The 72,089-nt window shown below is 34.9% G+C and overlaps 2 protein-coding genes across 4 annotated transcripts in view; both read right to left on the bottom strand.

Annotated features, from left to right (window-relative positions):
• Positions 1–14,268, bottom strand: part of LOC136024786 (uncharacterized) — a 49,883-nt gene extending 35,615 nt beyond the window's left edge. The window contains exons 1-3 of one of the 3 annotated variants that reach the window (XM_065700243.1): positions 14,143–14,268; positions 10,827–11,000; positions 4,500–4,610 (exon numbers count right to left, since the gene is read on the bottom strand). In XM_065700243.1, coding sequence (XP_065556315.1) covers positions 4,500–4,610; positions 10,827–10,966 — 251 coding nt within the window. In that variant the 5' untranslated portion in view covers positions 10,967–11,000; positions 14,143–14,268. Of the gene's footprint in view, positions 1–4,499; positions 4,611–10,826; positions 11,001–14,079 lie in introns of all 3 variants that reach the window. The other 2 variants (XM_065700244.1, XM_065700242.1) reach the window with 2 other exon arrangements.
• An 8,832-nt stretch (positions 14,269–23,100) lies between these two features.
• LOC136024785 (kelch domain-containing protein 4-like) lies at positions 23,101–71,889 on the bottom strand. Its single transcript, XM_065700241.1, has 10 exons — positions 71,640–71,889; positions 69,920–70,090; positions 56,257–56,492; positions 54,221–54,387; positions 43,421–43,570; positions 41,969–42,184; positions 39,037–39,126; positions 34,067–34,125; positions 26,889–27,114; positions 23,101–23,319 (listed from the first exon to the last, which is right to left on the bottom strand). Exons 1-10 carry the CDS (start codon positions 71,748–71,750, stop codon positions 23,177–23,179), a joined length of 1,569 nt encoding a protein of 522 aa, XP_065556313.1. The 5' UTR covers positions 71,751–71,889; the 3' UTR covers positions 23,101–23,176.
• Positions 71,890–72,089: the final 200 nt, after the last annotated feature.

The raw sequence follows: 72,089 nt of genomic DNA, 5'->3' as shown, positions 1-72,089 counted from the left end.
ATTTTTGGTTTGGTTTTTAATTTTAAATTTTGATTTTATCAAAATTTGATTTAATTTGATTAAAATTTCTAATTTGATTAAAAAATTTCTAATTTGATAAAAAAATTTCTAATTTGATTAAAAATTTTCTAATTTGATTAAAATTTCTATCTAAAACTTGATTTGATTTGATTTAAAATTTGATTTTAGGTTTTAGGTTTTTAGGTTTAAATTTGATTTTAGGTTTCAATTAAATATGCATAGAATAATTCCTGCTCGTTTGACACATGGTTTGACATAGTGGACTAAAATCTTATTCACCGGTTCTCATAGAAGTCAATTTCGGAGGTATATTTTCAACCAAATAAAACAATTTCGGGGGGGGATTTTCCCCTTCTTTTCCCAAAGCCTTTTTTTACGCTGATAACTTGGAATAGAAAGCTCTAAACTAAATCTATAAACTAAATAATTGTCAAACGATATGAACCAACATTAAACGAAGGTTCTTTTATGTAGCCTACATATTGCTTTCAAACTTCCATCGTTTATAGTTTTACTTATCTTAGTTTTCAGTTATTTTTTACTTGTCACTTTCTTCCTAATTACTTGCAATTACTTACTAATCTCCACTTACTATTGCTTATACTCAGATTTTTCATTAACATTAATAGTTTGAAATATAGACTAATACTTCAAAGTAAGAAGTTTGAATATAAAGTAGTCTTCTGTTTATATAGTTGTTCACTGAAACTTCGAAGAATTTTCAAAAATATTCTCATGCTTTTTTTGTGTTTCAACACAACCAGACCATTTTTCTTTAACGTTTATAGTTCTGCCTCGCCTGAACGAATTTCTTATATACTTCCCTAACCACGAGGGGGGGATTCAGGTCCAAGGCGCTTCCACAATATTGAATATTTTCATATTTTATTACTACTCTGATCGCAAAGAATTCAAGCCGCATAAGTGTGTCCAAATATATACAAATGTAATAGCTAAAACTAAAGTCTTCTATGAAAATAGCTATAAGATTGTCTAATTTTACACCAGGGGGGGGGGGGGCACTAAGGTCCAAGGTGCTTCTAAAATCTTGAAGACTTTCATAATTTATTACTACTCTGATCACAAAGAATTCAAGCAGCATAAGTTTGTCCAAATGTATACAAAGGCGAGGGCTAAACCTAAAGTCTTCTATGAAAATAGCTATAAGATTGTCTAGTTTTACACCAGGGGGGGGGGCTCAGGTCCAAGGCGCTTCTAAAATCTTGAAGATTTTCATAATTTATTACTACTCTGATCACAAAGAATTCAAGCCACATAAGTTTGTCCAAATGTATACAAAGGCAAGGGCTAAACCATGAAAGTAGCTACCAGATTCTCTAAATTCAACATTTTCCCCTACATCTTGAGCATACTTGGCTGGGTCTTCTAATAAAATTATTTTATTTAATTGTACATCAAAATAAATGTTTTTGTATTTTGTGACTTACTATATTTCAGTATTGGCCAAGTTTTTGTGTTGAGTGTTAGTCCTAGTACCGTTTTCATTTTTATTTGGTTTGTCCATATACTTTAGGAATAGTTAATGTACCAAGGACATTAAAATAAAAACACTTTTTCCCTCCGGGTTTCATCTTAAACCTGTTCATGCCTGAAAACTATAATTGTCTGAAGCGAAAACTATGTTGGGTGTTAGTCCTACTATCGTTTTCATGTTTATTTGGTTTATCCATATATTTTAGGAGTAGTTAATGTACCAAGGACATTAAAATAAAAACACTTTTTACTTCTGGGTTTCATCTTAAACCTGTTCATGCCTGAAAACTATAATTGTCTGAAGCGAAAACTATGTTGGGTGTTAGTCCTACTACCGTTTTCATGTTTATTTGGTTTATCCATATATTTTAGGAATAGTTAATGTACCAAGGACATAAAATTAAAAACATTTTTCCCCTCCGGGTCTCATCTTAAACCTGTTCCTGCCTGAAAACTATAATTGTCTAAGATGTTTCAGCTGGGTGTTTGAAAGCCTAAGATTTTTAGGGAGTGCTACAGTTTTGTCTGTGATGCCAAGTTAAAGCATGAAAACAAATAAGCAAAACTAATTATCTAGTACCTATATACTAATTATCTATTCTTTTTATTATACTATTCTATACTAATTACCTATACCTGTATTACTAATTAATATACAACGCTAAGTATCTAATACCTATATACTATATTACTAATTAATGTACTATTCTAAGCATCTAATACCTATATACTAATTACCTACTCTTATAATATCCTATACTAATTACCTATTACCTATACACTAATTACCAATTCTTATACTAGGTACCTATTCTCATTCTTATACTATTCTATACTAATTACCTATTACCCATATAATAACTACCTATTCTTATTCTATATGATACTAATTATCTATTACCTATATACTAATTACCTATCTTTATACTATTTTATACTAATTACTTATTCCTATATTACTAATTAATGCACCATACTAATTACCTATATACTAATTACCTGTTCTTATACTATTCTATACTAATTACCTACTACCTATTCTTATATTACTAATTAATATACTATACTAATTACCAATTACCTATATGCTAATTGCTTATTCTTATACTATTCTATACTAATTACTTATTACCTATTCCTAAATTACTTATTAATATACTATACTAATTATCTATTACCTATATACTAATTACCTATTCTTATTCTTATACTATTCGATACTAATTACCTATTACCTTTTCCTATATTACTAATTGATATACTTTACTAATTACCTATTCCCATATTACTAATTAATATACTATACTAATTACCTATTACCTACTAACTATTGGATTGATAATGTGATACTAACTTTTCTTATATCTAATCAATGATAGGTTTGAAAGTGGAGTGGTGTGTAGGGTGAGAGTTGGCAATAATTACCACCTTGAGAGACGATCACAGGATTTATCTCAGCACGTCTTAATATAAGTCTCTTATGTAGGAAAGTTTGAAAAAACATCCCCACACTAAACTCAATAAGGAGAAGAAGGATGCTAAGCACAAAAAATAAAACACACCTATTCATAGTACCAAGATCACTGAAAATGAGATTTGATTGTTTGAGCTGGGTAAATTTGAAGTTACACAATCTTATATATTTAATACATTTACTATTTAATATAAGAAAACTTAAGTATATTTTAATGCTATGGTCTAATGCATAGTTAATTCTCATTTAATACTATGTTCTCGACTGAAAGTAAGGAGCAACATCAAAATTGAAAACGAACAGAAATTATTATTATGTAAGAGGCGGTTCACCCCCTCGTCAATACCTCACTCTTTACGCTTAAGTTTGAATTTTCTTCCAATTCTTTAAGAATAACCCCTGAATCACAAAGGCCGTTTAATTAGAATAAATAGCTCTTTTGAAACTACTAAAAACTTTAGCGTATAGAGCGAAGTATTGAAGACGGGGCGAACCCACTCATATAAGTAACAATTCCTGTTCGTTTTAAGTTTTGATGTTGTTCTTTATTTTCAGTTGAAAAAACTAGTTTTTTTTAAATTTAATTTCTGATCGTTTTTTATATAATGCTGGGAACTCTGGTACTGCTTTCATGGAAACTTCTCTTCCCCTATGAAATAATTCCCCACATAACTCTCTCCCCGACCCACCCCCACCAGAAAAATCCCCGCTGAAAACGTCTGTATACTTCTCAATAACCAATAATATATAGAAACAATGGGCAAAAATCATAGCTTGCAGCCCTTCCCCTGAGGAAAGTGAGGATTAAGTCGTCCTTAAAGACATAATTATTGGATTTTTCGACTATGCTGAACGAAATGGCTATCTAAAATTTGATCCAGTGACTTTGAGAAACAAATCTGCATTGGAGAGGGCCAAGTTGCCCTCCAATTTTTGGTCACTTAAAAAGGGCACTAGAAATTTTCATTTTTGTTCTAATGAGCCCTCTCGCAACATTCTAGGACCACTGGGTCAAAACGCTTTCCCCCGGGAAAAAAACAAACAAATAAAAACGCATCCATGATCTTTAATCTAGCAAAAATCACAAAATTTCACGTTTTTGCAGATAGAATAATGAACCTTCTACAGTAGGATTCTGATATGTTGAATGGGATAGTATGATTTTCATTAAGATTCTATGAGTTTTAGGGGATGTTTCCCTCTTTTTCGACAATCAGGCAACTATTCACAGGCTCGTAACTTTTGGTGAGCAGGACTAAACTTGATGAAACTTATATATTTAAAATTAGCACAAAAATTCGATTCTTTTGGTGTATCTGTTGGTACCAAAATTCCGTTTTTACAGTTTCGGTTACTATTGAGCCGGGTTGCTCCTTACTTACAGTTCGTTACCACGAACTGCTTGATAAGAAGCTATGACACATAGCATACCAAGAAGTCCACTAATAACAATAATAATTTACAACTACCCAATATTTCTATTCACAATGAAGAGTTAAACCACACTTACATTAATTTATTCAGTTTTTCAAAATCTTCTTGAAGTGAGTAAGCAATCTTCTTTTCAAGTGCAAATTTTAAGAGGGGTTTACTATTCAAAAGTGGATTCGAAGCAGGAACCCTGAAATTTGATAAAATGGTAGAGATAAAAAAGAGAACAAATGAGCAACTAAACTTCAAATTGTTAAAGAGATTTTGTACATTCAACTTCAACCTAACTAAAACTTCACTAGAGTTCAACTTAACTAAATTTCAATCAGAAAATTAACGATTTACTTTACTGAAAGAGCTACAAAATAAAGTGGGAAACAAATTTCTGACACGGAAGCTTGTGACGTGTCAAAAGATAAAAAAAAAACTACATGCAGCCTTCTAATATGAAATAGAAAATAAGGAACAGATAGGTAGATCAAGGGAAAGATAGACATAAAAAGAAAGCAATGGAGACAGAACGAGAGAGAGAGAGAGAGAGCAAACAGGAAAAACACAATCTGAGTATAAATCTGAATGAAATTAAGCGAGGGTAAGGCAAAGAAACCACATAAAAAAAGAATAAAGATTCAAAGATTAAAAGAAAAAAATACACTAAGAAAGCTTATTTAAATTCTATTAAAGATTTACAGCCAAAGTCTTTCAAACTTCTGGCCGTTAATTTCCAGCTAGATTATTATTATTGTTACTTTAAATGTTTCAATGATTTTATACTGATTTAGACTAGACATATGCGTAAGGGGGGGGGGGGGGGCAACTTAATGCTTACTTGCTCTCCTTCCTCGATACTTTTTAATGAAGAACTTTTTCAGCAAAATCAACTCAATGCATGGTTTCCCATCAGCAATACTAGTTAGCTAAAATACCAAAGCTTATAAATACAGAATAACCACATTTCCTTGTTTCTAGTGCTTAGGTTTATGCTTTAGGTTATATTTTATCTATGTTGTTGTTTACTACCTACATGATTATATTCTAGAGTTTTGTTCAAACTAAAAGGTATTAAATTTTCACTGGGGTAAATATCTGTAGACGTCTCAGTTCTGGAGCAAGAGGAAGAGTTCAGAATTCTTTCAGAATAAAAATTCCGAATCCCTAATATTTTGGGGGCGATACCAAGCACGGGGATACCACAGGGAACATATGGTAGGCACGCAACTTGCCTGGGTAGGGAATTTAAAGTACCAACACCCTATAGGCAAGCGCGTATTCTCCTAATGAGCCCTTGCGTTGGGTGGTCGCCTTTGAACTATTTGTCTTATTTATTGTTTTGAATATTCGGTATATGACGACTTATATTTTCTTACGACACGACTGCTTGTCCATGGGTTATTCTTTGCGGTTGATTGTGCATGGCTATGCTGTTTCAACTATGTGAATGGATGGATGAGTAGGGTTAAGGCATCGTTCAAGTACTGATCTATTTTGATTACTAATGTAGGAGGACTGTCTTCCTTTCTCCGTCTTTCTTTTTGTTTTGTTTATATGTTAAATATTTTTTTTGTATATATTATCTATTATTTATTATATCTTATATATTATTTAACAGTTATTATTTTCTATAGTTTATATTTTTTATACTTGGTTTTATGGTGTGTTTTTTTCTGTGTTTGTGCTGTTGCACTTGTGATTTCTTTTTTCACTATATAACAACTCTTTATTCAACAAAGAAATTTTGGTGTGATTCAGAGCTTGGAGAAGGAATTTAGTAGCGAATAAATTTGATGCATAAAATACTACAGCCAATAGCAATCAAATCATCACCTTTGAATCAGACACCTTATCTCTCTTAGGCTAGATGGTATATCTAATGGCTTAGACATAAAAAAAATTATGTTGGTTTACTCACAAATTCCTCTCAATGTTTACCAATGTGCCGACTACGTGGGTATAGGCCTTCCTCTTTATGAACTATAACAGCAACAATTATAAGCGAACTTTGACTGAGAAATTCTTACCAGGATATTTGAGATTATAGAAGAAAAAGGGTTGAGAGCAAGTGTGTTTAGCAAAATCCACCTTATACTATTCTCTCATACTATATAGTATAAGAGCCAACTCCTCATGAGGAGTAGCCAACTCCTCATACATGAGACAGTTTCGGTCCATTTTAACTTTAAATATTACTCCTTACTTTTAGTTGAAATTTTTTTTTTATTAAATTGTTTTTCAAATAATGCTAAAAAATCCGCCTTTTCTATCCATAGAAAATCCCTCCCCCCAAGAAAATTCCTCCTTGGAAAGTTCTTCCCGAGTAAGATCCCCCTTCCTCCAGACAATTCCATCCTTGCTGAAAATGTTTCCTGGAAATTCTCCCCTCTCAATGGAAAGTTTCTCTCGCTTAAAATTCCCCCATAGAGAATCTCTCCCGTAAAAAATCCCCCCAGCGAGAAAATTCGCACAGACAATTTCAACTCTTTTGAAAATGTTGCCTAGGCATTTTTCCCGGTATATCGCCACATTTAAAATTAAATTGGCAAAGAGAAAATAAGTCAAATAAAAAGAATTTAGTATAAGAATTCCCCCGTGTATGGTTTCCCTTTGAAAGTTCATCCCAGAAATTTCTCCCTTCATGAAAACCCCCACAGCAGAAAATTCACCTCCCAAAAAACGTCTTTTCTTCCCAAAAACAGATACCAAATGAAGATACTAGACATATTTTATGACTTACAGCCTTTTCCCCAGGACTTGCAGGGCCACATCATCACCAAAGGCATGATTACTTGACTTTCCAACTATGCTGATCAATATGGCTGTCTTGGAGTTTTGATCAGATGACTTTGGGAAATAAGGGGCGTGGAAGGGGGATCTAGCTGCCCCCAAACGTTTTGGTCAAAAAACAGGGAACTAGAACTATCATTTTCGTTTGAGCAAGCTCTTTCCCGATCTTATATGACCATTGGTTCGATTCGATCACTATAACAAAAAAAAAATACCAAAAAATCTTTCTTCTGGCAAAAATTACAAAATTTCACATTTTTCCTGATGGAAGATAGAAACCGTTACAGTAAGGTTCTCTGATATGCCAAATCTGATGGTACGATTTTTATTGAGATTCTTTGACTTTTTAGGGGCGTTTTCGTCCTTTCTCAGAAGTTAAAAAATTTTCTCATACTTCAATGGCTTGTGATGGATGCATGAGACTTGAATGAATATTATATATCCGGTGTAGCCGTAAAAACCAATTCACTTGAGGTACCTATCTTTATCAAAATTCCGTGCTTTACAGCTTCGGTTGTTATTTGGCCGAGCTGCTCCTTACTTACAGTTTGTTGCCACAAGCTGTATGATTAACTGATCAGGCTTGGAATCCACTCTCAGAAAGGGCATTGGTGGCTGACATGGCCATTAATTTTATGACAAATTTATATAGGTATCTCTGAGACCATATTACAAGACTTCCATGCCTTGACTGGATCAGTTTTTCTTGGAGCTAAAGACTCCCTACTGAAAGTCTGGAAAGCTGTGACAGATGCAGCAGCTGACGAAGCTTGCCTTACGTTGATTACTGAAACTTAGTCATGTAATCTCCACGAACTGGCTTGATTCTGTAGTGGCCAAATTGCAGGGTCTGTCAGGGTACTTACACCTGTTGATACAGATTCCAGTAAGGCCAAATCCATGTCTCTTGCCAGTTTACTCTTAACTTTGAGAAGATCGTCAGGGGCAATATATAATCTCTTGAAACGCGAATTGAAGTATGGAAATAGAGACAAGTGTGATCTGAAAAAGGCCTATAAGCCTAGAAGGTGTTTTATCTAGCCAAGACTTCCAAAGGTTCTCAGCAACATTTGAGAGTCCTCACTAAATACAACAACTTTTGAATACAGCTGTGCATGCTGTGTATCAGCATAGATGAGTCAGTGGGTTGAATACATCATTCTTCTTCTCGACCATTTACGAAAAAATTCCTCTGTTTGATCTTTTAAGCTGGATGTTCACCAGTAAATTCCAAATAAAGCCCATATAAAATCGTTTTCGATATCGATATTTACGTCTCGATATTCGATATCTATGTTTGGTGCGATATATCGATATCAATATTCAATATCACCCACCACTAGTGCTTAGCCTTTTAGAATTTAAATTAAGAAGAATATTTATCACAGCCAATATTGGTAATAGAGAAAAAGACATAAATAGCCAATTTGGCTGTGCTTGAAGCACCTCACAAGCAACATCTCATAGAAAACCCTTGTAGAATTGCAATTAAGAAGAACATTTATTACAATAAATCCTGGTAATAGAGAATTAGACATAAATAGCATCTTTAGCCTACTTGGAACACCTTGCAAGCCACACCTCATAGAAAACACCTCAGAGAATTCAAATTAAGAAGAATATTTATTACACTCAATGCTAGTAATACAGAAATAGACCTAAATAGCCAGGATGGTTTGCATGAAACACCTCAAAATCCACATCTCAAAGAAAATGCCTCAGAGAAATTAAATTAAAAGAATATTTATTACAATCAATGCTAGTAATGGTATATCTGGTTTGGTACATCTGGCGGGACCCCTGGCGCTGGGCGATTTACCCTAGGCCTTGAAATATCTCGCCCACCTTTTCTTTTGCTCTTCCGGATCTGTCAGGGGCCTTCCATTTTCATCTTTCACCGGTCATTCTTGGATACTTGACTTGCCTACTATTTCTTTGGTAAGGCAATAACGGTTTGTGTGTCTCAACGCCTTGCTGCTTCTTTGGCTTGTCTGGCCTTTTCGCTCATGTATTGCCGTCTGTCGGAGCTAGCACTTTTCTTTACATTTCTATCAACCCCTTTATAGGCCAAGCACTTAGTCACCTCTGAGTGGCCATTTTCTCCAAGGGAGCTTGACTTCAGTTTCTTGCAATTTTCTATGAGATCCCAGGTCTCAATAAATATCCACTGTTGCTTAGCCTGCTTTCTAACTCCAAGGGTTTCTTTGGCCATATCTGTGTAGCTGATATCCTGATATCGGTGGCCATATCCTTGATGCCAAATGAATATGGGAAGCCCTTGTCACTTAGTTTGTCCATGTCAAAGCTTCTGAGTATGTCCGTCTTCAGCTTCCAATTATTAGACTTCAGCTTCAATTTCAATGTGGTGACTGAAATTGAATTCAGACTAGACGTTGGCTAGTCTGAACCCACGTCGGCGCTTCGGAAACTATGAACGTCTTTTAGGCATGTTCGCCATCTCTGGCAGATCAGGAAATGGTTGATTTGATTTTTGATGGTACCATCCGGGGATGTCCCGTTTGGCCTGCTTGAAACACCTAAATTAAACATTTAAATTAAGAAGAAAACTTATTGCAATCAATGTTAGTAATACAGAAGTAGACCTAAATAGCCAGTTTGTCCTGCTTGAAACACCTCACATGCCACAACTCCTAGAAAACACCTAAGAGAATTCGGATTAACAAGACTATTTATTACAATCAATGCTAGCAATAAAGAAGTAGACCTAAAAAGCCAGTTTGATCTGCCTGAAAAACCTCACAAGCCACACCTCATAGGAAACACCTAATAGAATTTAAATTAAGAAGAATATCTATTACAATCCATGCTGGCAATACAGAAGTAGACCTAAATAGCAATTTTGGTCTACTTGAAATACCTCACAAGCAACACCTCATAGAAAAACCTTACGGAATTTAAATTAAGAAGAATATTTATTACAGTTAATGCTAGTAATACAGAAGTAGACCTAAATAGCCAATTTGGCCTGCTTGGAAAACACCTCAAAAGCCAAACAATATAGAAAACACCTAAGAGAATTTAAATTGAGGAGATTATTTATTACAATCAATAATGGAGAAAGAGAAGTTAACCTAAATAGCCAGTTTGGCCTGCTTGAAACACCTCATAGAAAACATCTAAAGAATTTAAATTAAGAAGAATATTTATTACCATCAATGATGGTGATGGAGCAGTAAACAGCCAGTTTGTCCTGCTTAAAACACCTCACAGGCCATACCTCATAGAATTTATATTAAGAAGAATATTTATTACAATCAATGCTGATAACAGAGATGTAGGCCTAAATAGCCAGTTTGGCCTGCCTGAAACACCTCACAAGCCCCACCTCATAGAAAACACATTATAAAATTTAAATTAAGAAGAATATATATAATAATCAATGTTGGTAATAGAGAAGTAGAACTAAATAACCAGTCCAGTCTGTTTGGAACACCTAGAAAGTTTTACAAGAAGCATGCAAAAATATAGCCTGTCTGTAGTATATTTCAAGTTCCCCATTGCTTATACCATACCCATGCCCATAACCCAGCAAAGCTTGATCTTCTATATTTTCTTTATTTGATACAATATTATGGATTAAGAAAAGCAGTTTAAAACAACTTGCCTTCTCAGTGAACACAGTTGAGCATTTAAATCTTGAATATTTTGGACTTGTTTTTGAAGACTAGATTCCAGTTCATTGTATTGAAACAATGATGCTATTTCATGAAAGATCTTCAAATAATCTTGAATTAGAAGATCCATTGAATAGTTCAACTTATGACTTTTTCTTCTAAGTCTGCAAGAACAATAAATTGATAATTATAAGTAACATTGGGATAATCAATAATTAGCACTCAATTTTTTAATGATTACAAATTGGTAGTAACAAACAAAATAAACCTTACTTTATGTAAATTAGAACATTGGAGAAATTCAGCCTGCCAATAGCTAATCTGGAGACAATGATGTGATTCTATAGATGCTACCTTGAGAGCAGGTCAATCAGTTTGCTTTTAGATGGTCACAAGGGAGTAAAAGCTTTTTTCAAAAGACGAGTTACCATATCTTATTATTGTAGAAATTGAATGCAGTCAAGAGATTTCATTAAAAGGAGATAGTTTTTGTATACAGCTAAGTCAGTATACCCTGTTTTGTTTTATGGCCAGGAGATGAATAAAATGTAGAGTGAGAAGGGAAATGTATTTTTGAACTTCTAGGAAGAGGACAGGATCCCCCCCCCAAAAAAAAATACCAATTAGGGCACTTAAAAAAGAGTATTTTTTATCTATCTTAGCTAAAAACGGCACATTTTTGGATGCTCAGGGGACACATTCATTTAGCAAAAAGTTTGCAGCACTAGTACAAAGTCTTATTTGCATTATCTTGGTAGCTTAGCAATACCAAGTTCCTTAATAGAATCAACCAAACTTATCACTATATTACCAATGGAATACTAGGATGCTACTGCCTTCATCAGATAATTCACTACATAGCATTTTCCTGATTGATAAACCATGAATTTAAATTACACAAATTAACCAACACATTTAAATCTTCATTTAATGTAGAAGAGCCACACCATCTAGGGAATACATGTCCTTTTAAGGCTTTATAATGTCTGCAAACATTTTTGTTTTACTTTGTTGAATTACCTGAGGCAAACCATTTATCAACCTGCAAAACAAAACTGGTCCCAAGCAACTACCCTGAGGAGCCCCACTCAAAACATTAAACTGGTTAAATAAAGCCTTACCAATCCTAACATTGTGTGACCTATCTGTAATCCAAGCCACATTTCTCAATTTAATCTCCTAATTTTGGCATTTTTTCAGCAGTAGAAGCATTGAAACCTTGTCAAAAACATTAGGCCTATTGTGGGTTATCAACATAAACACAATCAAACTTTTAGCTGAGTCAGCCTTCATTACTCAATAAGCTGCATCTAAATAAATTTGGATTCAGGATAAAATTCTGATTCTGGAGGTGAGATTGTTTCTTAGCTATCTGAATACTCTGTTAATCTAAATATTTACTTAATTTCTTAAAAGTCATTCACAAAATTTCACAGGGTATCCCTCTGAGGAGAAGTGATTATAAACTAGTACTGGAAGGTAACTAATAGCACTAGTTTAATTTGTTTAGCAGCCTTCCTTCAAAACAATGACAATGCACCCCTTGATCTTGAGGGTCTAATAGTCTCCAGTTTCTCTGTTTGAATGGATTTTTGTAGTCTTGATTCTACAAAATTTAGTTTTTCCTGTGGTTAATTTCAAAATTGGAAGAAAATATATTATTTGTATAGTTTTATAAAGTGGATAATAATGGAAGGGAACATGATAGGAAAACAATTCTTACTTCATAATATGCATATAAACCATAGTTAACACATTTTGCATGCAATCTTGCAATCCTTTACCTCCCCCCCCCTATTGTGCAAGTATGTAGCCCAAGTTATATATTTTTCAATACATTCTGCCACCCATAACTTATTTTTCTAGTTTTTGTTTAAATGTAGTTGATTCAAAACACAGGTTGAAACAACTGATATACACTGGGAGAATAGATAGGAAATGTGTAATTTGGGCTATATATTTGCACATTAGGGGGGGGGGGTAAATTATAGCAAGGCTGTATACAAAATGTGTTAACTATGATTATTTTGCACATAAAAAGTAAGAATTGTTTTCTTATTACATTTCCAGGTACTTGCCTAGATAGCTACCTGGAGAGAAGGAAACATGTTAAGAAAAGAGTTTGTACTTTATAATATGTAGAATAACCATAGTTAACACATTTTGTATACAGCCTTGCTATAATTTACCCCCCCCCCCCCTAATGTGCAAATATATAGCCCAAATTACACATTTCCTATCTATTCTCCCAGTGTATATGCAGCTTTGTTATGATTTGCCCCTAGCCCCCCAAATGTGCAAATAAATAGCCAAAATTATATATTTCCTTTCTTAAGAAAACAATTCTTACTTCATGATATGCAAAAAAACCATAGCTAACACATTTTGTATGCAGCCCTGACATATAGTCCAAATTACATATTTTCAATCTATTCTCAGAATATATCACAATTGTTACAACATGTGTACCTGTAAATTGAGAAACAAACAACTTATTTTTATATATATAGACATAGATATATATATATATATTTATATATATATATATATATATATATATATATATATATATATATATATATATATACAAATCTTTAAATTAGCCAGCCAGTAGGTTATTATAAGCCTAGGAGTCCAGCTGGACATAAAGAAATATGCTTGAAAACAATTCTTACTCCATAATGTGCAGAATAATGATAATTAACACATCTTGCAGAGGAAAAATTTTTGTCTTTACTTTTTTCCTTGTTTTTGAAGTTTTTCTAAGAAATTTGTGAATTTCTGAAGAACCTATAGGCTATATTTACTGAGCATATACCCACAGCCCCTTATTGTGCAAATATATGCCCAGAATTGCATCCTGAATCTAAATATAATGTTCATTTTCATCACAAACAAACTTTTTCCTCATGCTAGTCATATCTAGGCAAATACATGTTTCTTTCTCTCCAGTTAGCCTGGTTCTCTAGCCAAATAGTCATATTAGGCTATAAAGTAAGAATTATCTTTAAGGTTTGTCTTCATTATGTTTAAGGTTTTACCATTATTATTTTAAGATTTTATATATTCCTAGGGCTAGCCTATATCTGGGACCATCAGAAGGGGAAAGAGGAAGTGCATTGTCAGAAAAATAACCATGATATTTGTAACTGTATGATAATTAGTCTAATATGACCAACCACCAAAAATTTACCGGATAATCGTAATTTATCAAGCTAATAAATTAATAAACCCAGAACCCACCCTCAAAGACAAATCTATTAGCCCCAGTTTTGGCTATAGCCCTGGAGTTTTGATTCACTTAGCTCTTTGAAGTCCTTGGATTAAGGGTAAGAGTTTCTGGTTACTCCTTTCAGAATTAAGCGATAGAACAGCCTTTTGTAGCTATGATGATGTTTTAATTATAGCTTAAGCATGTTCTTTACTTTCAAAATTTCACTTCTTACCCACCATCTATGAAATTATCAAAATTGCAAAAACAAAGCTAGCAGGAAAAAATGGAAAGCCGATAATGTGTCTTATTATGTGCTTTTTTCTAAAGGTTAGGAAATTTCAAAGCGATCATTTCGAACAATTTGTGTTTCCATTAAAGTTTGAAGCATTCACTCATATTAAAATGGTGGATAACTGTTGTGTATCATAAATTGTAAAGATTATGATGGGAAACCCGTCAAATTAGTTTACAGATTTATAGAAAAAAACAAATCTTTGAAGTGTTTAGCGCAAAACGTATGAAGTTGAACTCAATGTAATATTCCACTTCGCAAATCAACAATAATCATTTGACCTAACACGATACGCGTAAATACTCCTAAAAGACCTGATGCAACGGTGTCTTCTGTGCAAAGATTCTCAATGTTAAAAGAAGAGCTTTGGCTTTCTATCGCTACAAAGTAGCAAAGACGAGAAAAATAAACAAACTATCTTTAGAACTTAAGTTTTGAAATTACTTTCTTTGAATTTACAGTTTATTTTTTATATTTCGTTGCTCAATTTTGTATCTCTATTTTGTCTGGAAGAGTTTGTGCTTTGCGTATTTAAACATTTCCCAAATTTTATCTCTTTTTGACCTGTATTTATAAATCTTAAATCTTTGTGCTTAGGAAGTCCATAATTTCTTTATTTATTTATTTGTTAGAAGCATGCAAGATTCTGGCCTGTTTTTTAATTAACTAATATAAAATGAGTTTAATCTGTATTCTCCCTCGTCCGTATTTTTAATAATCCTGTAATTTACGACTATTATAATTTAAGCGTCCCTTGTTTTGATTAAAATAGTATAATCTAATCTATGTTCTCTTTTATCTCCTTACGCATAGCTTTTTTTCACTTCTATGATCGCTCTATAATTTGTTCCTTACATAGTAATTATTACGTAAGCAAATATTTTTGTTCGATTAGTACAGTATGATGTTAAAGACTGAACACATCTTTATCAATTGATGCCTCAAAAGGTCATTTAAGCTCTTATTTAAGTTTTTAGTATTTATTATTTAAATATTAAGTATTTAAAGTATTTAGGTTATTTAAGTCTTTTAAGCTCTGCTGTGCAAAGGTTTTCAATGTTATATTTATATGTCTATGAACATTGTAAAATGTCTACTTTTCTCATTTTGCTTGCTCAAATGCTATTATGTCACCCTACACAATTTTAAAATTTTAAGTATAGAATACAATAAAAAAAATATAGTATACATATTCACAGCGCCAGATTCTGTATCGTGCATCCACCCATACCGGAAGGTACAAAAATGCCGAGGACGGATCCTAGGGTAGACGACCATGCTGAAAACGAATATTGTAGGGCGCATGTTCGCCGTTGGGGCGTTTCTGAGATAAAGGCCAAAAACGCCACATTTAGCCTATAACTAAGTGTGACCATTCAGGATTTTTTTGCGACTTCTTGGGATGAGGAATCTGGCGCAATATTATATCATTCGAAAAAAGAGATCTAGATCTACAAGAATATGATTTTTAAATTGAAAAAAAAACACTATTTTTTCTCTATTTACTGCAGTTTCAAAATAAGTGCTGTAAAATTCAATAAATATCTCAAAGAAAAGCTAAAAGCTCTAACTTTCTTCAAGTTAACAAATTTTTTTCATATTCGAAAAGAAAGTGCATTCAATTCCGTACAATTCAAGCTAAAAAACATATAAACTATTTTAATTTTTTAAAGGTCTGCGATTTTTTTTTTGTAGTGTCACTGAAATGATCACTGGCCGTATTGTGAAAAGGGACAAAGGCTAATATTTTTTTTTTCTTCAAAGGGTAGGAATACTTCAAACTTCCTAACTGTTTAAAATTTTTAACTTTTAATTAAAAATAAAAATAGGTTTAAAAAAATGTTGACTAAAAAAAGTTTTTTTTTTTTTTTTTTTTTTGAATGGACGAATATGTTTTCTGGTGTACTAAGGCGTCTTCAATTACCTTTTTGAGACCTAATTTGCCAGTAATACGACTGAGCTATTTACTACATAAAAGAATTCTGCTTCACAGATGGATTCAGTCGGCACATTGGAGTTGTCTTACTCGGCCTGCCCGTAAAATTGGGTAATAGTAACTGATTAGGGACCTGTTGCAATTAAAAGTAAAAGGTATCAAATAAAATTTTCACAAATATTCCTCATTTTATTCTTCCGAGAATTCAGATGGGGCAAGGTTAGACTCCCTGCATGCCCTCCTCGTTCTGCAGCAGAAGCATAAGCTGCAGCATCCTTTCATTTTTGAGCAGCTACAGTCTTTCCTGCATCATCCACTTTTACATCTGCAGTAAGATTCCAGGCTTGATGCTTCTTTACAGTTTGAGGCAACCGCATCTACTCCCCCTTCAGCCATCTTCCATCCAAGGAGAAGTGGATCTGGAATGCTCGGCCGAGCCTGTACTGACGACAAGATTATCCATGTAGCGAATATGGCTCTTCGTATGCATGGCTCGAAGGTGTTGTCAGAAGGTGGAAGTCTTTTCACATCTTGTTTATGGCACCAGTGAATTGAATCCGGCCTGTTTACCGTATTGTTTACAATGACTAGGAATTTTGATAGGTCGTAAAATTCTCTAAACACGTCGACTGAAAGCTTCCCTTCTGCATCCTTGATCTGCTCCGTCACCGACACCATTTTGAGGCAAAAGTTGAAGACACCGCAGTGTTTAAGAAAGAAGCTTTCCCGACGCCGAAGAAGAAATTCGTTGTGTCACAGCCTGACAGACAGTGCACGAACGGTAACATAATCTGCTCCTCTTTGGACAAGTGGACTCCATCCGCCGGCTCGTGTACTGGGATAATGTAATTCGGGAACTTCAAGAAAAGTTCGTTCAGTCCTTCAGCTTGAAGCTCTTCAAAAAAATGAACAAAGGCTACTGCCACGTCTGTGTCGTTGGCATGCACAACGATGCTACGATGCTACAAGCGTAATGGCTAGCGTACTTGACATGTGTCATAGGCGTTGGTCAGCCTCTTCGTGGCTGGAGGTCAAGCATTCCTCGTATTAACAGTGTTCTTGTAAAGTTGGACAGCAGCCACGCTTGACCAGAGATACTTTGAATCCCTCCTTGAACCCACCTAAGAGAAAAATGTTGAGTGCGTTCGGAAGCTGATCACTCATCTGCTCCCAGGTTTCATACAAAATTTCGAGGAGCCAGCTTTTAGACGCTGAGCTTGCAAGTACGGCATCCCATTCTTCAATTGTGCTAAGAGCGGAAATCTGGAGGTTTTTCCCTTTCCCTCGTCGGAGTCAGCATGCTGATTTCAAGGAGATCAACTCTCCGGTGTCCGTGAGCTTCCCAAACAGCCCGTCGTACCGATGTGCGACAATGTGGACTTCAGGAATACCCACTGGAAGATAATTCAGCAATGATAGAAGCAATCTTTCCGCGAAGGATTTGACTTTTTCAAACCTGGCAGGCCGATATGACCTTATCTTGGACATTAGGTCAATGATGTGTACTGTAGCTGATGTTGTTTCTTTGGATTTCACAGTGGCCGGCCAAGATGAAAGTCCTCCTTTTTTCTTAGCCAGTTCAACAGCACAGCTTTGTTCTCCGCCCTCATTTTTCAGCCAGAGGATGTCTTGGTTGATTGTTGCGGAAGATGTTCAAAAATAGATGGAGGGAAAAGAAGAATCTCTTTTGTGAGGATCTTTGCAACGGCTTTCTCCTTTTCTTCGCCGTATCTCAACTGAGCAGTAATGATTTTCTTCAAGGCTGTTACTTCAGAGCTCAGGAGATCGGTTTTAGGGACACCATTCACTTTCTGAGTTTTTTTTCTCTGAAGGGAAGTTCGGAGTACAACCTTTTTCACATCGTCTTTCCTGTTGCACAAAAAGTCTTCCACCACCTCTTTTCCTTTTGTGGCTACGCAAGTAATATCAGAAACAATCTTCTCATCGTCCACGACTTCTGACGTCACAATATTCACCAGGTCGAAGTCCACTCTGCTGAACGGATTGCCACATGTAGTGAAAATGTCTCGAACTCTATCTCGTGAAGGTTGTAATCGCGTCGTCGTTGACTGATTGTCTTCGTGATATTTCAATAGTCTCTGTAGATACGTTGACTACTTGCAGGAAATCAATGCTGATGGCAGCGGAAATCGGTAAGGTAAAAATCCAAGCTTCAGTCTGTCTCTCATCCATTTGTTCTCCTATTATTCCAGCCGTCGTCTTTGCATCCTTGTTCACTGTACATTCCAGTATCTGATCGGAACAGGTGGCCGTAAGCCTGGTGTGCGTTCTCTTCACTGCGGAGTATCCTTTCATGAGCCTTCTGTGTACATCAGGAAAGGTTTGTGGTAAACTTCGCATGTCATATAGGTACTGTAGGAGACATCTTGTATACTGAGGATGGTCAGCCACCACCAAGTATGGCAACATCCGAGCAGTTGCTGTCAAATGAGACTCCCGGTCACAATCTCGTTCAGCATGATTGAATAGCATCGCTATTTCAAGCATTTCCAAGAACTATCACCAGAAAGCAAACGTGGGTGACGCATTTCGAAGAGTTTCGAAGGCATTCATTATGGGAGCCAAAGTGATTAAGGTATCATTTGCCTTCTGAAGTGCAATTCGCGCTTTAGCACCGTTTGCCAATGAAGTCCTGAGTAACTCAATTGCACTACCAAGATGGTCCAGAGGGGATAAGTCTTCTTATGCTTCGGAGTAATACTCTTCCAAGGACTCCCAGTAGAGGGCTAGAAAGACCTCGTACAGTATGCAGTAGGCATTGCTATCTTGATAGTAGCCTTTCCCTTGAAATACCTTTTCGCATGTACCAGGTAGCAGCGGCTTTGCCTGCACTATAATCTCTTTGAGTCCGGAGCTGTCCATTATCTTACCAACTACCTTGAGTTAGTTGAACAGGAGGTGGAACCCTCCCATCCGTAGGATTACGTTTTTGAAGTCATCCGGGTATTTACTTTTCACTCCCTGTGCTAGCTGACAAATGAAGAAATCTTGTGTGACCACCGTATCGTCACATCCGACAGCTTTACTTATCGCCGTGAACATTCGCAAAGATTTTTCGACTGTTGCATGGTTGTTTGGTGCTTCATGAAGGAAAAGCAAGATGTTAGATTAAATATTGACAAATCAATTTCAAATCACAGATGTTCCATTTGACAAGCATTTTCACTAGAACTGGAAGTTCCAATACTAAATCTGATTGATCAATGTAAAATGCCTTTTTATCAGTCCTTATAAATCTAAATTACTCAGTATCACCTAGTTTCTTGTGATATTTAATTTTGTAAATTACTTTCATTAAGTCTCTTACTTCTGCAAAAAAAAAAAAAAAAAAAAAAAAAAAAAAATACACTCATTTTCCAGCCAACTTTACAACACCAAAAGTGCTTTTAAAAATTCTATTTCTTTAAAAATTATTTTTTGATCTTCCAAATTTGTGTCATATTCTTCATTGTCATCCATCAGCAAATCAGTATTTGCGTCAGAATCACATGTTGAATCAGCCTGAAGTAACTGTTTTTTTTTTTTTTTATCTTGGCCTACCTGACTCACTTTTCTTTTTCATCTTCTGCTTATCAATTTGTTCTGCTTAGCTCATCAATCAACTCCCCGCTAGGTAGCAGGTTACTAAAAAAAATTCATATTGACGGGTACACTCGCTAAAAAAGTTGCAGACCCCCCAGATATAATAATTTAAACTTTTTTTATTAGCTCAATGTGTTCGGAATTAAACGGGCTTTCTTTTTTAATAAAAAAAAATACTTTATCTTGAAAAAAATTCGAGTTTTTGGCTTTTCTGTTAGAAATTTGTTGACAAAAATCAGACTTTTTTTAAAACTGCAGTAAAAAGTGTACTATTTTTTATTTATTTTTAAAAACAAAAATCGTATTCGTGTAGCCCCAAGTCTCTTCTTTCTATTGATGTAAGGGTACACTGGCTTCGACCAGTTTTATCTGTAAAAAAAAATAAGAATCATCGAACCTCATTATAGGCCAAATTTGGTGTTTTTGGCCTATATCTCAGAAACACCCGAACAGCGAACATGCGCCCTACGATATTCGTTTTCAGCATGGTCGACTACCATGGGATCCACCCTTAATATTTTTGTACCTTCCGGCATGGGTACTAATCGAAATAAGCGAGATACAGAATCTGGCGCTCTGACTAACACGTCAAATAAGTTAAAAAAGTTAAACAAGCAGGTAATATAGCTAAACAAGCAGCAGGACACAACTCCCTAGCTAAGTGCGAGCACAATCTGCCCCCCACGGAAAGCCTCAATGATCTTAGGTTTTTAAGCATTTCTAGAGGTTTCTTTACAGAAATTTGTTGTTTAGTAGACATAATGTCTTCTCTATTGACTCAAATAACTAAAAACTCTTTTTTTATTACTTTTGTGCGTCTTTATTCTAAACTTCAGTATTTCTAACAAAAAACAATCTGAAATTTGGCAACCACTGAATATTCAAATTTTCCCAAAGTTTTAAGTGTCTATTTACTGACCTATGAAGTCTAATAATAGTCTTTATGAAAATTAATCCCAATTGTGGCATACTGCCGTTCCGTTACAAAATAAGTCTACCACCAAAAATTAAGGCAAATGTAATTAATTAATTTTGTAATTAAGTTGAATGAAGTAAAATACTAATTGAGTTTGTGCGATCAAATTCACATAAAACATTAATGAGAGAATGTGAAGCTTTAATTTTAGTGCTTGGGGCTAAGAAAGATTCCAAAATTCTTTATTTAGAAGTAAACATGGCGGTTCCTATAACTTTTAATTCGGTCCATTTGCAGGCGATTGGAGAATGAGAAAATTTTAAACGGAAATAGTAAAGGTGTTTCTTTTAAAAACAATAAAACATAAATTGATAAATCGTGTAGTTTAAGAAAAGGAATATCTATGTCAAACACCAGAACAGGTCATATATGTTCCCTTATCTAAGCTTAAGCCTTTACTGCTAGTATTTTTATTCTTGGTATAACTTTTCCGTAAGTTAACCAAGTTTCATTCCATTGATTAGGTCTAGAGTCAAAGTTTGAGTGAATTTTTGTGCAATCAGATTTTGATTCACATCCAACTGTAGACAACCTTTAATTACAATCTCTTTTGAAACGGAATTTTTTTTAACAAGCTCCTTTTTATAAAACGTAAAAAACTTTGCTCCTCTTTATAAAACTAATAAAACTTTTCTCCTCTTTATAAAACTTATGAAAATTTGCTCCTCTTTATGAAAATTTTCTCCTCTTTATAAAACTTTGCTCCTCTTTATAAAACTTACAAAACTTTGCTTCTCTTTATAAAACTTTGTTCCTCTTTATAAAACTCATAGAACTTTTCTCCTCTTTATAAAACTACGCTCCTCTTTATAAAACTAATAAAACTTTGCTCCTCTTTATAAAACTTTGCTCCTTTTTGTAAAATTTATAAAATGAAAACTTATAAAACTTTGCTCCTCTTTATAAAACTTTGCTCTCTTTATAAAACTTATAAAACTTTGCTCTTCTTTATAAAACTTTGCTCCTCTTTATAAAACTTTGCTCCTCTTTATAAAACTTATAAAATGAAAACTTATAAACTTTGCTCCTCTTTATAAAACTTTGCTCCTTTTTATAAAACTTTGCTCTTCTTTATAAAACTTTGCTCCTCTTTATAAAACTTTGCTCCTCTTTATAAAACATTGCTCCTTTTTATAAAACTTTGCTCCTCTTTATAAAACTTACAAAACTTTGCTCCTCTTTATAAAACTTTGCTCTTCTTTCTAAAACTTATAAGACTTTGCTCCTCTTTATAAATCTTTGCTCTTCTTTATACAACTTATAAAACTTTGCTCCTCTTTATAAAACTTACAAAACTTCGCTCCTCTTTATAAAACTTAGGTCCCAGCAAGCACTAGCGTCACATTCACATCACCACAACGTCCCAGGTAAACACTTGAAATGGAAGCTCGAATTCTACTGAAAACTCACTCTAACATTAATTCCCTTAAGCCCTACAAAACTATTCACGTTCGTTTCTCCACCCAGCTCTATTCAAGCGTCACTACTCACTCTCTCCAAGCGTTAAGTATTACTATATCATTCCTAGTTCTTCTAATGCTTTCCTAGAGATCTCACCCCAGCCGGTTCAAGAATGTCCCGATTTTGTTTGGCTCTAGCTGGATTGTATAAAAGTAAATCATCTATTCACCATCACTTATTCCTAGTTTTAGCAACCCTGTTTTCTTTACAATAATTATCAAACCTATTGTTGCCACCTGAACTCGTAAAATCACTAATTTATTTTATTCATTTAGCTAACAATTTCATTTAGCCAGACATACTCCATGTCTGGGAGAATTCAACTTCCCCTGTTGATTTCATATTCTCCCATTACCTCTCTGTTCTCTTTAGGAGAAAGTCCACCAAAATGATCCATACAAAGAGGGATAGAACGCAGCGTTGCTTAGCTCCTGATTTAACACGAAAAAATCTAATGGATTTATCTTAATCCGTAATCAAAGCCTAAAATTAAGGCAAAGAATAGAAAATTTATTCTGAAAATCACCTAATTAATTTTTTATGCTAAAACCTATAGTCATGTTCAAGTTTAGTAATCTCTACAATCATGTTTATTGTTAATAATTTATTTAATAAGTATAATTTAGCTTAATTCTTAAATTGGCAACATTTTTTTCCAGTAAGTAGAGCTCCTCTTTGACTATAGGAGGGTTCCTCTTTGACTATAGGAGGGTTACAGTTATCAATACTGCCCAGGAATTATCTAGACTTTTTGTTACAGTTCTTAAAAAGCAGAAACACTATCTGGGAAACAATCAGTTTTATAAAAATGAGCTGGTGCCACATATTTCTTAGAACTTCTAGAGAAAAAAATTAAAGTCAATCTTCATCCATTTCACTGTCTTCCTCATCTTCACCTGACTCTTCATCATCTTCATCACTTTCATCGTCTGAGCCCAGGTATTCAGTCATAGCAGTTGGATCTTCTACAAGGTGAGCCCACTCATTGAATTTCGTTGTATCTAAAACATGGCTTGCAAATAAAACCGTTTAATCATAGAAATGTATAATGTTTAAAGGAATAAATACTATCTACGCATAGACAAGGATAAAGGCCTTCCCTTAAGAACACAGGCATAGTGGCGATTGTAGCGTCTCTTGCGTCTATGGCAGAACCTTGATTGGACCCCCCCTTGTCTCCCCAAAAAAAAACAGGGCAAATTGTAACAAAATTTTTAATTCTTAAGATAAAATTATTTTCAATTCATTAATTACTTAATAATCTATCTTTAAATGTGTTATATTGATTATATAATTATTACAATTTCTAATTCAATTATTTTAATTATTATTATTTAATTTTTTTAAATATTAAATAATTAATATTTCATGAACTTTTCCACTTACTAACAGCACCCCCTACTTTATTAATAAAATTTCGAAAATTGCAAAAAGATTCTAACCGTTAGATTATTTTTTTAAAATTCTGTTGTGTCACTAAATTTTCTGCACCCAGGACGATTGCCCCTTCGGTCACTCCCCGAAAACCACCTCTGCACAGGCCCATTAACTAAACTCTTGGTATGTGGAGTGGGGGGGGGAGGAATAAATTTTTATTGTTAGGTCTTTCATTTAATGGAAAATTACGATAGTGGCAAGAATTACAATAATGTATTCCTTTAGGGACATTCGTGCATATCCAGCTCTCACTTGAAGATTAACATTTTTTTTGTTTTGTTTTACTGTCTTACACCTTCGTTACTATAATAAGCACAAATAAGGAGCACTGACAAAAATACGAAGACAGTAAGAAGCAAAGAGGGAAGTAGTAACAAATAAGCACACATAAGGAAGTAGTGAAATAAATACAAAGATAGAAAGAAACAAATTAGGAAGTAGGGACAAAAATACGAAGACAGAAAGAAGCAAAGAGGAATGTAGTGACAAATGAGCACACATAAGGAAGTAGTGAAACAAATACGAAGACAGAAAGAAACAAATAAGAAAGTAGTGACAAATATGCACAGATTAGACAAACAAGCATAAATAAGGAAATAACACAATTTCTTGTTTCTGTTTTCTTTCTGAAAACAGAAAGAAGCAAATATGGAAGTAGGTCCATGAATGACTACTTTAAAAATATGAAAACAGAAAGAAGCAAATATGGAAGAAGGGACACAAATACGAAGACAGAAAGAATTTTTTTCCTGCTGAACTTTTTAACTCATAGTTCTCTTAAATGTAAGGGAGGCCTCCTTCAAGCCCCATTTTTTTTTAAATTGAAATTTAATTATCGAATGAAAATGCTTTGAGAATGAGAGCTATTCTCGAAAAGGTACACATCTTCGAAAATTTCACACTAGAAAATTTAGAAAATCAAGCAGTTCATGGTAATGAATGGAAATCGATTATATGCAAAGAACATTGAACCAATGTGGACAGAGAAAGACCATGGAAAAATATGATCCACTAGAAACGGGGAGAGCCCTGAAGTTGGACGGTCCCAGGCCAAAAAAAAAGAGAAAAAGGAACAATTTACATCAGTTTAATTTCTATTATTTCGAAACTGTAGTTTGTTGTCATTTTTATTTATTTAAGTTATATTTGAAACATGCTTACTTTCAACTTTAGATGAAATAATGTATCTGTTAATCATTAATACAACTAATTGAATTCTTAGAAGTAACCAGTAGAGTAATTTCAGCAAAATCCTAGAGAGGGGGAGGGCGAAAATGGAGCCAATTTTCAAAAAATCAAGCGAAATTGACAGTGAAAAATGAAGAACGAGCCATATCAAACAGTTTGTTGTAACGAACTGAAGTAAGAAGCGACCCGGCTCAATAGTAACCCAAACTCTAAAAAAGGAATTTTGATACCAATATATAGATCAAGAGAATCGGATTTTTATGCTGATTTAAAATATATAAGTTTCATCAAGTTTAGTCTTAACCATCAAAAGTTACGAGCCTGAGAATATTTACTTGATTTTCAAAAAATAGGAAACACCCCCCCAAAAGTCATAAAATCTTAATGAAAATCACACCATCCGATTCAGCGTATAAGAGAACCCAACTGCAAAGGTTTCAAGTCCCTATCAACAAAAAAGTGGAATTTTGTATCTTTTGCTAGAAGAAAGATCACGGATGCGTGTTTATTTGTTTTTTTTTCTTTTCCCCAGGGGTGATTGTATCGACCCAGTGGTCCTAGAATGTCGCAAGATGTCTCATTTTAACGGAAATTAAAAGTTCTAGCACCCTTTTTAAGTGACCAAAAATTGGAGGGCAACTAGGCCCCCTCCCACGCTCATTTCCCCCCAAAGCCACCGGATAAAAATTTTGAGATAGCCATTTTGTTCAGAATACTCGACAAATTTAACAACTATGTCTTTGAAGACGAATGAATTCCCCATAGTTCCCAGGGGAGGGCTGCAAGTTATGAACTTTGCCCATTGTTTACACATAATATTGATTATTGTTAAGTATAGAACGTTTTCAGGGGGGATTTTTTCTGGTGGGGGGGGGGGGGTCGGGTTAGTTTTAATTATTCATGTACGATGAGCCAAAATCAAAACTTGCATTAACTCAAAAGGTTCAGAAAATGATAAAACTTAAAACGAACGGAAAGTACTCTGTATACGAAAGAGGCTGTCCCCTCCCCAACACCCCGCTTTTTACGCTAAAATTTGACTCTTTCTCATAACTCTAATTTATAAAACAATAGAGAACAATACCGTAAAGAGCGGGGCGTTGAGGAGGGGACATCCTCTTACATATACGGAATAATTTCTGTACGTTTTAAGTTTTAATGTCGCTCCTTACTTTCATTTAAAAAAAAACTTGTTTTCCTTTTATTTAATCTAACATGGTATGGCAAGAAACAAAATGACACAAATCAAGACTTGGTAGTTATCTTTGAAATTATAAGATTGATATAACTTTGCAGTTCAGAAAATAATTTGAGTCAAGTTCTCACAGAGAAGACGGTGAATTTTGTCACCCGAAAATACAAAGCAATGTTGCAACGTAAATTTCGTTGGGTATGTCTGATTGACGATGACATTCTCTTACGTACTAGATGGTTTGTTTAAAACAATATTCCTTTGCATACCTGTATTCTCACTTAAAATGTCACTGGCAACACTATTCGGATTAACCAATCCTCTGTATCAGGTCGTGTTTTACTAGATTAGATGGGGGAGCCGGGGTAAATTTGCAGTTTGCGGTCAGAAGTCACACTTTATATTAGCTTTTGAGCATTGTTCTGGGAAGGGGGTATAAAGCTAATAGAGGGAAGTACTCGTTCATGTCCCTATGGATACACAAGAAAGGATATCATCTTCTTCAGCGTTACCATGAAAATATTACCCAAGATTCTTGGAAATAACTTCTGCACAATTGAAAAAGAATTTAGAAAAAAACATTAGATCACTTACCTATTGAATAAAAATATTGAACAAATATTAAATCACTTACCTACTGAATAAAAATATTGAAAAAATATTAAATCACTTACCTATTAAATAAAAATATTGAAAAAAATTAAATTACTTACCTATTGAATAGAAATATTGAAAAAATATTAAATCACTTACCTATTGAATAAAAATCACTAAAAGTAATCTGTTTGTCTTCGCCTTCTTCGTACAGACCGCCATACAAATAAAGTACGTTATGCTTCAACGCCATGGCTGAATTCATACGTGGTGAAGGCTGCAAAACGGTTTTTGTTTCGCCCTCCGATGTGACAATGCCATTATTTGACTTCGAAGGTCCATGAATGACTACTTTAAAAATTCCATCATCCTCCACAATTTCTTCCTTAAATAATAATAAAAAAAAATGAAAAAATAGGGGTTTGAGCAGTGAACAGAATCAAGATAAACTAATACTAAATATTTTTTAAAACTAAAAAAGCTAAAGAGCTTATCAAACTTGTTAAAACCTATTAGTTATTAACTGAGTCAAAAAGTGTCTTGTAAGGGTGGAAACTGGTGCCTCTGTTGAAAAGGAAAATCACAAACAATATCTGGCAATTTTGTTCCGTTTTTTTCTGCTTGCCCAAATTACTAAGTACTTTTTTTTCAGGTACTTTAAAATGTAGGGGAGAGTAAAGAAAAGCTGAATTTTCTTACCAGTTGTCCTACCAGCTCGAAGTCTAGTAACTGTCTGAACAGTTTTACCAGATATCTTGTTGAAAGTTGTGCCACCATAAAAGTGAAAATGAGCCAAAACCACCATTTTCTTGTCAAAATGCGTCAAATGAACAATTAAAAAAATAAATCAATAATAACAAAAAAAAAAAAAATAATAATCAGCGCAATGAACCAATTCGAAAAAATCAATGCAAAACTGCCGAAAAAGTGCCCAAATGGTGCAAATACGCCCCACCTGGTAAATCTGCTTCTGAACCTGTCAATATTTTTCCTAGTATTTTAGCTAAAAATAATTCAAAGAGAAAAAGGATTTATCATCACTTACAGAGAAATATCAGCTTTAATTCTATAAAATTTTAGATTAATCATGTCAATAATAAGATTATGATTCGAAATTGCATATATTACAATATAGTCACCAAGTGCTAAACTGTTTGTACATTTTAGTTCTTTAATTCCTATATTAGTTTTTAATACTAGTAGTTGTATTTAATTCCTATCTTCCCATGTTAAATCACCGCACTCTGATAAGTTTCCCATTCTCTTTGCCAGTAATTAACAGATAATTACTAAGAAACAAAAAAATAAAAAAGAGCAGTATAAAAACCTAAAACGAGCAAAAATAAAGTCATATAACAAGCTTAAAGCAAACAGAAATTACTATGAGAAAATAGCGAGATCTAAAACGAACAGAAATCAAATTGAATATTGACATCTTAGAAATAATATAAGAAATGAAGGAAAAAGAATCAAAACTTGAAAATAACAGTTACTATGGATGAGTAGGTAAAACGTAAAACAAACAGAAACTACCACAAATAAAAGTGGAGCTACCACCTCTTAAGCCCTCTAAAGGCCAGAACGTAATTTGCCATTTACTGAAAAACATTTATTTTTTATTAGTTTTTTTTATTTGTCAAGGCATCAACAACACACACACAAAACAAGCTTGTTCAAGGTTTAAAATAAGAGTGGTGCTATTCCTCACCCCTTCTTGAGTTTTTTAACCGGCTTGAGTGTCATTTTCGTTTCACTGAAAACTATATGTATTTGTCACAGCATCAACAACGCTTTCTAGCATTTTATTTGTCATAAGATCAAAACGACAACACAGTGAAATAGCCATGCTAATCAAGATTTGCAAATAAGAGCAATTACAAATATGATTGGGACTATTCTTCCCAGATACATTTTTAGGGAGACAGAGGGGGTACTCTTTATAATTTAAATAATAAATTAAAAATAAATAAAAAAGAAATTACTAATTAATTAATAGATTGGAAATAGTGATGTTAATAAATGAAAATTTTCTAAATATTTGACCTGAAGATTTTGTAGGAGAGAGGGGGTGGGGGCGCTAATCAAGATTTCGTCCCGCACAAAAGAGAGGCTAGAACTGTCACTGTTTCCTTCTCTAACCCATTACGAAACTTGAGTCTCACTACTGTAAAAAAAAGGCCAGAACCGTCACTGTTCCTTCTCTAACCCCTTACGAAACTCGAGTCTCCCTACTGTAAAAAAAACTACTGTAAAAAAGGCCAGAACTGAAATTGTTTCCTTCTCTAACCCCTTACGAAACTTGAGTCTCACTACTGTAAAAAAGAACTGCTGTAAAAAAGGCCAGAACTGAAATTGTTTCCTTCTCTAACCCCTTACGAAACTTGAGTCTCACTACTGTAAAAAAGAACTGCTGTAAAAAAACTACTGTAAAAAAAAGGCCAGAACCGTCACTGCTTCCTTCTCTAACCTTTACGAAACTTGAGTCCTACTACTGTAAAAAAAAAAAAACTGTAAAAAAAGACCAAACCGTCACTGTTTCCTTCTCTAACCCATTACGAAACTTGAGTCTCACTACTGTAAGAAAAACTACTGTAAAAAAAGGCCAGAACCGTAACTGTTTCCTTCTCTAACCCCTTACGAAACTTGAGTCTGCCTACTGTAAAAAAACTACGGTAAAAAAAGGCCAGAACTGTCACTGTTTCCTTCCCTAACCCCTTACGAAACTTGAGTTTCTCTACTGTAAATAAAAACTTCTGTAAAAAAAATGTAAAAAAAGGGCCAGAACTGTCACTGTTTTCTTCTCTAACCCCTTACGAAACTTGAGTCTCACTACTGTGAAAAAAATCACCCGTGGCAATTCAACATATATTATGCTACAAATAACACATAAACTTTAGCAGAAAAAAAAGGAAAACTAAACTGTTTTTTTGCTATTGCTAACAACCTGCTTCATATAAAAAGAAGGATTTTTTTAAGCATTAAGAAAACAGCAAAAACGATTTTGCCACCACGTGCTCGATTTTCTTATTATTTCTACAAGTGAAAGAGGGCGTACAAAGCAATTTGGAAAAAAAGAAGCCATTAATGTATCAAGGACATGAAAAGGGAAACATTTTTAGGTCTATCGTCTATCTTAGGTCTTAGGTCTATCTTAGGTCTTAGGTCCATCTTAGGTCTATCGATACCTGAAAACCAGGATTTTCTATGATTTTAATTTTGATTCTTACAGAATATCGAAGGTCAGTTTGCGCGCAAATAAGTTTCACCTGCGATTCCAAACCGAACCGTAAAAAACAATATACAGAAACTAACTTCGTAAATTTGATTTTGCTTTCGCACTTAAAAATTGCAAGACGTTGTAAAAACCTGCAAATAAACTATTTAAAGACACGTCTTGAACTTCTATTACGTAATATTTCATATTTATCCTCAATGGGGTAGTTTAATTGTTTATCTTGTATCTACCGCTACCCAAACTAGCAAGGGGTGACGTCAATATTTCTTCGTTACACTTGAATGTGTCATGTCTTTATTTATGTAATTTGTTTCTGAAGTGAAATATTAAATTTAATCTTTGTTCTTTATGTGACAGAAAATTAAGAAATAAAAAAAAATATTTTAGAATAATTATTTGGAAGGGATAAATATGGCAAAATAGGATAATTGGTCTTTCCAAAAAGATGCTCTTATAGGTAAGTCAACAACTAATAATTTGAAGCACTGAATAGTTTTAATAATATTTTATGATACTGGCACTTTTCCTCAATTCCTACTTGTTAACAAGATGTTAGTCAATTTTGAATTCTTGGTCAACCTGACTGAGATTCGAGGCGCGCTTGCCTTTATAAAAGCTAACAAACAAGTATCGGTCCAATAAGAGAGTCATACTTACTCTCGCCGTTTACCCCAGCCATTTAACCGAACACTTGTAACATAATAGGTTCGATAACTTGACCAAAAATGGAGATATTAGGATTAGTGTATATTGTACTTATCCAATCACAGTATTTTTACCAAGTTTACTGCCAATAAATGGCTCGCTGAGAGTTAAAAACTGAAGGTTAGAAAACTTGGCTAAGAAATGCGCAAGTAGGATATATGGTTCAAAGAAAGTTAGATTAGCGTGTATTGTACTCATCCAATCACAGAATATTTACCAAGTTTACTGTCCATAGATGGCTCACTGAGGGTTAGAAAACTTGCCAAGAATCGCGCAATTAGGATAAATGTCTCACTGAAAGTTAAAAAATTGACCAAAACGCCAATGTTATGATTCACGTACATTGTAATCATCCACTCATTTTTTTTTTACCAAGTTCACTGTTAATAAATGGCTAACTGAACAACATAATTAGGATAAATGGCTCACTGAAAGTTGGAAAACTTGACCAAAAACGGCATGTTAGGACTAAAGTATATTGTACTCACCCGTGAAGTTTACTGTCAATCAATGTATCACTGAGAGTTGGAAAACTTGGCCAAGAAAGGCACAATTAGATTAGGCTCACAGAAAGTTATAATACTTGACCAAAAATGGCGATGTTAGGATTAAGAAACCTTGTACTCATTCGATCACAGAATTTTTACCAAGTTTACTGTGAATCAATGGCTCAGTGAAAGTTGAAAACTTGACCAAAAACTGCGATGCTACAATTTCGTATAGTATACTCATCCAGTCCCAAGATGTTTACCAAGTTTAATGTCAATCAATGGCTCGCTGAGAGTCAGAAAAATTGGCCAAGAACGCCATAATTAGAATAAATGGCACTAAAAGCTGGAAAACGTGACCAAAAACGGGGATGTTAGGATTAACGAATATTATATTCATCCAATCACAGGATTTTTACCAGGTTTATTGTCAATCCATGGCTCACTGAGAGTTAGAAAACTAGGCAAGGAACGACGCAATTAGGATAAATGACTCACTCTAAGTTGGAAAACTTGACTAAATACGGATTAGCGCATATTGTACTCATCCAGTCACATGATTTTTACTAGGTTTACGGTCAATCAATGGCTCATTGAGAGTTAGAAAACTTGGCTAGGAATGACGCAATTAGGACAAATGAATCACTGAAAATTGGAAAACTTGACCAAAAACAGTGATGATGGTATTAACGTATATTGCACTCATCCAATCACAGGATTTTTACCAAGTTTAATGTCAATCAATGGCTCACTGCGATTAAAAAAAGTTGGGTAAGAACGGCGCAGTTAGGATAATATGGACGAAAAACGGCGGTATTAGGATTATCGTACATTGTACTCATGCAATCACAGGATGTTTACCAAGTTTACTGTGAATCAATGGCTCACCGAGAGTAAGAAAACTTGGACAAGAACGACACAATTAGAATACATGGCTTACTGAAAGTTGGAAAACTTGACCAAAAACGGCATTGTTAGGATTAATGTGTATTGTACTCATCCAATCATAGGATTTTTACCTAGTTTACTGCCAATCAATGGCTCAGTGAGAGTTAGAAAACTTGGCCAAGAACAACACAATTAGGATAAATCGATCATAGATAGTTAGAAAACTTATCCAAAAACGGCGATGTTAGGATTAGCGTATATTTTACTCATCCAATCACGGGAATTTTAACCAGTTTACTGCCTATTAATGGCTGTGTTTTCCTTCTTCAGCAGCAATCGGAAAAGTTACACTTTCTGGAGCTCTATGATAATACATTTTTTCGCTCATTTTCTGCTGATTTTCTACACAAGTTCCATTTTTAAAATTGACTGGAGCTTGAAAAAAATTGTTGAACTATCGATCTTTCCTAATTTTGTAAGACGGATGTGGTTGAGCAAGTTTCCACTTAACTAATTTAAAGAATTAGTTTTCATTTTTAGTGTCCTTGGTACTTGAAATATCATCAGAGCCTAATTATATGCTTTTTGGCTTTATACTTTTATTTTTTGGCTAATTTGATAATTTCCCTCTGCCCATCCCTCACAATAAGTTTTGGTATACTTACTGCATGTATTACACTAAGCACCTGCTTCATTACACTAAGCACCTGCTTCATGATCTCTTGCGTACAGAACACACTGGGTTGATTGCATTTCCCCCTTACACAAAGCTGAGCCGTAGTGCTCCTGAGCACTACGGCTAATTTGTTTACATCGCCTATATTGAGCTTCACTATGGTTCATATGTCCCAATTTTCCGTCTATTTATGAATGAAGTCAATTATTCATCACAGCAAGTCCTTATAAAACGACATTTCTGTCACTAGTGTCACCCTGAATGGGATAGGAGGATGTCATAAGGAAAAATTTAAGGCAAATGAAAACTTCCTGGGAGGGTGTAAAGAAGGGGGCTTTCAATAGACTGAGATGGCGGAGAAGCGTGTGTAGCAATGTTGGCCTCAGGCGGCTTGGTGCTGCAGTGGGTTGTTAGGACTAGTAATAGTCAGGAATAGAAGTTGTATCTGACATTTTCAGATGCCTAATTAAACGCTGGAAAACAATTAATTAATCTGTTTACTTTTTCGTTTTCGGCTAATTTAATAAATTCGTTTTTTAATTCTTGCGTAATTACCGTTTGCTATTGTCAAAGGAAAAATCAGCAGGGAATGCAAATCCTGAGGCTCAAAGTCGGATTGAAAATACATTGTAGTTGGATCTAAAATTTAAAGTAATTTAAAATTACTAATTTAAAATTTAAAAAGTAATTTAAAATAGAGACTAATTTAAAGTCTGAAACTAGCTAAGCTATGTGTGTCTTCTTTGATCGTTTTTTGTTCCCTGCTTTGTAATACATACCATTTGAGACAAATAAAATATCGAAAATATTTTACTTATAATAAGATATTTAAATCATAAAACATCTAAAACTCAATATTAATATTAATTATAATTCATTATTAATATTTAATTTAATGAAATATTTATGATGAAAATATTTCAGGGGAGGAATTAATAAAGTCTCGTAAAAGAGCTTGAGTCCAATGCTTGAACAATCGTGATGTCAAGCTCAATATCTACGCTTTATATCTTAAGGGGTTAGTCACCCCCTTGTTCTTCCCTGCCTGTTGGTGCTGTGATAGAGTAATTGTGTTAATGTTATCCTGACAATAATGTTCTTCCTTCAATTTCTATTTCATATATAAAGATTGTGACGCTGGGCCTAACAAAAATACCGTTTTCTTTAAACTAATTTATATTTTTGAATGAATTATTCTAGAGCTTTTGAGCAAATTAATATTAAATGAAGTAATTCAAAGGAATTAATAAATTAGTCGATTAATCGATAAAATTCTTGATATCTTTTATAAATTAACAAAATAAAATTTAATAATAAATAATAAGGTAAAAATAATTGAACTTACCTTATTTTGTTGTTCAACTACCATCTGCTCCAGCTTCTCAGAAGTTTCTTCTAATTCCTCTAAAAAAATTAAAAAAATAAATAAATAATCCTCTATAAAAAAAATTATAATAATCGACCCATACTGAAACAAGACTTGACAAAGACACTAATAATTTTACAATCCCTTCTCACTGCGGAATCGGAATCCTCAAACCTCAAAATAAGAGACTACTGACAATCAGATGAAATAAAACTCACAATCTATTGTTTTATTCAATCAAAAGTAACCAAATTTTGCCCAATTTCAGTCTTGCCATACGCCGGCTCCAAACAGAGCCGTTCAAAAGTAGAAGGAACCGGCCAGCTACCCTGGGCATCATGGCTGGGAGAGGGGGTGCCACGACCGAGGGTTGCCTACTTGGATCAAATTTTTCACTTTTATTTGGCTTGTTTTGCTTATATTTGAGTCGGAAGGGGCACTGTAGTTAGTTTTTCCTCGGGCACCACCAGCCCTAGGAACCGTTATGGCAGCAAAACTGGACATTAATTTTGGGCATACCTAAATAAAAATATATGTATATGTGTTATGTAGGGTCTATAGTTCGTTCTTTACTAACAAGAGCCAAGAACTCATATGGCACTAGTGACGAGGTCGGAAGAGCCAATATTTCACATTGTTATCGCAGTGATGTTTTTTTGGAGGCTACCATGATAAGCACCACTGCGCAGGATTTCTGCCTCTGATGCTAAATGGTTTTTACTATAATTTTTGATCGATTTAAATCCATCACTTGATTTAGCTCCTCCTACACTTGCTGGCCCATACTATGGCAAACTCCAGATTTAATCACCATAAAACGGGATGCCATCTAATATTTTTGGTAAAAGTGTTAGTCAAGGCCAGACATTTAAAAAAAAAGTTTTGAAATTAAACTAAAACTTAACACTAAAAATGGCAGAGCAAGAGAGAAAACTTATAAAAATTGTTTCTATGAGGAATTGAACCAACAACCTTCGGAGTACAAAACCAACACCGTATCCACTACGCTATGCAGGCTTGCAAGGAGACATTTTTTAAACAACTTTTCAGAATTAACCGTCCCTCCACTCCCTCCCAGATGGTCGGATCGGGGAAGGGACTATTTCTAATTTAGTTTGGTCCGGTCCCTAATATGCCTGCCAGCTTTCATCGTCCTAGCTTATCTGAAAGTGTCCGAACTAGCTAAGCCGGGAGCCACAGAACAACGGACGGAAATTCTGATCGCTATATGACAGTTGGCTGACAGGCAAGTGGCATAAAAATCCAATATAGCTGAGTACTAAAAGGGTCTGATGACCAAGCCACTTTCCAATTTTATTATATAATATACCACTAACTCAGGGCAGAAAGAAGAAAAGAACAAGAAGAAGATGAAGAATTGCTAAGGAAAGATTGCTTGGATTGCAATGGTTGCTAAGGAAAGAATTCAGAAAGAAGAAAAAGAAGAAGAAGAACAAGAAGAAGATGAAGAAGAAGAATTGCTAAGAACAGATTTCTTGGATTGCAATGGTTGCTAAGGAAAGAATTCAGAAAGAAGAAAAAAAAAGAACAAGAAGAAGATGAAGAAGAAGAATTGCTAAGAGCAGATTGCTTGGATTGCAATGGTTGCTAAGGAAAGAATTCTTACCCAATCTAATTTTTGAATGGACTCTGATTGTTTACTTTTTTTTATGTTTCAGCCATTTCACCATCTTGATACGCTTTATTTCAAAGCTAGTTTTCTGTTTTATATACAAATTGTTTTTCCTTCCTTTTCTCGTGTGCTAAGATTAGAATGCCATTTGCGCTTTACTGAAAACAATTATCTCTTCGAGTTGGGTGTTTTTATTTATCACAACATAAACAAAAAAAGAACAAAAATCACCATAATAGCCAGGATTATTGACAAAAACTAATGAATGTATATTGATAGTTTAACATATACCGATAACCATTTTTGTGAGTCACAGAAATTTTGGATTTATTAACGTTATCAAAGAGAAAACGTTTAAAATAATTCAGCTTTCAGCGAAGCGAAAATAATGTTAGAAATTTTAAAAGGCACAGGAGGCGTTAGTGCCACTACTGTTTGTGGCAGTTTCTGTCTGTTTTAAGTTTGACTTGATTATTTGTTCTCATTTCTGTTCGTTTTGGGTTTCATTTACTTACTGATAATGATTTTTGCTCCTTTTACGGTTTGAATTATTATTTGACTTTATTTCTGCTCGTCTTTAGTTGAATGTACCTCCTTACTTTTTTTTGAAAAACTTCGTTTGCAAAAAAATATTTTAAAAATTAATTTCTGTTCATTTTTAAAAGCCACAGTTTTTTTCTGGCTAAAAAAAGGAATGCTTGTAATGTTTTTTTTTATTTTTCTCCTGAAAAATCAAGATTTTGGCTTGTATTTTTAGTTTTGACAAATATTTCAGTAGTCTTTGTACTTTAGAACTTTGGATGGATGGTTACAGGAAATAAACGGATTGAAAATCTGCATAATCTTAGGGCTTCTACAGGGTAAAAATTTATTCTGCTTTCAGTGAAGCTTGGTGGAGGTCCTTCCCGAAATATTTGTCTTGTTTTTTCGCTGTTTTTTCTCCACAGGCCAAAATTTACCCATAATTTAGTTTCTAAATTATTTTTACATATTTCTTCATATTACTATTATTTTTTTAATTATTATTTGTATAATTATTTTTCTTCGTATTTATTCACTTTTTGTCGGACGTTATACATAGCCAGTGTGGACTTGAAACGTCTTCACGTCAAGCTTACGGGGATGATATGACCAAATTTCTTTTAAATTTTTAATTCTGTGAAAAAAACATCCAAATGTCATTTGTCGTTTTTCTCATTTTTTTTTTAGCAACATTCTAAATTGAAACGAATTCTTTCCCGATCTCTTGGCTTTTATCTACGTATAGGCATTTAAGTACAAAAGACATATCATACATTTAGGATATGTCTTTTTTTATGGATACGAATGTCTTTTTTAATGGATATTTATGAATACGAAAAAAAAAAATTTGGGATATAAATTTTATCCAAAAACAAAAGACCATAGATGCAAAAGACATATCCTCAGTAATAAAATCGCCAATTTTGAAATTAACGATTATTTTTATGAAATAATGAATAATGAATAATAAAAATATGAATAATAAAATTATTCTTATGATCAGTTTTAACCAAATTCTTAATATTTCACAAAAGTCTTTCCAACCCAACTTCTAGCTAACTAAAACTCAGAAAAAACTCCACCTGGATTATTTTATGAGCAACGATTCTAGATTTTGTTTGGTTTTGTTTCAGGTTATAATCATTTACAGAAGTTTCAACAGTATCAACAGTATCAGTAGTATCAACAGTATCAACATTCTTTGACTCCCCCATTTCGTAAAATGTCTTTCTTGTTTTAATGATGGAAAGCCACTGTAGATTTCACTATAATCTGAATAAATCAAAACTCCTAAAAGACAAATCATAATTACCATAACATTTAAAATTAGTGGTAAAAAAACGAGTTGTTAGCGCGCTAGATTTGAAATCCTCCGTCTGTGAGGACTCCGTCTGTGAGGGGCTTGCTGGTCTAGGGGTATGATTGTCGACTAGGGTGCGAAAGGTCTCAGGTTCGATTCCCAGACCACCCGAATTTTTTATATGCACTGCAGGGCCGACACAGGGACCTTAGTAGTCAAGAAGCGTCGTTAATCTGATACAATACAGGGATTCAAGTTCTGGCATCGCTGATTATTTGGTTAGGAACGGGAGTCAGCGGTGTGACTCTGAAGCTCAGCCAGGGTTGACCATGCTCTAAAAGGGTACCTGAAAAAATTCAGGGGGGGGGGGGGCAAGAGAAGCGTCAAAAATGCCCCCAAACACGCATTGCACTCCCGGGCGAAGGCACAATTATCAGGATATCATAACCTTCCTTACGTAGACTATTGGTCAGCGGGCAAAAACTTAAGTTAATTTACTAAAATTTTAATAAGTTAAAATAATATTAACTTTAATATAAGTTACTAAAAGTAGATTTAACAACAATAAATTATTGCACTAAACTAAACCAGTTACTCTCTGGATATGAGAGGAAATATTAGCCAAAAGATTTTTGTCCCAAAAGACTTGATATTTACATCCATAAATTTCTTGGTCGTGGGGACCCTAATACACAATGAAAAACAAAAGTATTGGTTGAACCAAAATTGGGTCCCAAGAACTTACTTTACTGAAGGACTTGAAACTTAAAACTGTAAGTCCCTGGGGCGAGGGGACCACAATCTAGCGGGATCAACTGGACAAGAAAAGATTGAAAATAAAATTTAATTTTGCAAAAACAGTAGTTGAAAAAGGATCAAAATTCTTTTTTAGCTGGGATACGGACCTCTAAATATGGGGCCAGAAAGTAGTTCAATAAACTTTTTTTTAATTTGCTTGAAATGTTCGAAAATCGTTGCCTGGGCCAAGTATTTCGCTGGAAGGGTGTTAACGTAGGAAAAAATTTTGTTCCTGAACAGATCGGGAATTGCGGCCTCCCTGGCCCCAGGGGAAAATAATATGAAGATAGAAAATTGAGGCATGCCCCAAAAAAAAGAGAACTAATAAGAGAACACAAATATGTTTCTTATTGGATAAGAACTTGTATACATAAACCCCCGAGTAAAGAGGACTGTAATGCACAAAAAAGAGCGGGAAATTACAAATTTGAGTTTGACTTCATCATCCGTTTTGATTTCTGTTTGGTTTATGATTCTTTTACTCATCCACAGCTGTTACTGTCATCTTTACGCCGTATGTGATTATTAATTTTAGTTCATGTTGATTTTGGGTTTCATTCATTTATTTTCTGTTTGCTTTAACCTCGAGTTATTATATGACTTTATTTCTGCCCGTTGTAGGTTTTTCGCAAAATATTTTAAAGTTAATCAAACAAAGGAATGACCATCAAATTTGAAAAATTCTTGAAACACTACCTTCTGATTCTTCAGCTTCTTCTTCACCAGCCTTTACATCTTTTCGTCTTCGAGGCTTGATGGCTGGTTCTCTCTTCCCAGTTAATTGGACTAAAAATTAAACTCTATAGTGACACTAATCAAAAAGATTATCTTGGGAAAACAATTGTAGCAATTTTGATTAAAATTACAAATCTTGCTCCTATGGTAAGCCATAGGAACAAGATAATGAGAAAACTGACTAATTGGACAGATCTACTTGCCTAGGCGTGGCAAGGTCAGTGGCGCGACTGTGTAAGCTCAGTCGCAGTCGACCTATCTCTAAATGGGTGCCTGGAGAAACCTAGGGAAGGTAAACAGAAAATTTGGAAAAATTAGAAAAATCAGGTATTTTTAACTTACGAACGAGTGATCAGATCTTAATAAAATTTGATATTTAGAAGGACCTCGAGATTTTAAATCTCGATCAGAACCAGGGTCATTGGGGGGAGTTGGGGAAGGGGGAGACCGGAAATCTTAGAAAACGTGAAAGCACAGGATGGCTGGTCCCCAAACCCTCATAGCACTTCACTTCTTGGATGAAGCGCCACAAAACGGAAACCAGCACCGTCAATACGGACTGTAAAGTCTACTCCTGTATTCTTTACCTTTATTACTTTACCAAATTTTCACATCTTACCGTTATGAGATACAAAGCGCTGATTACCAAATTACGGGGTTGGTGACTAAAACCAATTACAATAGAGAAGTTAATTACCAAATTAGGGGTCGGTGACTAAAACCAATTACACTTGAGAAGTTAATTACCATTTAGGGGTCGGTGACTAAAACCAATTACATTAGAGAAGTCAATTACCAAATTAGGGGTCGGTGGCTAAAACCAATTAAAATAGAGAAGTTAATTACCAAATTAGGGTAATGTGACTATAACCAAATAAATAGAGAAGTTAATTACCAAATTAGGAGTCCGTGACTAAAACCAATCACAATGGAAAAGATAATTACCAAATTAGGGGTCGGTAACTATAACCAATTAAATAGAGAAGTTAATTACCAAATTAGGGGTCGGTGACTAAAACCAATTACAACAGAAATACTTCTCTTTAATACAATTACAGAAAAATCGTACTCATATAAAAGTTTCAAGGGCCCCCCGTACAAAGGTCCTATCCCAACGAACTAGTCTGCATGAACAGCAAAGAAAGGGAGAGTAATGCGCTAAAGAAAAATGAAAAAAAAAAACAAGAGATAAAGCATGTAGTAAATATTGACGAAGTGTAGAGAGGAAGGAAGGGCAATGAAAGGGAGATCAGCTGCTAGGGGCGGTGAAGCCCAATGGCGTATTTTTTTACCTTTGTTTTTACTTGCCTAGGTACTGTTATATGTAAGGAAGGTGGCGGCAATGAAAAAGTAAAAAGTAGAATAGGCTCTCAGTGATTTTTCCGCAGTTCTAAGTTTTTTGAAGAATAGGAAGATGAGCTTAAAACAAAGACTAGAATACCATGGTGACACCAATAACTAATTCAAGTTTTGAAGCGTGGGCGCTTTGAAAAGTTTTGAAATGTTGAAAAAGAACATTTGAAAAGTTGAGGCAATATTTTTTTTCCCAAGGAAAGTTCTAAACCAGTGTCTCAGAATAGTTTTAAGTACGCCGTCCAGTGATCGCATTAAAAAACAATTGCATGAAAAATGTTTGTGTTAACTGTCTTTAAATTCCTGATTTCAGAATTTTTCTGGTATTACACAGTGGTAATAATATACTACCAAGTTAGATCTTATCTTTTTCTTGACTATATTATTTTTTTCGTTCTGTGTTAATTTTTTTTTGTCGCGTTATAGTAAAGACTAACGTTTAAACCCAAGAAGTGACAGTTTTTTAAATTCTGGAGGTGACAGGTTTTTAAACCCGTTTAAACCCAAAAACCCGAGAAGTGACGAGAAGTAGATATTAAGCCTTACCTTCTGAATCGCCTCGTGAGGCTTACGTAAGACTGGAAATACTTCAAGCGGCTGTTCTCCGTGATTTTCATGTATAATTGCGTCACAGGCAAGTCCCCTTCTTTTCTAAGTGTGTTCACACATGTTAATGAGGTTCATTCTCATGGCAAAAGTTCAATGAATAAAATTTATGTTAATAATTTGGTTATATCTAGGTAGGGGTTTTCTCTTGTGTTTAGAGGGGCTAGGGTATGGAATGCGTAGCATAGGGACACTAAAAGTAGTTGTGATGTAAGTGGATTTTTAAAAAAAACTGAAAAATTGATTATTTTCTAAGTATGATTTTACTGATTAAATTAATAGGCTATATAATTGATAGAATAAAACGGTGTTAAACAATTATTATTAGTATTTTGAATTTATTAGGCTATATTTAATAGGCTATATATTTTTTTTGTGTATATTTTGAATTATAGTATTTATTTTATTTTGAGGCAAGTCGGCTTCTTTTCTAAGTGTGTTACACACATGTTAATGAGATTCATTCCCATGGCAAAAGGTCAATGAATAAAATTTATGTTAATAATTTGGTTACATCTAGGTCGGGATTTTCTCTCGTTTTTAGAGGGGCTAAGGCATGGAATGCGTAAAATAGGGACACTAAAATTGACACAATTGATAGAATAAAAAGGTATTAAATAATTATTATTAGTATTTTATTTTGAATGATGTGTGTAAAGGTAGGAGTTGAGTGTTGAATGTTAAGTTAGTGGCCGCGTGATAAATGATGTTGTAGTTATGCTTTTTCTTTTTTTAAACCCTTTCTGAGGTTAAAGTAAATTACTTTTTTTTATTTGGTATATTTATTTGATTACCTCTCCTCGAAATTATACCGTGGGATTTGGAGGGGTTGTGGTTATGTTAATTTTTTTATTTATAACTAATACTGAATAAATTTAATTCGTAAATTAGTAGCTCCATAATGAAAATTTCAATAGGTTAAAACTTATTTTACCTTGGTTCCATCGTTGATTGTCAAAATCAATAGTATAAATTTCGTTAAACAGAACAGATGAAATTGACTCTTCGTCTTCTTCTTCATCAAAAACTCCACCAAAAACAAATGCTCTTGTCAAACCAACAGCCATAGACATTCCTGTCCTTTTAGAAGGTCGTATTCCTAAAGGTTTCAATGATTGCCACTTCCATTTAAGACCTGTTGTGTCAGTTTCTGAAAAAAGAAGTCCTTCTTAAATACTGTTTTGGCTTCTTCTTTTTCTTTTTTTAGGGGGAGGGGGGCAACTATATCCCTAGAGCCGAGTCCAGACCTGAATAAAATCGAATTAACACAATATATGAAAAAATAGGCGAATATCTGTGTATTTTTCGAAACAAGGATGGGGAGACTCCCAAATTATATATCTTTATATCTTCTTCTATATCCTATCGTTTATATTCTATTTTCACTTCATTTTCCCAAACCCACTTCGATTGGAACAGACGGTTATAAATTTAGAGGGGGATTATTCAATCAAAAATTAAAAATTATGGGTCTTTTTTTACACGTCAAATGATTGAAGTGTACCCATCCCCCCTCCCCACTCAACACCCTCATATCGAAATTCGAGAAAACCATTACCAAATACACAAAAGATACGAAAACATTACAGATACATTTCACCAGAGTCAAACCAGTGGAGCTGAGTTAGTAAGGAGCAAGGTGTCTCTTATGTATTATTAATTTTTTTCCTACGGGCCTTATTTCTACGTAATGAATGGGCGTAGAGACTTAAGAGGAAGGTCATTTGATCGCTTTTCTTCTAATTAAGACAATTCTAAACAATCTTTTTTAAGGTTTTGGAATTGTTGTAATCGCTTGCCAGAATGTATATAAATATTTAAAAATTTTGCTCTTTATGCAATTTAATGTCTTTTCATACTGATCTTTTCATAGATATTTCATTATTAAAGCAAGTCCAATTTCTAACAACGATTTCTACTAGACTTCATACTTTTGGTTTCGCCTCTAAAGGTTTTTGAATAGTTGCAATCCCTTGTTAAAATATATATGAATATTTTACAACAGTTTTTTTGCTTTTTCCACACTTTAATAAATATATATATATAAATATACACATATATATATATGTTATATATATATATCCAGTCTTATGCAAGCTTTGATGGTAAAAGTTAAAGTTAGGTTACGTTGGGTTAGGTTACATTCGGTTATAAATCTCAGAACTGGGTTAAAAACCCAACCTAGCCTGTCACCATCAAACCATGCATAAAACTGAAAAAGTAGACTGGTAACGTTAACTAAATCCAAGGAAAGAAAGAGGTATGTCAGTGAATGTAAACGTTCACCAATTTCAGACATTCACGGTAGCAACCTCTTTTATAATCTGCGGTATAGTATACTTGAAAAACTAAATTCTTAAATTTAGTAAAAAAAAAAAATGCTTACTTTCTTGTGAGAGGAGGTACGCATCTTGATGAACAGTGCCTTGATCAACATCTCTCTTTACTTTAGTCTTGCTATAACCACCATAAACCATAATTTTACCCTCACTTAGAGGAACCAACAAACATCCAGACCTTCCAACAGGCGGTGTTCCTAAGGAAGAAACTAATTTTACAAGACTGAAAGTTAAATTTTACACCTTCAGTTGGGTACGTTCTTTGGACTGCCTAGACAGACGTCAACTCTTGGATCCGAAACTTTTTTTTTACCGTAATATGAAGTTCCACGACTCCGACTTTTTTATAATTTGACTTCGTGTCAAAAATCACAATTTTCTTTTAAGAAAGTATTTTCAATATGGCTCTGAAGCATGGGCACTTCTAGAAGCGGATGAAAATTTACTAGATTTTTCCAGAGAAATTGCTTACGGATTGTTCTGGGTACCCGGCTGACTGACCGTATTTCAAACAGTAGATTTGTACGAAAAATGTGGTTCAATCCTGCTTTCTAGGGTAATAATGAAGGAAAGGTTGAGGAATGAACGAAGGAAAGGTTGAGGAATGAACGAAGGAATGGCTAGGCCACGATCTGCGGATGAAGGATGACAGATTGCCAAAGATTATCCTTTTTCGCCGACCGCCTGGGGCTACACGGAAAGCAAGTCGTCCACGTCTGGGGTGGGGGAGGATGTCATAAATAAAGATTTAAAGGAAATGGGACCTTCCTGGGAGGGTGTAAAGAGGGAGGCCTTAAACAGATTAGGTTGCAGGAGGAGTGTGTGTAGCTGTGTTGGCCTCAGGCGGCTTTGTACTGCAGTGAGTTATTAGTAGTAGTAGTAGCAGTAGTAAAGTATTTTCGAGTGCAAACAAAATATATTTAATGCTTATTTACTTAAGACTAGGTAGGTAAATATGTCATAGTAGGCTAGTCCGCTTCTGCCTAACCTTCTAGTCCTACCTTGTCGGATATTTTCTTCAAATCTTTTATTATTATGTAATAAAGTTATATTTTATAATTATATTACATAATTATATTTGGTATTTATCGGTTGTATAAAAGACACTCGGGAAGTGAGGTTCGATTAATGCTAATGAAATGAAACAAAATATGATGAATATATAATAGTTAAGAATATATTTGCACATTAGGGGGGCACATATATTTGCACACATATTTGCACATTCAATACATTAACTAACAATTGCTGTATTTAATATATGCTACGCTTTACCCCCCTCCTGGTCCTCAACAAGTTCGCTTCCAGGATCTATTATTATTGGTGTTATGTTTTTTTTTAATAAATTGAATTGAATTGAATTTCTTCAATTTTTCAATTTTGATTCTTTTTTATCCTTTTTCTTATAATTTCTTCTGTAGATTGAATCTGCCATTTATTTCAGAAGTTAAACTAACCAGCTTCAGCGTATTTTTGTAATATTGAAATAATTTTAGGTGAATCTACTTAAAAAATTTAGGTGAAAGTGCGATAATCCCCAAAAGGAAGAAAGATCGCTGTTTCTCGCGTATAATCATGTGAGCCCCAGGTAACAATAGGTAACTGGCCTGTGAAGGGGATAGCAATAATACTATCACAAATCCATAATAGGTATGTCATACACAAGGATGAGATGTCCGTTTTGATGCTGAGCTATTTTAGGCATATATTTTATTTATCGTTCTTGGGACCTTACAAAAATTTTTACATTTTGAAACGTTTGTTAGACCCTGACATACCGGTATGGTAAAAAAGACAACTATGCCTCGTCTTGATTGAAATCATTCACCCTATCAACAACAAAGCCGGCTTTGATTGGACAGCCAATCATAGTCATCGGAATATTCAAGGGCTGTCCAGTTATACTGATCGTCCAATCATAGCCAATGGTTCAAATATGCCTACAAAAAACGCTGCTGACAGGGTAAATGATGTCGATCAAAGCGAGGGTTTATAATTTCTTTGTGCAGTCTAAGATTTGTTCCTACCATATCATTTTACAGAAATCTTTACAAGTTGTACGCTTAAACATGAAATTGGCAATTTGTTATTGAAAAACTGCTTATTAAAACTTCATCTTGAGCTTTTTATTAAAAAACGTTGCTCCTAATAGATGTGATGGAGAATCACTAGTAGGAAAAATAAAACAATGTAACAGTTATTATTGCTGAATCACTTTTGAACAAAAATATTTCTCACGAGACGATATTTTTTCAAAATCCGTTTTTAAACTTTCAGTTGCTGTAGGTCGGGGTTTTCTCTTTAATAAGTTCTAGCTACCGCTGCAGCTATGATGGTAATAGCAACATTCAACCCTCATTTAGAGAACGTTTACAACTTTCTGGCGTCATAGCCCCCTTCAGGAGCCAAATTAGGCAAGAAAACAGGCCAGCTTTTATCTTTTATCTACAGACGACTTGAATCTCATGGCGCCTGGTGCTTAAAGAATTTTTTTTGTTCATTGCTCATTTTGTTCACTTTCATTTTGTTCATTTTTGTTTCATTTTGTTCATTTTTCTTTTTTGTTCATTTTGTTAATGCTAAGAAAAATAATAACTTCAAAATCATTTTTTAAAAACAACTACAGAAGCCATCCAAATGCTTAGGATGGAGCTAAAATTCATTAATAAATTAAAAGTAAACGCAAAATCTACGACATTATAAATCTAAGTAGAGAGAACATTAACAACGAAAGTAAATAATATAAATTTATATAGGTGGCAACACCTGTATAAATGATATGACACCTATATACACTATATAAAAATGTTGCCATTTTCATGGCAACAAATAGAGCAAAACAGATAAATTTTTTGACAAGGGATGAAAAAAAGCGGTGATTCTTTTTTGTCTTTCAGTTTTACAAACAATGATAGGATAAAAGTAGGGTATACAGCATACTAGTAGAAAATAGAAGAAAGTAGAAACTAGTTGAAGAAAGTAGAAGTTATACTAGTAGCAAGTAGAAGTTATACAAGGATAAAACTAGGAATACTAGTTATACAAAGATAAAACTAAGAAATACAGCAGGGACCTATAGGTCAAGCAATGTCTATGGGAAAAATAATGACGGGAATGAGTCTACAACGCAAGAGGGTTTTGCCCACGGACCATGTGGTCCATGGACCATTGGACCATGAGTGAGCTTAGCTTCTCCTTTTCAAAGCTTTCAATGTCTCCACATATATATAAATAATATATAGAATATAGAATAAAATATGAATAATATATATGTAAATAATTCATAGAAACTCTGTCAAATTCTGAATCACTTCTTCTTTTATTCTCTTGTCATCACTTCTTGTTTATTCTCTTGTCATTGATCTGAAAAGCCAGTTTGCATGTGATACTGTTTGTTTGTTTTATAAGCCCCCTCCTTTTCCAACACATCTGTTCTGTGATTTGCTTGATCAGCTTTCTGGTGTGGGGACTTTCTCTAAAAAACGAATTTGTGTTTTGGGAGACTTTAATTGTAATATGTTAAATGTTGGATCAAATGATGAATGTGACCTTCTTTTTAGATAACTTCGAAGACCACACTGCCTTTCCATGACGAAAGTAAAACAGTTCGAAATAGGGATGATACATTTTTATTGACAGTGAATAGATATAAAATTATTTAACTGGATATTTCGAACACATATACAGTGTTCATCATCAGCAGTAATCAGCAGAGTTTTACTGCTGATGATGAACACTGTATATGCGTTCGAAATATCCAGTTAAATAATTTTATATCTATTCACTGTCAATAAAAAGGTATCATCCATATTTTGAACTGTTTTACTTTTGACCTTCTTTTTGATGTATTTTCTCCTTCAAGGCTACTTCCTTCGATTTTTTTCCTTCTCATGTTGACCCCTCAAGAAATTCTGCCACTTTAATAGATAATATTTTCACTTCTCATTCTCCTAATTTGAAGTTCTCTTCTGGTCTTGTTTTCACTGATCTTTTTGATCACTTCCCTATCTATCTATTTATCTATCACTATCTATGCCTAAAACAGATATTACTGTGGATGAGAAAGGCGAGTCTTCTTTTAGAACTCTTACAGATAAAGAAATTTCTAATTTAATACACAGTCTTCAGAGTAATGATTGATCTAGTGTTCTTGAAGCTAATGATGCTGATTGTGCAACTAGATTATTTTTGTGTCGTATGGGAACTCTGTTGGATAAGCATTATCTCCTTAGAAAGAGACCAAGGAATTTTACACCCATATGCCCATGGATGTCCAGAGGTCTGATCAATGCAATCCATATGAAAGCGTCTTTGTTCAAGGATGCATGTAAAAGTAAGACACGGGATGATCTTTTGAAGCCTAAACATTACAAAAATGGGCTCTCTTCTTTAGTTCCTTTAGCAAAAAAGCTGTATTTTTCGCGTCCAATTAATGAGTGTAAGGGGAATTTGCACAAGGTTTGGACTGTAATTAATGAAGCTCTCTCCCGTAAAAAACTCAAACAATCTTCCCCACGTCTTTATAAGAAAGCTGATGGATCTGTTATGGACAAAAATCCTTAGCGAGTGCCTTCAATTCGTATTTCACCACATTTCCTTCAGTTCTCATTCCACCCCCAAGCAGAATAAGTTGTTTTCCCTTGACAGAGAAGTCTTTTTTCCTTTCCCATGTAGTACTACTGAGATTTCTAGTATTATTTCTCAACTTCCAAGCAGTCGCTCAGTTGATAGTCTTAGTTTGAGTAATAATGTCCTTAAAAAATCAGTCAGTTTGTTTCTCATCCCATCTCACACATAACTAACCTCTCTCTTTCTTCTGGTATTTTCCCTCATTTATCTAAAGTTGCTACTGTTGTACCTCTGCATAAAAAAGGTGATTCATCTCTAATTTCAAACTACAGACCTATTTCTCTTCTTCCCGTCATCTCAAAGGTTGTTGAAAAAGTAGTGTGTCGTCGACTCTCTTTATTTCTCTTTAACCATCAGTATGGTTTTCGTCCCAAATTCTCTACCTTGCATGCACTTTCTGATGCAACAGAGTTTGTGCGTGTTAATCTGGACAAGGGCTTGTGTGTTTTGGGTCTATTTCTTGATTTTTCAAAGGCCTTTGATATGGTTCACCATAATGTTCTTCTGTCTAAACAATCTTTATATGGAGTGCAGGGAGTCCCACTAGAATGGTTTAGGTTCTACCTCTCAGAGAGATCTCAGTATGTTTCAGTTAACCGTACTTCTTCCTCTACTTTGCCTGTATTGAAAGGTGTCCCACAACGCTCTGTTCTTGGACCACTTTGTTTCTAATTTACGTTACTGTTCTTGTTGATGGTGTTCATCCCCATGTTCACCCTGTTGTTTTTGCTGATGACAGTAACTTTTTCGTTGCTGTAGTGGACCTGCCATCTACCACTTCTATAGCTCAAGGTCTTCTTGATAAAGTAAAGGATTGGTGCTGGTCAAATGGTATGGCTCTTAACAGCCGAAAGAGTGCCATTGTCAACTTCAGGACCCCTTACCGTATGAGAGACGTGCAGGAGCCAATCACCCTGAATTTTGCTAAAGATATTATACCACAAGCTACTATGGTGAAATTTCTTGGTGTGTATCTTGACTGTTTTCTTTCTTTTAAACCGCATATAACTCACACCCGTTCCTTAATCCTCCGCCAGTCTTCAATGTTGCACCGGATAACTCATTTCTTCCTCCTGACATTATGGTTTCTCTTTATTATGCTTTTATTTATCCTTACCTTTCTTATTGCTGCTCTGTCTGGGGTAATACTAAGAAATCTCTTCTCTACTCACTTCAAAGAGCCCAAAATAGGGCAGTGAAGGCTGCTTTTCTTCTCCCTCGGCGTTACCCTTCCTCTGATCTTTATAATGATACTGGAATAGCTCCACTGGATCATATTATAGGTAAAAGTACTCTTTATTTAGTGCATTCTGCTTTTCTAGGTACTCTCCCATCGGCCCTGCAGCAGCTTTTCTCACGGACAGGCTCAGGTAGGTATTTTTCTTCTTTACGTAATTCTTCTCGACGATTTATTTTACCAAAACGATCTTCTACAGCAGCCCAGAGATCTCCTGTACATCAATCAATTCTACTATGGAACTCCATCCCTTCGGATGTTCCTCTTTTTCTTTCTGCGAAGGCATTATTTCGTCGGGTCTTTCCAGTTCAATAATTTTTCTCTCTCTTTTTTAATTCTATCCTAATTTGTATGTCTCTTCTCTTCTTTTAAAATCATTTTTAGCTATATGTTAAAACTCCTTCTAAATCTTCTATCTGTTAAATATCCTATCTGTTAAATGTCCTTGTCTTGTTCCAGTGTTTTTTTTTTTGTTTTTTTTTTTTTGTATTTTATAAGTGTTTTATTCTTGTTCTCTGTGGTCCATTACATGCAAAGCTTCTTGGGCCTAGTGACCGCTTTACTTTTGTAATAGTTTTTCTTTTAGTATTAATAAATTGATTGATTGATTGATTGATTGATTGACTTCTATTCGGTTTAAGAGGGGTGGGGGGATTCCAGAAAATTTCTCCTGTCCATTGAAAATTCTTCCACACTCAAAGTTGAGCAGCCACAGATAAAAAGGTACCTCAAAATGTCGTCAGATGTTGTAAGGGATAAGAAGAGACTAGACATAAAGATAGATTGTAGGTCAGGGTCCTTGGCGTCCAATCCATTTTGACTTGAAAGAAAAGGATTAGAATTCTCAATTTCCGCTCAAATGATCATCCCCCGAAGTTTCTACGACCACGAGAGGGAGGTTGCGGATTAGGAGAGGACAGTCCCCTTATATACGGAATAAATTCTTCTTGTTTTGGGGTTTAATGTTACTATTTACTTTCATAATAACGGTGTACACTAGAATTATTCCCAGAAACCAAGAGGAATTACATATCAATTTCTTCTTCCACCACCACTTCCTTAGAACTAAGTCTGTATTTATCTGAAGGCTCAATGAGTTTGGATTTTTTGACATTAAAATGCACCCTTTGAGGCATATGCCCCACCCTCCTTAGTATTTTTCAAAAAAAAAAAAAATCATGGATGTGTGGGTGTTTCTTTTTTTGGATCGAGAATACTAGAAGATCAGCAGAGCTCATTCGAACAAAAATTATATGTTCTAGTGCCCTTTAATCAGATTAGAGGGCAAATAGCCCCCTTCCTACGCCCCTTTTTCTCAACGACATCCGACTAAAATTTTTAGATAGCCATTTGGTTCAGCACAATCGAGTAGTCAATAAAAATGCCTCTGGGGATGACATGAACCCCTAAAGACCCTACAGAAAGGGCTGCAATTTTTATTAATTTGTCCATTGTTTGCATACAGTATTTACTATTGGGAAACATGCGGACATTTTTGCAGGGGTTTTCTCTAGAGCGGAGAGGGGGGGATTTCTAGGGAAAACTTTTCAGGGGGAGGAATTTCCTTGTATTCATACAAAGAATACTTTTTATTTTTCGTTCTTTCTCTGAGCATCCACAATTTTACATTTGGAAAGAATTTTTCGGGGGAATTGCCCAATGGAAATTTTCAACGGAGAGGGAATTTTCAGAGAGTTGGGGATTTTCTGGAGAGAAACACCTTGCACCATTTTTGTCCTTCACAGATCGTATCTAACCTGGGGGTCCCTATTTATTTACTGCGATGGTTGTGACGTTTTAGTTAGGATGCTTTCAAGTTCCTTAACGTTTTTGACAAATCTGGATCCGTTGCCACTCCCAAGGAAATTTTAAGTTCCTTGGCATCCTTAACCGCATCCAGCCAACTTCTAACAAATATTTCTGAGATGAACAACACGGCCTTTCTTCAAACAGATGATCGGCAAGTCTTATTTCAACTGAAAAACCAGATACTTGAAACGAGATTCAGAATTATCAGTGAAAAAAAAGCTTATACAACTAGACTGTCGAATTCGAAACTTAGGAACAGCAAAATTCATTGCGTAGAATTGTTTTGTAGCAAGAGTGTTGAATTCAGAATTTAGATTGTTCATTTTAAGTACATGGGGAGGATAGTTCAGAACCCAAGGGCTACAGACACAGAAATTGAAGCTTGTAATAGAAGCAAGTAGCTCTTCCATCAGGCTTAGCAAAATTATCATCAAGCATCCTTTAATGCTTCAATCTGTCGCTAATCGAAATTTAAGCTACATTTAGGCTTAGAGTCTTCAAACTAACATCCTCGTTCTTCTTCATTACGGCAGCGAGAGCTGGAAGTTAAAGCAGCAGTAAAAAAGAAATCAGGTAGCAAGAAGCAGCGACAGACTCCAAAGTTTTAAAAATAATTGCCAGTAAAGAATGCTAAATGTAGAGTAAACACAAGACGTATCAATCAGAACAAGTGGGCAGTAGCTAGCCACTGATAAGATCAGTACTCGAGCAGGGAAACACTCAGACATGTGTTACGGAAGACACACGAGAAAGCACCGCGTTACCACTAGCAGCCGAAGGTAGACAAATTTAGCGACTGAACTTCCATTAGGGAACATAAAGAAAGGGAATATTTATAGAAGGGAACACAAATCAAGGGAACATTTCCAGAATGAAGCAACATTATTCTAGATATGAGAGGATTTTCCACCCATGACCTTCCTATTCTGGAGGCTAGAGTTCAAAATCCTTATTTATATTGTTTCTGTCGAAGCGGTAACTCTTTAATAACCGTTCAGTATCAAGAACAGTTTCAAACGTTAATGGATTATTTATTACTTTGTGTAATTATTCACTATCAAGAACTTTCGCTAATTCCAAACATTCTATTATAACTTCTACTTTCTACTAGTATAATTTCTACTGTCCTCTGCTTGTTTCTACTAACTTCTACTTTCTAGTAGTATAACTTCTACTTTCTTCTAATAGTTTCTACTTTCTTCTACTAATTTTTACTTTCTACTAGTATAACTTCTACTTTCTAGTAATATAACTTCAACTTTCTTCAACTAGTTTCTGCTTTCTTCCACTGACTTCTACTTTCTACTAATATAACTTCAACTTGTTTCTTCTTTCTTCTACTAACTTCTACTTTCTACTAGTATAACTTCTACTTTCTTCTAGTTGTGTATACTTTCTCCTACTAACTTATACTTTCTACTAGTATAACTTCTACTTTCTTCTACTTCTTTCTATTTTCTTCTAATAACTTTTACTTTCTACTAGTATAACTTCTATTTTCTTCAACTAGTTTCTACTAACTTCTACTTTCTACAGTGTAACTTCTACTTTCTTCTACTTGTTTCTACTTTCTTCTACTAGTTTCTGCTTTCTTCTACTAACTTTATACTTTCTACTAGCATGACTTCTACTTTCTTCTAATAACTTCTACTTTCTACTAGTATAACTTCTACTTTCTTCTACTAGTTTCTAATTTCTTCAATTAACTTCTACTTTCTACTAGTATAGCTTCTACTTTCTTCAGGGAATGACAATTCGACGCCCTATGCGCCAGCAGTGGCTCTGGAGGATCTTAATCCTATTTTTTACACGTAGAAGAAAAAAGGATATAAGAAGAAAGAGGGGGGAAAGGCATCAGCTTGTGTAGAACTTGGTTCGGTCAATTTTCTGCATCTTCAGAAAAATATCACTACATAGTGTAATGCAAATCATCGAAACCAGCAGTGAAGTTGCCACATATGAGATCAAAGCACACGTAGAGGAACAGAAAAGATGCAAAGACCAGGAACAGGAAAGGGAAACAGAAACAACTGCTTCTACTTCCTTCTTTCTTTCTTCTACTAGCTTCTACTTTCTACTAGTATAACTTCTACTTTCTTCAGGCAAAGTCGACACGACGCCCTATGCGCTAGCAGTGGCTCTGAAGGACCTTAATCCTATTTTTTCACGTTGAAAAAAAAGGACATAAGAAGAAAAACGGAAAAAAGGCATCAGCTAGTGTAGAGCTTGATGCAATGAATCTTCTGACTCTTCAGCAAAAATATCATTACATAGTGTAATGTAAATCATCAAAACCAGCAGAGAAGTTGCCACATATGAGATCAATGCACATATAGAGGAACATAAAGAATGGAAAGAACACGAACAGAAAGAACAGGAACAGGAAAGGGTAACAGGAAGAACTACCAAAATGCGGCAAAAACTTCGACGAAAATGATTATTCCAATGCGCATCAATTCAAATTAAGTTGCAGGAGAGGATTTTTTTTCCTCTTTTTGTGAATGAAGACTTTTTGTGAATCTGTTACTGCGTGTTCTAGTGAATGAAAAACATCCTAGTTTGCATAATCTAAAAAGAGAAGACAACCATACGAATACTGGTGACAAGTATATTATTTGATCGATTAATTCTAGAGTAATTAGGCGAAATTTTTTAATTTACTGTTTTTCAATCAATTATATTTGCTAGATGTTTTCCAGAGAAATTACCTACGGATTGTTTTGGGTACCCGACTAACTGACCGTATCTCAAACAATAAGCTATACGGAAAATTTAGTTCAATCCTGATTTCTAGGGCTGTGTTAAGAGAAAGGGGCACATTCTGCGGATGAAGGATTACAGATTGCCAAATATCGTTTTTGTCAGACAACCGTCTAGGGCCAAACGAAAAGCAGGTCGTCCCCAAATGACGTGGGAGGATGTCTTAGAGATTTAAGGGAAATAGGAACTTCATAGGAAGATGCAAAGAGGGAGTAGGATGGAGGAAGAGTATGCGTAGTTGTGTGGTGCTGCGGTGAGTTGTTAGAAGTAGTATAAGTATACGATAAGAAGTTGAAAAAAAACTAAATATGGGATTTAGGATACTAAAATCAACACTGTGTACAACATGAAATAAAAATGTCCGTCAAAGACGACAAAAAAAAGAAAAAAGAATAAAAAACAACAAATTTACCACTTGGTTCTATCTTCTTCCATGACCTGTTTTCCATATTAAAGGAATATACGTCATTAAAATATTTGTAATCACGACCATTGTCATGAAAACCCCCAAAAACTATCAACTGTTTCTTGGAGACAACCATCCTATGTCCTGAGCGTGCTGAAGGTCCACCAGTGGCACTATATAATCAAATAAAGTCAAATATTTAATAAGGCTCTAGAGATGTACAACAGGAGAGGTGGCTTAGGAGGCTAAAATTCCCCAAAAAGGAGCTGCATTACTAAAATGTGTTCTAAAAAAAGCAGAAAATCAGTATTTTGCCAATTCGATAGGTAGTTTTACTATCTGACAAAAAAATGCCAAAAATAACAATTTACTATTTCAAAATACGTAGTTGTCCGATTGCTGAAATTTCTATTGGTTTTTTACATAAAAGTGTTCATAAAAACAAAGGAAGTGACCACCTACCCGAAATATTGAGTTTTCAATCCCCTCTTCCGATTACAATCCCTCCTTTATTTCTAGTTATATTTACTAAATATGGTCGAATTTTTCAAAAAGAGGGCGCATAACTCTGTTTTAGAAGCAAACTCATAATTTCTAATAACTCGTCTTATATTTTGAACATAAAAAAAATAGTATTTATCCGCAATGTCATTTTACGATCTTCTTGATTTTTAAATACTTAATATTATATAGACTTAAATACTATATATTAGCTTAACTATAGTGGTTTTGCTTTTTTTCTTTCTTATTTCACAATTCATTTGTCGTATTTCCTCAGCAGAAAAGGGATATCACTTTCTTACAATTCTATTGTAAAAAGTGTGCTTTGGCATGATTGGTTTACACCAGTGGCGTGTTTTCGTAAGCCAATCACGGTGTTCTTTATTTCTGGAGACAGGAATAACCCCACCTTTTTAAAACTTGATTGGTTTTAAAATCTATCACAGTAAATTTTAAACCATTAAAAAAAAATTATTTCTTAGACCGCACTGCTTTTCCATTTACATACTTTTTATTTATTCTTTAAAGTTTGTTGCTTTTTTGTCCACTGCTTTATTTAAGATATTATAACCGTTTTCATTATATTTTTAATTGTTAAATTCATTAAAAAAAACAAGTTAAATTCAACCTGATTAGTCCTCCTGTGTGAACTTTTAGGCCAGTAAGACGAACAAAAAAATTTAGGTCACAAGATCTTCAACAAGCAGTACCTCTGTTTCTCTGTTCTTTTCTGTCACTGGGCAGCCACGCTGCTATATAAAACACAGAAATATGTTCCAAACTTACCCGTTAAATATTCTTAGAAATCCTTAGCCTTAATGCATACAAACAATCCCGCGATTACTAGCAACTGCGGCATAAAGTTACCTGAGATTAACGTAGCGCGACGTCGTGTCAGGTTATTGTCTTGCTCATGGTTGCGCCTATTGGGGCAGCCTAGTAAAAAAACAAACTCTAACCCATAGCAAACGGAAATTGAAAAACGGGTTTGGAAAAAACTGAATTAAATGCTGGATTCTCCTTTATTATTAATCTACTTTAATTAACCATCTCCTTTAATCGACCAATTATCTCGTTTGACAAATTATTGACCAATTATTAATCTCTTTTAGTTGGTCAATAATTGATCAAAATTCTCAACGGCAAAGGTCTTAGAATAGTTGAATAGAATAGAAACAGAATTGAATAGAAATAAGTCTTAGAATAGAACAGTCGACCAATTATCTTCTTTGACCAATTATTAATCTCTTTTAGTTGATCAAAATTCTCAACGGCAAAGGTCTTGGCCGATTTCTCCTCTAATGGCATCATAACAATATTTTTGGTATGCCTCCCTGTTTGTTGCAGAGAAGATGTTGCGAAAGGTCTGAGCCCCAATTCCTTTAGTTTCAAGGTACAAGATTATATTAATTTTTAACTCCCTATTGTACATATCCTTACTTTTCCTAGAATAATTCTCAAGCCCAATGCTTGTCCAGAAGTTCTCTCTACTTATGTTTATTACTCATTGCATGAGATAGAAAAAGTAAAAAAGATCTTACATTATTTTTTCCCAGCGCTTTGTTTTCATATGATAAACCCAAAGATCCTTATAATGGTAGAACTGGGACTGAGATGGTGACATATACTCTCCCCCAAAAATCCATAGCTGTCCGCCACCGAGTGGAACCGATACAGTTTGATGTGCACAACGAGGCGGTGGAGCGCCAGGTGATTTTATCTCCCTCCAATCCCTTTTCTTGATGTCATAAGAAAATAAGTTACCATATACGAACGTCTGAAAGAAAAGTATGGTATCAACATGTAGTACACAATACAAAGGCTTATAACTTAAGTTTTCCGAAGGGGGAGGAGATTGAGGAAAAGATTCCAAAAAAGAAATACCTAGCAAAGACCTAACTATGAATTTCTCCATTGGGACTCAAAAGATGGAAAAAGGATGTCTGAAAGCTTTTGATTAGTTTCATTAAAAAGCAGGACTAGATCCAAGCCTTTCAAACTGAAAAATCCTTTTTTCAACTTTCAACTGACATTTGACCAGCATGATTAGGCTGAAAAAAAAATCAAAAAGGAGACGTGGGAGACATGACCCCTTTACTGAGCCTATGCTATTACATGGACTTTGATTTCTTTTCTATATAGAGGGATACACAGTTGGCTATGAATCATACCAGCTGACACCTAATGGTCTCACGAAAGATATATGTCCCCTATATTACTCTTATAGAACAATCGAAATTTGTAATCCTGTAACATGAGAAAAACAGACTAAGGCAAAGGCTTCAGTTTATCCAGGGGTCTTCTGAACAATTTCAGGGAATTTCCACCCAGGTCTAACCCTGTGTGCATGTATATGTGTCAGATAAGATATTTAATATCAAAAAATGTCTATCACAAGCCCCGAAGGACCGAATTCATATTTCGGAGTCATAAAACCAAAACAATAAAAAAAAAACATAAAAGTAGCGCAACAACTAAAAAACTGGCTAAACAATGCTAAAAAACAACAAAGTCAAAAAGGCAAAGCCATTCATTAGTAAAATAAAAATTAAGAGGTAAAATGTCAGAAAGTTAAAAAGGTAAAAACTAAAACAAAACTGAAAAACAGTGAGATAAAATTAGCGATAAAAAGGATTAAAAGATAACATATAAACAAGGGGGAGGAAACAAAAGAATCAAACGAACATAAAACTTGGGTATCATCAGTACCAAAAAAAAAAGGAAAACTAGCGGTTTATTTTATCAGTAGAGAATGGGACAAAGGATTTTTCATACCCGGAGGTGAAGCAACGAATGGGGGACAAGATAGGAAGGAGTTCAGAAACAGTACATGGCAGGCGGTATCTGGATGGGGAGTGTCTTTTGGGGAAAATGTTTTCCATTCGAAGGTTTACTATTGCATTTTTTTTTTAACGGTGGCACAACATTCCTCTCCTGTGCTCAAGACTTTCCAGCTTGGCCTTTTTTAGAAGGAGCGAGTATGGTAACTTAGCTTCTTTAAAATTATTCTCAGGGCTCTTTTTTGAATGGATTCAATTTTTTCTGATTCAACACGGGAGATGCCAGAATGTCAAACTGGACAAGCATATTCAAGATGCGGATGGACAAAGGAAGTATAGATCCTCAAAGAATGGAAAGGGGGGACGTCAAATTTATTAAAGAGCTTAAGGAGAGCCATGGACGCATTAGCTTTCAAAAGCTGTTAGGTCATCCAGAAATTTCCATCTGTCGGGAAGTTTCTTAGCGAGACTATTTATCATAACAGAAAAAGGGGGGACCTAGGAGAGTATCTTGGGGTACTCCATTGTGGACAGGCAGGGGACTGGAATAATGATTCTGATATTTGACCACCTGTGATCTATTTGATAAAAAGGAGGCAACCAATTTAACCAGGAAAGAATCAATATTGAAATCAGTTACAAGCTTCTAAACTAAAATATTGTGGTTAACAAGGTCAAATGCTTTTTGAAGGTCAATAGAAATTAAATTTAGCCATTAATTAGGTTTTTCGAGAATTGTCCCAATTGAGTCAATAAGAAAAACAAGGTAATGGGAAGTAGAAGTGGATTTAATGTTCTCGAATTGTCTCAGGTCAGTAAAAGGCAGGATTTCCTCTTTTAGACAATCTACAAGGAATTTTTCATATAGTTTAGAAAATATAGGAGTGAGTGAAATAGGACGAACACCTTCAAAACCAGGGATTCAATCTTCTTTTTCAAGGGGATTATATAACCCTGTTTCTAAATTTGCGGATATTGGCCAGCCTCAGTAATCTCATTGAAAATAACAGACAAGGGCTTTGAGAGAAAGTCACTGAAAGCACTAATAAGAGGAAACTTTTTTTTCATGGGTTCCCGATTCTTCTTTTGATCTCATACAGAGATATAGAGGGGAAAGCAGGTAGGAGAACTTCAGTAGGTAATTGATGAGATAATGCCTGAAGTCTCTGGACAATAGAAGCAAGGAACTTGTCGAGATAATTGGCAGTAACTTCCGGGGATTCAGGTAGGTTGAAATCAAGCTGGTCTACACCCTTACCTAACAACTTTTTTACTTCGGAGTACCAATTTTTCGGTTTACTGGTTTATTGGTGTTACGTAGAGTTTAAGAGAACTAGAGAGCTGCTCCATGTGAAATTTTAGGAAACTTGGAAAAACTATTCCAGGACATATGAGGATCTTTCTATAAGAGAGGTCCTTTGGACACATTTAGGAGAAATATTGACGATATCGTTTGACATACTACCAGATAAATTTAATTTGTAATCGAAGAAAAATAGTTCCTTGTCAGATTATCAAATAGTCTTAGTTGACAATAATTATCATGGAAAGTTATAACTTCTGCTCATATTGCTATTAGAAGTACAAATGTATCTTAGGTATTTGCAGACTGATCAAGAACAGTCTTTCCAGACTGTTCTTGAAGGTCAATAAAGCCAAAGAGTTTAAACAAATTGGAAACGTAATCCTTGGACCCTTCTCCTCTGTCACTCCCTCCAAGTCAAGACCAAAGGTCCAATTTCCCTCCCCCATCACTCCCTGAGAGTTTTTGATTTATTCCCAAAAGCTGTTTTCGAGGTATTGCAGATATGCTCTTTTGACCTGGCAACGCAATTTCTTTTTATCTTTGCTACTAAACCGTGAATAAATTATAGGTCATATTGAATGATTATAGGCCCCAGGACAAAACAGTTTAGGTGGATCGGCGAAAAGACAATTCTTAATCCCTCTTTTTCTCAAGTCGAAACTTGGGGTTGCCTTGTCGCTGGGCAATTGTCCCTGGGGCTATGGATTTTATGTTAATCCTGGGACCATACTTACAAAACCTTTCAGTGTTTCTGAACAAAACCTTAACTTAAAATTTGAATCCGATATCACTGGACTTACGGTGGAAGAAGGGTAGCAGAGAAGGGTAGGGTTGTGAGGGAAGCGTTTTACCCTTAAACTCAATCAATATGTGCAAGTAATTTCCTATCCAAGCAGTCCCCTCCCAGGTTTCCAGAGCCACCATTCCATGAGCAGTGATGAGGAGAAAAGTTCAATGGCTCTTTATGTAACAAAATTATTTATAGTTCAACTTCTGCAATGAGACCACTTACATCAATGACTTAGGGATATAAGTTTTGAATCTGGAAATTTCAGGGTTTAACTGAATAAACTTGGATTTTAGTAGTGACGGCATTGTGGATTTGAAGTTATTCCTATCCCTGCTTTTGAAGACGTCCCTATCCCATCATTCCATGACAGCCAGCAGGTGCATGTTAATTCATAAGGAATGTTTTTTAAGACATGAATGAGTCTGTTACGTGATAGTTTCCTATTCCTACATTACGTGATAGTTTAAAACCTACAAGGGTCAGGCTTTCCTTACTCCAGGATTACCGTGGTTGTTACGTCAAAGAGTCTTGTACAAACCTTCAAGGGCTTCTTTACCCAGGATTTCTTTGAATTTTCTTTTAAAAACCTATGAGCCCCCACCAAATAATGATTTCCTTTTAAAAAATTTCAGGAGGCCCCTCCCAAGTAAGGGCATAGTACACAAATTTTCCCAATATTTTCAAGCCTATCCGTCACTTCGTGTTAGCAAATTTTCCGCCATTTTCTATGAGAAGAACCGTTATAGACTATTGATTTTATGGAACAAAGGCTTGTGGCTATCCCGTTATTTCCCGGAAAACAAAAAAGTCATCCGCTACTATTCTAACGGGAGATTGATTAATTCCATTGTCCCTGGGGGTATAAAACGGCTGCTGAAACGAAAATTTTTATTAGTCTTACATAAGATTTTGAACGTTACACGGACCGATTTTTAAAATAGAAATGTCTCAAATGCATCAACAGGTGAGCCTCTCTTTATATATACTCCATCAGCCAAATTTGCGCTGATATTACTCTCTATATAACCCTATCCCCTCCTGCTATTGCACGGTTCTCACAACGATAGAATAACCTAATTTTTTCACAAAATTCATTGAAAGTGCGTTCAAGCAATTTGATAGAAAAAAACATAAGTTGTGTTAAACCCTTAATGATATAAAAGGCCCTATTTTCTACCAAACAGCTGCTATAATATAGGAGGACATCCCGTTGTCTGCTAAATTAATGCATTTGGGCATATCACAAATAATTACCACAGGATAGGTATCAAACACATTGTTGAAGAATTACTAAAAAAACTCGCTTTTATACCAGCTGCTCTCGTCTGGAAAATATCAATATAAGCGCTTATATAAATGCATTTTAATCGGGCATTAAATGAGGGCGCGTGTAATATTCCTTATTCTAATAAAAATAGCAAACAAGCGTCCTTTCTGACAACAATATCGAATTATTTGAGAGCACCCACCCTCCCCCTTAATTGAAACCCTGAAGTTTAGTGATTTTCTATCTTTTTTCGTCTATCATATTTCTCGTAAAATCTTAGTCTAGCTACTTTTTATACCTTAAAAGGGGGTTAGAAAAATGAGACGAGGGTCTACACGCTTGCCCTGAGAAGGTATTTCGAGGGGCGTACCAGACCTATTTTAACACCCTTTAAATAAATGAGCGCGAAACCCCGTATTTTCAATTGTGGCCTGAATTTAAGATTCTTGGCATAGAAGTGAAAGCATTAAAACTCGCAGACGAGTGAACAATAGCATTTTTCTAAATCTTTTCTTTGATTCTCGTGAAAACTACTAGCATATAAAGTTGACAATTTAAGCTGGGGAGGGTGTCGGTTTCTGACGATGGGGATACGTTTTAAATGTTAAACTTAAACGACATTGTTTCAAACATTTATAGCTATACTATAGCAAGAATAAGAGCGAAAAATTTAACTGAGGAACTAAAAATACCTAGATAGATTAAGTTCTTTGGTTTTCTTCAAAAAAGTTTGTATTTTCTTTATCGTCACGGGAGCGTGAAAACTATGGTTCTCTAGCATTGATATAGAAAGGATGAGGTGTAATGAATTAAATTTAAGTGGGGGACGTCTTGAAAATAAAATGTAGTTTTTCATTACATGAAAAACTAATTTTATTTTTTTAAGGAAAATACACGCTCCTCCTTCAAAAAGGGCAAAGATGTGCGATACAACCGCTCTGCAAAGCGACGATGGCGGTCCACCAGCAAAACAGGAAGAATGCTGCCTACTCAAGACCTTCAGTCATTGTTTATGCTGGACATTCTATACCCTCCATGCAAGGACATGATGTTATTCCTTCGGTTTCCAAGCCACGTGCTAGAGAAGTTGTTGGCCCTTCAATCATAATGTAATTGCAAATTTATTAATACTTATCGATAAGCTTAATTCTTTCAGCAAGGGGAAATAAGTAGGATCCTACTGGTTCTAAAAATAATCCATTCTTTTTAAGCTTATAAGAGCTTTTCAATTAAAACTAAATTTTTCTGGAAACATATTAAGAATATTAATGATATATCCCATCTTCAAAAAGTAACTAATTCCTTTCAGTTTACTATAGGAGCCTTTTCGATAGTTTTGAGACCCCCCTCCCCTCTCGGTCCTAACGGAAATACACTTTTGACCATGATTTTAGCTATTAATAGGGGATTTGAAAATAAGGTTTTTTCTTAAGATCCTGCGTTTTACTGTTGAAAAGTGTTCTATTGTTGCCTCTAAGAAGGGGGATTTGAGGGGCGTTGCCCAATAGGTTTTTCTCAAGAAAACCCGAGTACATGAACAATATTCTAGTGGCATTTTAGTATTGCCTCTAGAAGTTGCCAGAAGTGTTGCCTGAAGAGGGATATGAGGAGCCCCTCAGTCTTAAGAGAAGAATAGCTAAAAATGAGACTTTCCTTTCAGGTTAATAAAAGAGGGAATAACTAGGATCTACCTGCTTCTAGAAATAATGCATTCTAGTGTTGGAAACTTTGCGTTCTAAGATTCGAGGGGCGTTGCCTAATAGGTTTTTTTTCATGAAAGCCCAGATACATGAACAATATTTTAGTAGCGTTTTACTGTTGCTACTAAAAAGAGGGATATGAGGAGCCCCTCGGTCCTAAGAGACAAATATCTAAAAATAAGGCATCCCTTTCAGGAAACAGCTAAAACTTTCATGCTACTAAAAATAACGCATTCTACTGTTGAAAGCTGTTCCCTCTAAGAATGGGAGGTTGGAGGATAATACCCGTTAAGTTTTTTCATAACAATGAAAATAACCATTATTTTCAGGTTAATAACAAGCTCTTTTCACTGTCTAAAATCAATGTATCAGGAGAGTTATTTTTTATTCTTTTTCCAGGCCGCCAATGATCTCTCAGAACGGATGAAGGATCTGCTAGCCGATGTCTTCGGGAAAGAAGAAGCAGCATCAATGGAAGTCAATACCCCCCAGTAAGGTTTTAAGACATTTTAGTGGGCTAAGGACCCAAAGGGTCACTTTTGGAATCCCTGTATGGTCATTAAATTCTGAACTGGTACTGTGGTCTCAATGTATCCGAAGGGTCACTTTGTTGGTCCATGTATGATCATTAGAACTATATGTGCTAGTGAGGTCCTTCAAGCTCTGTATGCTAACTTTTAAGTATTCTTTTCTATTTCAACCTAATATAAATTCTTTCATGGGATGAAATCAAAGGTTTTTCAAGGAGCTAATAAGCTCTATTTATTTTCTAGGTTCACATCCCGGCATTACCATCGGAATCCCCAAAAATCTATGTACGGCCATAGTGGAAAGTAAATGTTTTCAGGGTTTAAGTCTGAGAGAAACCTGGTTAATGTGTATATATATTTGATTTAGACGCATTTGTTCGGGAACTCGGGAACCCCTATATTTGATTTAGATGCGTTTGTTAGGGAACTCGGCCTCGATAAGGTTTACGAATGGGCCGAACAGTTACCAGAAAGCGATGTCGAGAAACTACCGCCCCGCAAAAGTGATGTGTGGGTAGTAGGACAAAGCGGAAGCGGTTCACCTCCTAAATTGCCCGATTTATACCTTGCTAATACCGCTTTGCGCAATATTTGTATTTTTAAAGCTAAGTTTGGAGATCCTTTCTATGCTCTAACAAGTGGTAGTATCCATACGGCTCCGGTGGACACAGATAACTCTTATGTAAGCAAAACTTGGGCACTTCTTGAACAGCATATTTTGAAGGTGAGGGGTTGGGACAGTGTAAAGTCATCTATCGTACAAAAATTTAAAAAAAGGGAAAAGTCGGGTGATGTCCATTTGCACTACCTAGAAACGGAAATACGTACACTTCACCCGGATTAACATAATTTGAGAGTGTTTTTCCCCATTGGACGGGAAGTTTTTTTTAATAGGATGGATGATCACAATTGAAAATGGGAGCGGGTCAGTGTTTTTATTTATAGAAAATTCAGATTTAAATGTCACAAAACTTAAAAGGAAATTTGTTTTAAGATGTGGCGCAGGGATGGGTATTTTAGAACATAAAATGCAGATTTAAGGGGTTCCAGAGGTGTACAACATTTTCGTTTTGATACAGGCTTAGAGTGCAAGAGGTATTCAGTCCTCGTCACAAGCCATAAACCTTCGAGAAAGGATGCTAGTAACACTTAAATCATGCTAATATCCTGCTACACTTAAAGAGTTTCAGTGTTACAGTACAATACAAACTATAAAGAGGGGGAATTTAAAGATAAAAAGGGGGCAATGCATTCAGTGAGGGCTCTTTCCATTGAATCGTATAAAAACAAGGTATGGCTTCTTCACGAGCCTGCCAGTGAACCTGATGTGATTGAGGATTTCTATCCTACCCCCCACATTAGTCGAGTTTTAAATCAGGGCAAGAAGTACGCTTTGCCCACGGGCCAAGAGACTCGAGAAATACCATGCAATTGGTAGATGAATTTGATACATTGGATGGGGAAGATTATGGACGCAGAGCTATTTTTGCGCTTTGGTTTCATCTTGTAAAATAATTCACATTAGCCTGAAAGGGAATAGAATACTTAAGATTGAGCTTCAAGAGCTTGAAGGACCTCTCTAGCACCTACAGGTCTAATAATCATACATGGACCACCAAGGTTATCATTCGGATGCATTGAAACCACACTACCAGTTAAGAAATTAATGAACATACATGAACTCCCAAAGTGACTCTTCGGTCCATATCCCACATACTACCAGCTAAGAATTAAATGACCAGAAAATACCACGTAAGTTGTTTTGTTTTAAGGTTTGATTTTTGTTTAATATTTTCATCAGTTTGTTCTGCACTGACGGTCAAGGGGAGGTCTTGACCGAAATATTTGCATAATTTTAAATTTTTCAACAGGCTGTTAAATGTTCTCGTTCTTCTTTTCTTTGCAATTCTGTGTTTTGTAAGTTGTCCCCCTTTACGTTTTAGATATTATAATGTTCTAAAATGTCTTAAAAACTTACTGAGGAGGTAATAACATCCGTTGGTGCTGCTTCTTTTTCCCCGAACACATCGACCAGCAGATCCTAGATCCACGCTTGGAGATCATCATGGGCGGCCCGCAAAACGAACAAAAAAAATTATTCTCTTGATGCATTTATTATTTGAAACGGTGAAAAGAGGATGTTATTAACCTTTGAAAGAATGGCATATTTTCATTGTTACGAGAAAGCCTTATGGGTAGTTCTCTCAAATCTCCCCTTCTTAGAGGGAACAGTTTTCAGCAGTAGAATGCATCATCTTTAGGAGCATGAAGATCTTAGTTATTTCCTGAAAGGAATCTCTTATTTTAGCTATATCTCTTTTAGGACCGAGGGGCTCCTCAATACTCTCTTCTTAGAGGCAACAGTAAAACGCTAATAAAATATTGTTCATATACTTGGGCTTTCTTGAAAATAAACCTGTTGGGCAGCGCTTCTGAAATCCCCTTCTTAGAGCAGTTTTCTGCACTAGAATACACTTTTCTGAAGCAGGAACATCCTAGTTATTCTGTCTTTCATTAACTTGAAATGAATGTCTCAGTTTTAGTTAGTTCTCTCTTAGGAACAAGGGTCTCCTCACATTCATCTTCTTGCACTACTAATAGCTAAAAGCATGGTGAAAAAGTCCATTTCCTTTAGGACCGGAGGGGGGGATCTCGAAACCATCGAAAAGGTTTCAATAGTAAACTGAAAGAAAACCGTTGCTTTTTATTGATAGGAGATATCCTTAATATTCTTAATAGTTTCCTGAAAAATTTAGTTTTTATTGAAAAGCTCTTATAAGCTTAAAAAGAATGGATTATTTTTAGAACCAGTAGCATCCTACTTACTTCCCCTTGCTGAAAGAATTAACCTTTTGATAAGTATTAATAAATTTGCAATTGCATTAAGATTGACAACTCCATCCTCGTTGAAGGGCATAGAAGGGCCAGCAGCTTCACTAGCACGTGGTTTGGGAACCGAAGGAGTAACATCATGCTCTTGCAAGGAGGGCCTAGAATGTCCAGCATAAACAATGACCGAAGGTCTTGAGGTCTTTCCCTTATTGGAGGAGGACAATACTCCGACTTTTCCTTAAAAAAATTAACTTTAGTTTTTCAAGTAGTATCTTATTTTCAAAACGTCCCCTGCTTAAATTTAACTCATTACACCCCGTCCCTCCTATATCAACGCTAGAAAAACATAGTTTTCACGCTCCCGCGACGATAAAGAAAAAAAATTAGTTTTTTCGAAGAAAAGTAAAGAATTCAATCTACCTAAGTATTTGTAATACCTCAATTAAATTTTCTGCTCTTATTTTTCCTATGATACAGCTATAAATGTTTTATACAACGTCGTTTAAATTTAATATTTAAACGCATCTCCCTTCTTTATTGTTGTCAGAAACTCTTCCCCTCTCCATCTTAAAATGCCGACTTTACACGGCAGTAATTTTCACGAGAATAAATTAAAAGCTTTAAAAATATGCTCCGATAGAATTTTAGTTCTTTCAAGTACTAAAATTCTCTCATATAATATAGCTATAAATGTTTTCATTCGTCTCCGAATTTTAGTGCTTTCAATTCCATGCCAAGGATCTGAAGTTCAGGCAACAATTGAGAATAGGGTTTCGCGCTTATTTATATAAAGCGCGATAAAATGGGATCGGTACGCACCTCAAAATGTTTTCTCAGGGCAAGTATGTAGATCCTCGTCTGATTTTCCCAACCCCCTAAACTAGCTAAACTAGAATTTTATGAGAAATATGCTAGAGGGAAAAAATCAGACAATCACTGAACATCAGGGTTACGGCTAGGGGGTAGGGTGGGGCTCTCAAATAATTCGAAATTTTTGTCGAAAAAGGACGTTTGTTTACTATTTTAGTATATTGAAAGAGTGCTATCAGCGCCCTCATTTAAAGCGTAAATAAAATGCAATGTAAGCGTCTAGGGTGATGTTTTCCAGATGGGAGCAGATGGTATAAAAGCAAGTTTTTTCCAGTAATTATTAAACCGTTTGCTTGATACCTACCCTATGATAATTATTTGCGATCTGCCTGAATGTATTGATTTATTGAACAAAAGGATGCCCCCATCATATATAATAGCAGCTGTTTGGTAGAAAATAGGCCTTTTACATCATAAGGGGTTTAATACAACTTATGCCTTTTTTACCAACATGCTTGAATGCGATTTTAATGAATTTTGCAAAAGAATTTGGTTATTCTATTATTGTGAGATTAGTGCAATAGCAGTAGGGAGTTTTTTTTAGATGTTTAGCTAATATAGAGAATTATATTAGCTTATATTTTGTTGGTGGAGAATATAGAAAGAGAGGCTTACCAGTTGATATCATTAAGACATATCCGTTTGTTAAAAGTTGAGCTATGTCACGTTCAAAATATTATGTAAGACCAATGAAACTTCTATTCTCAAAGCCATTTTTACACCCCCCCCCCAGGGACAATGGAATTACTTGGTTCCCTGTTCGAATAGTAGCGAATAACGCTTCTGTATTCCGGTAAATAGCAGGATAGCTCCAAACCTTTGTTGTATAAAATCAGTAGTCCTTATAACAATTCTTCTCCTAGAAAATGGCAGAGAATATGCTAACATAAAATGGCACATATGCCCAAAATATTGGAATAATGTATGGACTATGCCCTTACTTGGGCGGGGACCCCCTGAAGGTTTTTAAAAGGAAATCATGATTTTGCGGGGTTGTTGCAGGTTTTTAAGAGATCATTCAAAGAAATCCTGGGGTAAAGGAGCCCATGAAAGTTTTTAAAAGACTCTCTATGATGTAACAACCACAGAAGTCCTGGAGTAAAGAAGCCCTGGCCGTCACAGGTTTTTTGAAAGAAACTATCACATAACAGACACCTGTATCTCTTAGAAAACATTACATATGACATAACGCACACCTGCTGGCTGTCATGAAATGACGAGATAGGGATGACTTTAAAAGCAGGGGTAGGGTAACTTTAAATGCAGGGTAGAGATAACTTTGAATGCAGGGATCGGTATGACTTTAAATCCACAATGCTGTCACTACTGTTCTTTGCGTCAAGTCCAGATTTCAAATAACTAAAAATTAAGTTTGTTCTGGATTTTTTAAGTCTGCTGAATAATTTTTCACAATTAGTGGTGATATTAGCCTTCATTTCCTAATGAACCCATGCTAAAGCGCTAAAGTTTCCTCTTGTATCATTTTACCATACCCAATTGGGTACAAGGGTTTAAATTTTGTTTTGATTTTCTCAAGGACCCTTTCATATGTCTACCTGTTGGGGGCCTCTAGTAAAAACAACACAAGCTCTTTGGGATTTTTTTTCCTTCCAATCACTTTGTATTCTCAACAAGGCCAGGTAGATATAGGTGCTTGAAAATGGCCAAACTTACTAAACATAAGTATATTGTAGGCCAGGTTTCAACCTACAAATTGCTTCTAGAATAACAGTTTGAAGATGAACACCTCTCAGATTTGATCAAGTTTGAGTTTGACAGCTAAATATTTTCAATATTTGAAAAAATACTAAATAAAGTGGGTTCAGCAAGTCCAATTTCACTTAATATACTTACTGATTGCTTGGCCTAATATATTTTCTTCTTTAACCATGCAAATTTTACAGTTTCAAACATTCACCAAGAAAATACTGGCTTTTCTTTGAAAAAGCCAATATATTTTTATCAAAGTGTGTTTTTTAATACAATAAAGACTCTAAGGCTAAATCAAGTGTTCCTCAATTCTTTTCCATTACTTAGCTAACTATAAGGGGAAGATACCACTGGATGCATCTCTTTTTATGCTGTTCCTAAATATACAACCTGGTTCCTTTGCAAGGAAACTAACTAATTGATTTGTGAACTGAACTGAAACTAACTAACTAACTAACTGACTGTTAGTTAGTTCAAGCCCTTAAGAGCATGCGGTACCTTGAAGGATCTCACTATCTTGTCAGTGTAAGCATTTTGTTTCTGTGTGGCCAAAGCATTCAGAATATAAATAGGGTTGTCTTTAATTAACTTGTTTTCGTTTTATTTTTGTTATTAACTTGTAGAGCTTTGGTGAAAGATCTGAATAAATGTCAAGAAACTAACAGCCAACATCTGCTTTCCCAGAAATCTTAGATAAACTTTTAATTCCTCACATTCTGTTCCAGAGATATTCAGATTTAATTCAAATTGCAACATTAGAAAGTGTGAATTTTGTTTCTTTCAATTAAATGAGACAAAATTTTCTTTCAAAAGTTCAGGAAAAGGCAACTTTTAAAATGTTCTTGAATACCTTTTAGGAAAACACTAAAATATAGCTCATGGCTTTACTGGTTGAGCAATTTTGCCACTATGGGACTTCCTTGTGATCCACTTTCATTGGGTAGCTTACCAACAATAAGGATTGACTTGATTGATCAGCTTGCCAACAAATGGTCTATGACAATGCTCAATGATGACTAGTCACTTGAGAGAATTTGCAAACAAGGCCCTAAACTTTGTGATGGTCACCCAGCACTGAGCCTTGCAGAATTATTTTAAGGTACCACATCCTCTTAAAGGGATACATAAAGTGACACCTTGTTCCTCATTAAGAAATCCTTTAAGCTAGGCTTCATATCCAATATTTACCAGATACTATCATCCCTCAGTATCTCAATATCCACAAAAAAATTTATTGTTGGGACACTTTGCAATTATTTTTCTGTCCAACAATAAATCACAAATTGCCATCATCCAGTTGTCAGAAAAGTTTAAAATTTAAATAAAAAAACTAATACATTTAAAGGGGCTTTCACCTAACCTAACTAAACATAACTCCATGTATTTGCATAAACTTAGAAGAACAGATATAGAAATTACCTTCTGTCCATTAAAATATTCTCCACCATATAAGAAAAGTTCATCTCTCTCAGGGTTTGCAGATAGAGTACAGTTAACTCTCCGGGAAGGTGGTGGAACTTTTTCCTCAGAAATTTGGCTTTTCTTTTTTTCTTCTTCTTCTATTTTTGCAATAACTGTCTCAAGGTCCTCCTGAATTAGTAATTAGGAACAAATCAATTAAATAGATATAGTTTTACAACTGATATCCAAATATTTGCTTTATCAAATGCAACTCCAAATATATCACATTTAACATTCCTATAAATGAATTGTCAAATTAAGCTGCCAATAAAAAAATCAACATCTACAAGACAGGGGTCAGAGTAATACCTGGAGAAAATCTGGGGAAGGTAAACAGGAAGGGTTTGTGAAAGCACAGGATGGTTGGCCCCCAGCCCCCCATTGCATTTCCTGGCTGAAGGGCCAAGAAATGGAGATCAGCACTGCCAGTAGGGACTGTAAAGTCTAATGTGTAGAGTTCCTATATCTCAAGTTGATTTAGCTCTTTATTAAGACCCAAGCACCTGTAAATATACCAACATAAGCACATAACAAAAGCAACACTAAGCTGATAAGAAAGCAATCTCAGCAGGATGCTACAACAATATAAGCACATAACAAAGCAACACTAAACTAATAAGCAAGCATGCCCAGCAGGATGCTACATAATGCTGTATTCTTTACCTTACACTTGCCTCTAAAGAATCTTTCTCATCAGACTAAATAACAATATGAGCAATACAGATCAGCATCAGTCATGTTTCTAACACAACATACATGGCAAGACAGTCAAAAAATGATGGCAAAGATAAATGATCAATTTGAAATGATCAAAGATAGAAATGATCACATAAAATACTGATTAGAAAAAAAAAAATCTCCATTGCCAGCCTCTTCCAGAAAGGGAGTGAAGATGGAGCAAAATTTGGCCTATCAGTATTAAAGTCCTAACTAAAAGAAAACTTATGCCTTTCTGGTTGATGGTGCAAGAAAAACTAGCTTGATCATAATGGAATGGATCCATGACTGCCAAAAACATAACTCAATGGTAGATGAATTACTGAATGCTTGGAAAAAAAAAATTAAAGTGCTGTCCTGACCTGAATGTGTATAAAGTGAATGGAATGCTGTTGTACAGTCTGTCTTTTTATAAATCTCACCAAGTGAATTTGAAACCTACTGGGAAGTAACACCTAATGGTAGGGTTCTACAAGACTTTGGACCATGAATACCAACCATAGCCTACAATTAGTGTGTTTAACATGGATTCATATATGTCCAAACAAAAATCACATTGTGCACCCTCAGATTTCCTTGGAAGTGCCAACAATGCAATTATCATTGTTAATAGTAGCACATCAAATATACAGATTGAACACTGGCTTTGTACCTTTAAAGATAGTCTGCCAATTACACAACAAGCATGCAAACTTCAAGGATAGGAAGCAAGGAGCAATATTCAAGGATAGGGCAAACATTTGACTTTGTATAGTTTAAAAAAATTCACATAAACTTCAAAAATACCCTTACTTCAAGACAACATATACCATACTCTACTCAAGACAATCCTCGTGTGCTCATCAAGTTTTACTAAGGGATTAAATACTATGTCAAGATCGCGGATAGTACTATGAATATGTAAAAAAAAACTAGTAGCCTATGTTGAGGCCAAAGGGACTGAAAAAATAGCTTCACATACCTCTCCAAGTTTTACTAACTCTTTTTTAATCTTCAACTGAAGTTTCTTATCTGTTTTAGCTGCCGTTTTTTCTGATCCTTTCACCTTTTGTTTCTTTTCTTTTTTCCCCATACTTTAGGCTGAGTATTGTAAACAAAATCTCGTGTTAAATTTTTCAAAAGATGTGCTCAAATCTATTGTTATAACATTGCTGCCGCCACGTCTTTTAAAAAATCTATGAAAAAGATTCGAAAAACTTTTCCTTGACAAAGTTCAGTGTCTCATGAGGGATGATCAGAGTTGCGTTCGAATCACATTCCAAGTTGACTGAAACCAGCATTCTGACGTTTTATTTGTGATTCTGAGTTAACTTTTAGCGTTCGATTTGTAAAAGTTGACTGAAAGTTAATGAAAAGTTGACTTTTAACAACTTTTACATTTTGTACGTTCGTCTCAAGTTAACTCGGAAAG

The sequence above is a fragment of the Artemia franciscana genome, chromosome 3 (genome assembly GCF_032884065.1).
Source record: "Artemia franciscana chromosome 3, ASM3288406v1, whole genome shotgun sequence".
Taxonomy (NCBI): domain Eukaryota; kingdom Metazoa; phylum Arthropoda; class Branchiopoda; order Anostraca; family Artemiidae; genus Artemia; species Artemia franciscana.
This window is presented reverse-complemented; position numbering and strand designations above follow the sequence as displayed.

Bases quoted from the DNA above. Each gene is read 5' to 3' on its own strand.
- LOC136024785 (XM_065700241.1), bottom strand. From the start codon at position 71,750: ATGGGGAAAAAAGAAAAGAAACAAAAGGTGAAAGGATCAGAAAAAACG. The intron at 43,571-54,220 runs GTAAATTTGTTG...TTTCTTCCTTAG, and splicing joins GAAGAAGATAGAACCAAGTG to GAACACCGCCTGTTGGAAGG. The intron at 23,320-26,888 runs GTAAGTGATTTA...GCCATGTTTTAG, and splicing joins TAGTGATTTTTATTCAATAG to ATACAACGAAATTCAATGAG.